Source organism: Eschscholzia californica, unplaced genomic scaffold, assembly GCF_041429995.1.
Source record: "Eschscholzia californica isolate CP2 unplaced genomic scaffold, dmEscCali1.0.p SCAF_4, whole genome shotgun sequence".
Classification (NCBI taxonomy): Eukaryota; Viridiplantae; Streptophyta; class Magnoliopsida; order Ranunculales; family Papaveraceae; genus Eschscholzia; species Eschscholzia californica.
This window is the reverse complement of record NW_028238461.1, coordinates 36,190,336-36,262,424: the sequence shown is the minus strand read 5'-3', so window position 1 is coordinate 36,262,424 and position 72,089 is coordinate 36,190,336. Positions and strand designations below refer to the sequence as shown.

Below are 72,089 nucleotides of genomic sequence, written 5' to 3'. Positions count from 1 at the left end.
AGGGCACGAATTGAGTCCGTGAGGGTGAATTTAGGGCACTAGTGGCAACTTAGTAAATAATTGAATTTTAATGGACAATAGTTATTAGCCTTAATATATGGAGAAAAATAAGGGATATGAGTTGTATCCCTCCTAACCTTTCAACATCTCACGGTTTCTTTGGGTAATCCCAACCGTAGATGGCTAGAGCTCATCTAATCACCGCCCTATAATATTCAAAATCAGTAGAAACCAACAAATATTTCAAAATAATGGTGCGTTTGGTTGCAGGATTCATGAATCCACAGATTCATGAGTCCTTGGGATTCATGATTCCACGGATTCATGAATCCAAATGGTTTCTTTTGGTTTGTTTGGTAACCAATAAGAATTCTAGGATTCTTGATTCCTTCAATTAAAATCCTTTGGTTTGTTTGTCTATTATATTTGAATTCTTACAAAATAAGATTCTAATTAAAATAATATCCTTCAAATTCATTTATAATATCCCAAAAACAAAATCTCATCCAAATATTGTCTCTAGGTAACTGAAATTTCAAGAAAACCTATTCTTTTCCGGTAACTGAAATTTCATGAAACCATTGTTTTTCACGAAAATTTCAAAAATAGTTATTTCTTTTTACAAAATAATTATTTTAAAAATATTATTTTTTTCAAAATCATTATTTTTTCAAAAATTATTATACTTTATCAAAAACCATTATAAATCATTATTTTTTTCAAAAAATAATTATTCCTTCTAAAAAATAACTATTTTTCAAAAAATCATTATTCTTCAAAAATAATGATTTTCGAAAAAAAATAGTGATTTTTGAAAAAAATAACGATATTTAAAAAAAATAATGATTTTGGAAAAAATAATGATTTCTGAAAAAAATAATGATTTAAAAAAAAAATTATTTGTGAAAAAAATAATGATTTTTCTCAAAAATAATGATTTCTGAAAAAAATAATGATTTTAAAAAAAAAAATTATTTGTGAAAAAAATAATGATTTTTCTCAAAAATATTGATTTTTGAAAAAAAATAATGATTTTTGAAAAAAATAATAATTTTTGAAAAAATAATAATTATTGAAAAAAATAATTATTTTGTAGAAGGGAAATAAATTGTTGTTGATTTTAAGTTTGAAATTTAGGTTTATTAATCCAAAATCCTAGTAAATCCTCGGGGGTAGGGTGGGATTTTGGTCGAATATAAATTTTGGAATTAGGAATACTTAGGATTCAAGAGTCTTAGGATTCTTTGTAGCCAAACAGACCAAGGATTCATGATTCCTACCAAATCCCACTTTTGATAGGAATCCTACTTAGGAATTCTGCAACCAAACACACCATAAGTTGAAATACAGTGAAGCCAGCAAAAAAGATTCTTTTAGCCACACCTTGACCCACAAATATTATGATCTTGTTTATGATCGAAGGTGATGATGTATAACCACCCTGGTAACACAAATAGAAGATCCCAAACCTTCTTCTAATGCAAATGGGTCAGGCCTTTATTCGGGATACATGCACATCGGATCTGATGATCCAAACAATGGTCATAAGTTGCGGTCAATATTTCAATAAAGGACCAAAAGTCTATTGGTCAATCTGTATCAAGTCAACAAGGAGGTTGAATCCGAAAGAGATCTACCACTCAAATCCAGAATTAGGGGGTCGGTACGATTGTCCTAGACGCCTAAGTCCTGCTCTAGCTCAAAGACAACCAGGTCTATCCTGGGATTTAAGAGAAGAAAACGGGGGTCTGCGTAAGTGGAGCCGATACCTCAATCCCGGAATATGGGGAGTAGAAGCGTGCATGTACCGACTTAATCCTAAATTAATACTATCAAACATCCCAGTTGGTGAGGATCTTTAGTATTTATTAAACTTGGGATACAAGAGTCCTGCGGGGAGGATACTTTCCTCATGCAATCTACAAGACCAGAAACACGATCTAAAATACCGTGAATACGAAAACTTGCCGACATCAAATATAAAGGATAATCCCAAAGTGGAATCCTAATATCGCACAACTGCTGAATAGTAGTTTCAATCCAATACGGTAGATTTCAACCGCCTCATGAAAATCGTCTATCCACAGTCGGCTAAAGAAGCCTATAAAAGTTAATGAACTTGCCTCAAAGAATGCACAACGTTCACAAACACAACAACGGTATTCAGAGCTTATACCATCAACAAAAGGTCCAATTCCTAAACTCAGATAACTCAATATTCAATGTTTTAACTGTAAGGACAATCTGACAGTCTTGAGCGTCGGAGAAGTTTCTGAGTTCCTTGAAGGTTTCGCCCCTAGTTCAAGAGGAGCAGATCAAGATTCAATGTAGCGGTCTCAACATCTTGAATGATACCAGAAGGACAAATTTTGGCATCATCAAGATCGTAGTTTGTTGACATATTTAAGCCACATGTTGCTTTTTGAATGTTGAAAAACCCGGTTAGCTTAGTAACAAATTTTAGTACATATAAGACACGTTCTATTTCAACCCACACACACACACACACACACATATATATATATATATATATATATATATATATATATATATATATATATATATATATATGTATAATATAAAGCAAAAAAAAAAAAGATAGTTTGTGGGACTTGAAAATGGAGTGGCATGGTGTTCAAGAAAGGGTTGGAAAGACAGGACTGATCCAGATTGCCAAATACTCGTATCAAAATTTATATCAGGTTTTACTCTCAGCATATACAAAAAGGCGGTACGAGGACACAAATATTTCCACACGTCGTCTGAAAAGATGGATCACTTTAAAAGATGTGCATCGTATATGTTGTCTTCCACTTAACAGTCATCCAGTTGTTGTGCCTGAGAATGAGGATGAAGACGCATTATTGGTCAATAAAACTTTAGACTTCGCCTACATTAATGATGTCAAAGCACACACAGGTAAATCGAAATATGTACACCTTTAGTGCTTGAGGGAACAATGTTTTGGATCTAAGAACATTCTTGTTGACAGGGTAAAGAATGTTTGTGGTCGAGGATACCTTTTACATTTATTTAGTTACATATTATTTTGCCTATAGGCCTGCAACTAAGGTTCCTATTGTTTATCTCAATCATCTGAAGAACTTAGACGAGATCAGTGACTACTAGTGGGGATTGTGGTGCTTGCCTATCTTCATAGGCAGCTTGATTTTTCCTAGATGAGAGAAAACCAATGAGCATGCTACCTTAACCTATTTTAGGTAATTTTAGGACGGGTTGTTTTTCCATTTTGTTAATTATTATGTTGCATTAGAGAATAACCATGTCTTATTTAACTTTACATTTGTAGGCGTGAATTGATGACCACTTCAACCTTGGGTTGTCTATTCTCAACCCAAGCTACATACTTATAACTAATTTTGCGGATATACAAATGGTACGAACACATCATGAAAAGCAAAAACCTATGCACAATAGGGAGCCTCCGTGAGCAGTAAGATGGTTTGAGTGAAAGACATGTAAGTACCTTATTTTTTATGTGATTTAGCATATCTATGAATATTGTCATATCATTTTTTTAAACGTTGATATCATGTGTGATTTGGGACCCGTGACTTCCCTTACTTTTTGATGATGTACATTAACTGCCGGAATACTCGTTCAACACTTGATGCATCTGAATGAACGAGACACCAAGTCTTATAACCTCGATAGGGTGCTAAGGCAACTCGGGTTGGTTCAAAACATTCCTAAAGATTTTATTGAACTAAAAGAAATATAAGTACCTTATTTTTCATATGATGCATCATATTTGTGAAATTTGTCGTATCATTTTTTAACGTCTATCATGTAGGTTATTGGGGACCGGTTCATCCCTTACATTCTGATGAAGTACTTCCACTACCAAAAGACTTGTTCTATACCAGATGCATTTTAGTGGACTACATCAGCAAGGGTTATAACCACGATAGGGTGCAAAGGCAGCTTAGGTTGGTTCAAACCATTTTTAAAGATCTCGTTAGACCAAACAAGGTGTGGAAGTATAGGGAAGCGAAAAACTTTTGTCATTCGGCTTGTAATTAGTGGCATTGGGAGAATAACCTGTTCCATGTCAATGATAGATCAATGGACGTATCTTTGGCTTAGTGGGAGCTATTCCAAATCATATGAATTGGTTCAAAAGAGTTTTTCCCCAAATTATATGCATTGTAAATGGTTCAATGTTAAGTTATTGTGCACAAATGTTTCACAAAAATGCGAAAGAATTTGGGATAATTTTATAGCTATTCAACAACAGATTATTCATCAGGTCTTAACCTGTTTATATATAAATGACGAAGAAGATTTTCTGCTAACTCTTGGTTGTGGGTACCAGACACCACCATCACTTTCCATGTGTCACCGTCCCCTCAGTATTCTTATGAGCTTGAGTGGACATTGACATTTTGGTGCTCGATTTCCTTTTTTTTTGGGAGGTTGGTGAGACTTTGGAGTCAAATTCTTTTTGTCATGTGAAAAAATCACCACTACTTTCACAACATAGTTGAAAGACATTTTAATAAATGAGTAGTTACTAACATCAACACTACGTAGGTACCCCTCATTTGAATCTAGGTTCTCTTTTTCGACATGGCACTGGTCTTCCTTAGAAGGATTTCCAAAATTCTCGCTATTGGGGGTAGGAAATTAAGAAATAGTAAGGTCTAGGATTTGCCGAAAGGAAAAAAACATCAGAATTTTGCATGCAAATGGACTGGGCAATCTGGAACCTAACATGTTAAAACTAATAAGTTGATTTGTTTGAGCGTGTTAGCTTCCGGATTCATTTATTTGCATACCAGACTATACGTTACGTATTCAAACATCAAATAATGGGTTGGAGAATGGTTGTATACCTCACTACAGCCCGGAAATCGATTGCATAGTACCACTCCATGTAGATTCCATATCTTTGGAAACCCCTTCATCCATGGCTATCTTCTTGTTAAAATATATTAAAACACAACTCAATGGTGATTATCTCGTCCGTGTATTTGAGTTTTCATCTGCAAATGTTAATGTCAGTGAATGTAAGTGGTAGTGAACCTTTACTTAGAATTTTGTGAAGGAATGTTGCTAAGGTTTTGTCTGGAAGAAGAAGATAAAAGAGGTAATGAGGTGGACTATTATATACCCAACATAATATGTAGCATCCCTCTAGTCATATCATCCGATCAAATACATATTCTTTTGTGTAACCCGATGTAGGATCCGGTCGAAGTTAGTCGCGAATTACTTAGTAATTCGACGATCGTAGTTGGTTTCTAGCTAAACACTATGACCTCTAAATAATCGGGACTTGATGATCTTCTTTATTAACCGTCCTATCCGACAAATTGCTCGCATTTCATCTTTGGTCGAAGGACATCTCCTTCAGACTCCCACTTGTACTTAGAACAAGTGCAATGCTCGATTCCTGTGTCAATTCGTATCCCATCTGATACGTCACATCTTTCAGACTTTTTTGATCCTGAGCACAACTGTCAAAGAAAAATGATTAACTTTTAATCCATTTGAGCGCGGCCACGCATTTTCAGTTGCTACTCATCAAGCGGCCTTGAGACACGTTTTCCTAATATAATTAGGATGAAACAATCCATTCTTGTACACCCACTAAGCTTCATGTCTATCATGTCTTTCCCAGTATCCGCTTTTATAACCTTCTTTTACGGCGCGACGTTTGACGGAACCAAAGTCGGACATTCCTTACATAAGATGAGCGGATGACTCATGTTTTGAGGAAGCTCTCCAATATTGTCAATGAGAAGCATTTGACGTTCATCACGAATTATGTACTTCTCATTGGAGGGTTATCCGATGCATAATCCCTATTACACACCCACGTAGTCCATCTGAATACTCCTATTCCTATAGCCTAGACACATCACTATCTCGTCGACCTCACGTGCTAGACTTCCTGAGTTATTGTTGTCCATACAATGACCTGGACTAGGGAGATGATACTGAAATATTTCAAGTTCACTTAATAGGGTTTCAATCATCAGATCACGTATCTGACAAACTTATTTGGAATGTTTTATTATCTGTGGACTATCACTTAAATACTAAACCAAATTTAGGCGGCTGCAAAATAAGTAACTTATTTCTGATAACAAGAGTTGTTAATTGAGCCTCTTCTGTAAAACTCTTTTACATACTCAATTTATAAGTCAAGGTTATTATCAGAATATACCTTATGCCTTATACTTTTGTATGATTATCATACTTTGTCTTAGGTGACAGTTTAGTTGACTACGGATGTAGCCCGATTAAACTTTGCCTATTACCGAAGGATGCTTCCTGTGATTTTCTTTTGATAATTTCTAGTAACCCTTTACTAGAGTTAAGGCTTCCATTCTTTTGTTTGCAGAGTCTACAACAGTTCCCGGCTCGAAACACTTTCAGCTTACTTTCCTTCCATGTCTGAAAGTTTGCATTGTCGTGTTCAACTTTCTTTTCCACTTTGAACTATCTCATCCTAGTAATTTTACAAGCCTTTTAGGATGTTAATTGTGGTTCAAATTGTCTTATCTGAATTCGGATGTTAACATCTCCTAATACTCTAGTATTTGAGATGTCTTGGGCAAATGCTAAATCATCTCCCACATGACCAATCTTATGCTGTAGCATAAAAATCTTCCTCATGCGTGCTTGCTCATCAAGGTCTCCCAGACTCCGAGTCTTGCCGAGTTATGCGCCATGAGGTTTGGGTCGAATATCTCTTTTAGAGTCTTTCGTATTTGGACTTTTAAGAATCCCAAGTTTCTTATCTTAGTCCTATCATCTTTTGATTTATACTCATAGACCTTTGATCCCCAAAAGCATTTCATCTTTTGTGGTCCTTCATCAACTGATTCCAACATCCCTATGTTGTTCTCAATTCTGGTATGTACTTTGCATACCGGACCTGAAAAGCTTTACTCCCACTAACCTTCTTGAAATCGTAAAATTCCAACTCTTGTCTGCTCCACTCCCTTAATGGATTTCTAGAGTATTTATGGACTCAAACTTAGACTGATCTGAGATCTCGTTCATAGTCTCATGGTATGAATCCATGATCTTAATCTTCTTTGTCTAGTTTTGGGAAGCTATAATGTTAACATCCTTCTCAGTTTTCTCCTCTGAAAACTAATTTCCGTCCAATGGTGTCGCTCAATTGACTTCAGTTATCAAGTTTCAAAACTTGATGTGATATGGATTCCATTATCAATTGGCTTCCAGCCAATCTTAGAGTTGTTTTGTGTCTCTGCGCAGGTCTATGCTCTTAACCTTTTATCAGTAAGATGTCAATCTTCTGAGCTTGTTAGATAAGCCTTAAAGACCTTCTAGGCTTATGAGCAACATAATAGTCTCAACACTTGAGATATCGCTTTTGAGTAATTTTCAACTATTTGATAGTTCTCTGGACGAATTTCTATTCGTCTTGGGAGGTAGGTACTTAGATCCCTTCTATTTTACCTTTTCCTCCCACTGTTCTATAACAGTTTTGTTGCTCTTGGTCGAACCTGTTCGACTTTTCCTCCCACTTATCCTTCTAAATCAATTACATTTTTCAGAACTAATTTAGGAGGATACCTATCATGAGCAACAAACACTTTGTTCTCTGATTGGTTGTGAAAAGCCAAATTTCTTCTAAATAAATTGCGCCAAACTTAGCTAATTTTGTGCCCCTGTAATACTTGTACATGGCCATTAGTAGCTTTTAGACGGATTTTGGTTACATGTGGGAAGATGTGTCTAGACATAGTGTTATGCGGAGTACATGGCTTCATTCGTATCCTTCAATTTTATCCTTTTAGACGCTCCAATTTGGATAGATTAGAAGTGATGATCAACCTCTATTATTGACTCAAGACTTTCTTTCTTGTGAATGCGATTCTCTACTTTTTAAGCGTTCTTGATTATATTGGACACTCTGTCCTGATCCCTTTATCATTGGGATGATCCCGTTTTATGAGTCACATATTAATGCGTCTCTTTTACAGGTATAATTAAGTTTAGAATCTTTTGGTATAAATCGTTAATTCAACACTTTTATAACATCTCAATATAGAAATAAACTTCTTTATTGATTCTCTATAATACTTAGTACAAAGATGATGTTAAATTAGAAAAACAAATTTCTAGACAAGTGCCTAAAGAAGACTCTGATCCCTTTCAGCATCCTTAGCAGTCTAGGCTTCTTCTCCCTCTTAGATCTTGTCTCCTCTAGCCAAATACTCAGTTCTCAACTGCTCATGTACATTCACAATGATAGGGCATTAGGTATCTCATCCGAATTGGGAATTTTACAGTATTTCATAAATTAACTGCCAATACATGAAGTGGAAGCTACTGTTCCATTCTTTTTGTCCTCCAAGAACCTAGGGCAATTTCTCTTCCAGTGGCCTTTTCCATCACAGTAGAAACACCTAGCATCAGAAGGGGAACCTTTGTCTTTAGGTTTAGCAGATTTGCCTTTCCCTTTGGACGTTGATTTCTTCTTCTGCCTTTTGTTCTCTTGAACCACGAGAATCTCATTCTTTGGCTCCACCACTGCTATAAATCGCTCAGCTGCCTGAAGCATTGCATCAAGCTCCTCCAAGGGCTTGTTCCACCCATTCATGTCGTAGTTTATGCGGAACAGATTAAACCCTTTATGAAGTGGACAAAGGATGATATCGTTTGCCGCCTCTAGCCTAATCGAAAAATCTGGCTCTTCTAGTTTCGCAAAGAGTTCAATCATTTGCCGAACATGAAGGCCTACTAGTTTTCCTTCCTCGAGCTGCAAACTCAATAATTTCTTGGTGGTATCAAACCTCTCCAATCTCGACTTCTGATGTCACACGAAAATGTCACATTTAGAGAGCCTAACTAAGCCTAGTTAGTTCGTTTCGAGTATTATAAATAATATTTTATGTGTTTTTAATGTTAGGTACCTATTTTGGAGTTAAACATGTAAATCGTAATAAAGGGAACGAATTGTCACTATCATTTCATGTGCCGAAAATGAGAGAAAAAGACTTCAAACAAATCAAATTACAAGTGAAGACGGAAGTCAATTCCGAGTTCGGACGAGGAAGTTGTGAAAGATAGAAGCCAAGGTCTTTTCTTGAAGGAACCCTCCTTTGGTTCTAATTATAGAGGCTAGATTAAGGCACTCCCTTGGTCTTTAATTCAAAGCCCAACATCTAAGCCCAAGTTCAAGTATACCCGAAGAAGAAGAAAGGTGTAGAGATCTTATGAGCACCCACTTTTGGGCCCAAGTCAAAGTAGTCTAAAGACTTAGTCAAGTTGACTAAGTCTAGGGTTTGAATCAAGTTAGGTTACTATTCATCTTCTTCATGATTCATCAACCAAGCACCAAGAGAGAGAAAAGAAGAGGCTAGGGTTTTGGGTGTTCTTGAGCTCTAAGCTTCTAGGGTTTGAGTGGAAGAGAGGAAATGAGAGAAGAAGGAGGTAGGAGTAGCCAGCCTTAGCTTGGCCGGCCAAGCAAGGCCGGCACTACAAGAGCTCGGGCAGCAATGGAAGCATAGGCATGGGACAGCACACAACAGCAGCCCGAGTTGCATCCTAGAAGGTGGAGCACGGGAACGGCAGGAACTCGAGCTGCTTTGGAGCAGCTCGAGAGTGTTTCCAGCTCGGTACAGACCGGATGGCTGCTCGGTACGGCTCGGGTGTGCACGGAACAGCAGCTCTCGGCCCGGATCTAGGCATTTTTTTGCCAGAACTTCATAATTTGGCCGGATTTGTTCTCAACTTTGGCCGGATTATTTCTAAGGTTCTGGCCATAATCTTGGCCGGAAAACTTGGGGCTTCTACTCCCCATGCTTTTACCTTGCTTCCCATGTGGTTTGATTTCATTTTGGGTTAGAATTTTCTAGAGGGAGAAAGCTAGGGTTAGCTTTAATGGAGATTGTGTTTTAAATGGAGAAGATGATGGCGATCTCTATGGGGAACCCAGAAAATTGCTAAGGAGAGATCAGCTGCAACTAAAAACTCATATTTTCCGACGATCTTAACCTCGAACCACATCGAAAAAGGGGGATTCTCTCATCATTTCCTTTCCATTTCTTATTCAATCACCATGTTTAGTTAACTTTAGTGTGTCGATTATATGAGATGAAATGTGATGAATTCGTGATTATGTTTAATATGATTTGATGTTTTGATTATAAATTGATGTTCATTTATTTCGATTATCGTTTTGATCGTATTTTCATGTGTCTTGTCAAGCACTTCACATAGTTAATAGACGAAACGAAGTATTCGATATCGATCGTAGTCTAAGTCATAATTTCATGTCTCTTGTCATGCACTTCACATAGTTAGGCGACTAGACAACACTTCCGTTGACTCGGGATAAACCGATTTAGACGTTTGTTTGACTAAGTATGATTTCCGGATATACGTAGTACTTAAAGACATCTACATTAGGAGTCGAACATCGATTATACTTTGAAACATTAGATCGGACTACACATAATCGTAGGTTTATCATTATAGATTCTCAGACTTCGACACCTCTCACTTATTTGTCTCCCGACTCTTGTTTCCTTCGACTCTTCTCTCGAATCTCTCTCACCCGTTTTACTTATATTATTTAGTATAGTTTTTATTTGTTTCCTTCTCTTGTTCCTTATTCGATCAAACCCCCATTTATCCTTGTTTCTCACCTTTTTAGTCTAAGTTAGCTTTTAGTATCTAGACCGAGGGATAAGACCCCTCGTTATCCAAACTATCTTCCTATCCTTGGATTGATCCCGGCTTTGCCGGATTACTACTTGATACCTCCGCTTGGGTGTGCAACCTTTTCGGGTGCATCAACTTCCTTCGGAGTAACTCTTCAGGTTGTCGACTCATGGTGTGGCCTTCGATGTTAAGAGGTCTCTCTTCAAGAGTTGCCTCCATGGTTGCCGATATCCAAGATGTTATTGGTTCCGATTCTGCCCTCTTTTGATTATCCTTTTGATGCTCTACCTCTTCAGTAGTCGAAATAGCATTCAATTCTGAAATTCAATAGTCTGAGACATCAAGCTCGTTTTCAAACCCGTCATCCAATATTTGAAGTATCTCTCGATTCATTCCTTCATGGATAGAATTGTTCAGCACCTTCCTTAGGTGTGATTCAATGTTGAACTTGTGATCTCGTGTCATCTTAAAACTACATGAAAAAGGATTGGCGAAGTTTTAAACTCGTTATTGTTTTCGGAAAAATTCAGTTTTCCCACGTTATTCAATATAAAATCGTCTCGGATTGAATGATGTGATTCCAAGATCCCAGTTCTTCGAAGTTAAGCGGACTAGGGCCCTGCCCTTAACCCTGTTGTTCTAGGTGAGGGAACTACTTCAATGATCATACTCTTATGACTCTTGGTTGATAGATTTCATAAATGAATGCCTAATCTATCCTTTTGCCTCGAGTATCCATAACTCTTTTGTTGATCTCGTTGAGAAAAACCATTTAGACGCGTAGGCCTCTGCTATAGGTCTACCCGCGTCCCAAGGTAGATATGGCACCCTTCTGAGGCAGACCCACCATCACGAACAAGGGCTCAAAGGGTGTCTTAGTCTAGGTAGGCATTTTTCTCAAAATTACGTTTAGGGACTTTTACGTTTAGTCTGATATGCGTTATAGTGAACTATTTAACCTAACTAACATCCACGACATAAAGCGCAAATAAATAAGTAAGTGCGCGCGAGAAAATAAATCAAGCAGACACGTATTTAGATTCTTCTTGGGGGACGGCTCTCTTATTCGAACTCGGTGATCAGAAAAACGTATTTAGATACTTAAGGTATATATGTATCATGAGGTAAACTCTTCAATGATTGCGGAGTCCCTTAGTGGGAGAGAGGCTTACCGGCTAAGGGTAAGTTTCTTTCTCGAGGAGACGTAGTGCATTAGCTAGTGCCTAAATGGGCTGGTACTATCTAACGCACTCTAGGTTCTCCTGAGGAACTCTCCTCTTATTGGGAGATCACCATGGGTGGGCAGCTAATCACTGCTATTGCTTGCTAGATTAAGGAAAATGGTTTTGTATATAGTATATATGGGAACTGGTTTGATAACTCGTTTTGTCATGATGTTTACGACTTATTAAATGAACTTTTGAAAACGTGATGGGTTTTGGATTAGTCTTCTACCAGAATAACTTGTGTCGGTGAGTATTCTGACCCCCTACCAGTTGTTAGTGTGCAGGTGCTTTGTCGTAGCCTCGAGGCGGAGTTGTATTCCAGCCGGTGATCTTGTCTGACGAGGCTAGAGGTGTTGCGTCGTTTTCTTTAGTTTTGTTTATTGGCTTTTCGTTATTTTAAAGTTATGTATTTATTGCAGAAACCAAACTCTAATATGTATATATATAACACTTCGAGTTGTTTATAAGTTGTATCGTTGTGTAAGAGGCTTTTATATTTTTGTTATGTGGTTCGGGTTTCGACCCGAAACTAAGTTGAGTTTGTTAGCTTCCGCTTTATAGTTTATTCTTGGATATGCAAGTGTATGGTTTGCATGACAGGTTTTACAGGTGCAACCGGTTCGATTTATAGAGGAGACTCTGCCGGATTTTTGTCTCGTCTGTGAGTTGGCGGGGCGTGGTCGTGTCTATTTTGGGACACGGGGCGTCACAGTTGGTATCAGAGCAGTTAGTTCTGGTGACCTATATCAGAGCAGTTAGTTCTGGTGACCTATATCAGAGCAGTTAGTTCTGGTGTCCGATAAGTCTTGTATAGTGTAGAGCATTGACTGCTTGATGTGACACGAAAATGTCACATTTAAGGAGCCTAACATAGACTAATTAGTCCTTTTCGAGTGTTATCAATAACATTCTATGTGTTTTTCTTGTTTAGGTACCATATTTGGAATAAATAACTTAATTCGGAATAAAGGAAGCGAATTATCACTATCATTTCATGTACCCAAAACGAGAGAAAAAGACTTCAAACAAATCAAATGAGAAGAGGAGTCAAAGACGAGTCCAACGGTGAAAACGGAAGTCCATTCCGAGTTCGGACGGGGAAGTTGTGAAAGAAAGAAGTCGAGGTTCGGTCTTAAAACAAAGATTCTATGAAGGCACCCCCCTTGATTTCCAAGTGTGGATTAAAGCCTAAGTCTAAAACCCAAGAGCCTAGATATGAAGGAATAAAACCCAAGCCCAAAGAAGATGAAAGAAGGAAGAGATTTTGGAGGCACCCAATGGACCCAAGTTTGAGTCAAAGTCAAGGTTGACTAAGTCTAGGGTTGGAGACAAATACACTATTCATCTTCTTCATTTTGGGGATCATCTTCTTCACCAAGTTAGAGAGAGAAAATGAGGCAAGGGGCTAGGGTTCTTCACCACCAAAAGAAGAGCTTGAAGTTAGAGGGTTTGAAGAGAAAGACAAGAGAGAAGAAGGAGGATCCGGCCAAAGCATAGGCCGGCCAGCACACTAGGCCGGCCTAGCTTTGGCCGGCCGAGCAGCAGCTCGGGCTGCAGCACCAGCAGCTGCTCGGGAGCTGCTCGGTCTTCAAGGAAGCTGCTGCGGGAAGCGTCCAAGGGAGCTCTGCAACTCGGACGGCCAGCTGCTGTGCACTTGAAGAGCAGCTGCTTGGTTGCACGGGATGGAAGCTTCACGGGACGGCCGGACAGCAGCACGGGAGGTCGAGTAACCTGCTCGGGATGCTTCCAAGATGGCAAGGGATGCCTAGGGTTTACTCATGTGCGGCTCGGGAAGAGAGATGTGGCCGGATCTAGGGTTGGCCGGAATCCTCACTTCTTTGGCCGGATTTTGCTAGGTGTTCCGACAACCTTTTTGACCGGAAACCTTAGGGCTTTTGTTCCCCATCATCTTGGCTAGCTTCTCATGTGGTTTGATTTGATGTTGGGTTAGAAATTGCTAGAGAGAGAAACCTAGGGTTTAGCTTTAATGGAGGTTTGTGATAAATGGAGAAGATGATGGTGGTTGTTATGGGGAACCCAGAATTTGCTAAGGGGAGATCGGCTGCACCTTAAGGACTCATATTTTCCGACGATCTTAGCCTCGAACCACATCGAAAAGGGGGGATTCTCTCATCATCTTCTTTCCATTTCTTATTTAATCACCATGTTTAGCTAACTTTAGTGTGTCGATTATATGAGATGAAATGTGATGAATTCGTGATTATGTTTAATGTGATTTGATGTTTTGATTATAAATTGATGTTCATTTATTTCGATTATCGTTTTGATCGTATTTTCATGTGTCTTGTCAAGCACTTCGCATAGTTAATAGACGAAACGAAGTATTCGATATCGATCGTAGTCTAAGTCATAATTTCATGTGTCTTGTCATGCACTTCACATAGTTAGGCGACTAGACAACACTTTCGTTGACTCGGGATTTACCGATTATGACGTTTGTTTGACTAAGTATGATCCCCGGATATACGTAGTGCTTATGGACATCACCTTAGGAGTCGAACATCGATTATACTTAGGAACGTTAGATTGGATCATACATAGTCGTAGATTTATCATTATGGATTCCCGGTTCGACACCTCTCTCACTTATTTATCTCCCGACTCTTGTTGCCTCCCGACTCTTGTTCCTCCGACACTTCTCTCGAATCTCTCTCGCCTGTTTTGCTTTGCTAATTTATTTTAGTTTTACTTGCTTTAATCTCTTAGTGTTTATTCATCACAACCCCCCATTTATCTTTGTTTTTCTCCTTTTAGTCTAAGTTACCTTTTAATATCTAGACCGAGGGATAAGACCTTCGATATCCAAATTGCCTTCCTATCCTTGGATCGACCCCGGCTTTGCCGGGTTACTACTTGATACCTCCGCTTGGGTTAGCAACCTTTTCAGGTGCATCAAGTTTTTGGCGCTGCTGTCGGGGATAGGTTTAGTAGTTAGGATATTGTTTGTTTGTTTTGTTCATTAGTTTAGTATTATTTGCTTCTTAGGCATTTTTGTTTTATTCGTTTTTGTAGTTTCTTAATTTCATTTCTTTGTTTTAGGCACCAATTTTAAGAAAAGAGCCAAAAGAGACATAAAAGCGAAGGAAAAGGAAGGATTCGAGAAGTTAAGAAGAAAGGCGAACGAAACGAGAGGAACACTCGATAGTATCGCATTCTATCTCATCCTTTTTTCTTATGTGTGATTGTTTAGTTCTTTAAGTGTTAGCTCCCATTTTGCGATTGTGTGTTAGTATCCTTGAATATTGTGAGATCATGGCAAGTTGGTCATTTGATGAGAATGACCTTATGCGAACCCTTTCCAACACTAGTCGACCATCTACAAGTCATCAGGACTACTCAAATTTATATAGGAATGTTACGACTAGTGATAGGAATAGGCGAGTTGAGTCTGACCGACCTAGGATGACTATGGGTGAATATCGATGGATGTATGGAGTCGGTCAGACTCGTCATGAACATGGTTTTAGGAATTATGAGCATGAGGGTAATCAACCCCGTAAGAGTCTTCGAGACTATCGACAAGAATTTGGGATGACCACATCTTCATGTATGAATTTGTCATTTGATGAGGACTGTAGTTCTATTGGTACTGATCGACCACGCCGAAGTCTTCGTGACTATCGACAAGCATATATGAACGGTTCACTTAGTGATGACAATTCCCGACTCGATGATTCCACTCAAAGAGTCGAGTCTAGGTATCTACATGAAGGTAATGAAGAAAGGACCATGGAGACCATTAGCCCGGTTTGTGCTATTTGTGCGGGCTTAGACCATTTGACCGACTATTGTCCCATGATCCGTGTTCCGCGAGAGTCTTCGTCTAGTTATACTCATGTGCCTTATTACGAGGAGATGTCAGAAGATACTCTCCAAGCAATTTTAGAGTACCAAACTAGATTCAATCGAGAAATCAAAGAGATCACGGAATGGATTCTCAATATTGTTGATAGAATTGAGTCGGAGCCTATCATCGACGAGGAAGGGGTTTGCGCACCCCAAACTCAAGAGGAGACTATGAATGATGGTGAGGGTAATACACCTGACTCTAGTCTTAAGTTAAATGTCGAAGAAGCTCCTGATAGACCTTTTGAGATGGAATTGACCGATGACCCTTGTTGCTCACTCCCTCGACCATTGTCATCTCACCATGATCAGACTACATTAGATTGTAATGTTCAGGATGATAGCTCTATGAGCACGTTTGGGGATCACACGTTATTGAACTTTCCAATTTTTAGCACTTGTGATTACTTGGATGAGTTATGTAGAATGGAAGGTGTTATGCCTAACTTTGAGGCTCCCGATGCCTTTAAGGATGTCGATAACATAGTAGTTGAAGAGATAGCGGATAGCTTGTTGGATTATTTACCTAAGGAACTTATGGACCTTGACTTGGTCCCCGAGCCTATTGCCTTACCCTTAGAGTCTAGTTCGACCTTCCACGTGATCTCAGACTCGGCTGTTGACCCCTTCTGGGACACTTCGGACGTCTTCCCTGACATGTCTAGGGACTTAGTGGATATTCTATCCACTAAGCTTGAGGATGACTTCTTGTCTTCGACTGACCTCCTCCCACTTCACTTATATGTCGACCCTTTTGACGACTTTTTAGTCGTCGCCCCTAGCATTTATGCGTACTTAGTGGACCGTGCATCCACTAAGTTTGGGGATGGTCTCTTTTCGCTTTTAGTCTCACGTACACTTCGTTGGTTTAATATTTTTGTGAGACTTTTAGCATTTGTATATAGTTTTCTTTGGGTTGATCCCAAAATCTTCCGTTTGTTACTTTATGATCGTTAGGCCGATTAAGGTGGCCTTTGATGTTTGTGGGTATCATCTCCGGAAACCCTCCGCGAGACATAACTCGTGCTCTTGTGTGAAAACAAGAGAATCAAAGGCTAATTGCATAGCTCCATGCAATCGTGTATACCCGCGTGAGTGGTAGACTTTATATGGTCATGTCTTTTATGTGCTTCATTCTCATTATGTTTTGGATATTTTAGGAGCATTTCTTATATGTTTTACTTCTAAGGCGTGGTTTGTTCCAAGTTTGGGGATGGCGCGAGCTTGGCATCAACTTGGAACCTCTTTATACATGAGTCTTGGTAGTATCATCTTTTATCTCCTTCGGTTATGGTAATATCTCTCCACTCTTCTCTTTAAATTGATGTGCCTCTTTATCATTTGGTGAGTGTATGCTTAGAACATTGAGGACAATGTTAGTTTTAAGTTTGGGGATGCGGGATATGACCATAACCTATGCATGACCATGGGTTTCAAAGACAAAAGGGTTCAAATTAGCCAAAATTTGAAAAATTTTGAACATTTTGAGTAGATTTGCATGTGATTGTAGTGATAGTTTTAAGGATGTTGATGCATATGTATCGAGTTGATGGGTTTTGTGATTGCTAATGGTCTTTGCATGAAAGTCGAGTCTTTGAGTGTTTGTGTTATACTATGGGAGTAACATCTTAGTGAAGAAGAAACATCTCTAAGAGACCTAGAGTAGTCATTAGTGGAGACTTAACCCATGTGAGAGCTCAAAGCCTAAATTGTCCTTCGAGTGTACTCTTCCGCGCTAACTCCGAGTAGAATGAAGAGCTACTCAACCTCGTAACTATGAAAAGAGCTCATTTGATCTCGTGTGCTCAACTTCCTTAGCCACTAGGAGTGACATTAGGATAGTGAATTAACCTTGCCCTTGTAGTCCATGAAACCCGATAAGAATGCCAACTAGAGGGAGGCGGATACTCCATCACCATCCATCATCTTATATCCCGAGAATGAAGACATGAGAAGAAAGAATGAAGAATGTCAAGAGCAAGTATGAAATGAAAATTTGATTGCAAGAATAGAGTTATGTGTGTTGTATTTTGTTTTGGTTGATTGTATTTGTGTTATGAAAAAGAAAAAAGAAAAGAAAAAAAAAAAGAATGAAAAAAAAAGAGAAAAAGAAAAGAAAAGAAAGAAAAAAAAGAAAGCAAGAATGAAATAATAGTGGTTCATGTTATGTTTGAGCATGTTAGCTCTTTTGTGTGAGTGATGTGATTGTATATATGTGTGTTTGTGTGTATGTTCATCAATAAGTATTCGAGCAAGAAACAATTGTGGAAGTGCTTGAGAGGTTCTATCATAAAGAAGTCGACATTCTCGAGAATCTTCCATCGTCATCCATCTCTAGTATCCGCTAACCTTTAGAAGGCATCTTTAGAGGGTAGAATGGGTGAGAAGGGCGAGTGAGCTTCCCCACTCTATATAGTGGCTAATTCCTTTTCGAAGATCATTCGTTCCAAAATGTTGTCCTCACCCCTTTTTATGTGTTGAGTCCATGTTAGTGATCACACTCACACATACGAGCGAACCATTCTTGAGTGATTTCATATTTGGAGTGTATGTCTGTGAGGCCGAAGTCGAGGCGAAATGTACTAAACTAGGAATCAAGGCGTTGTGACTTTGGAACATAGATGTTGCTCATTATGGTATGACACTAGCACTTTAGGGTAAGATCATTAGTGAAGGGATCTTTAGCTTTTACAAGAGCTCATTTACTTGATTCATTATGCATTGACATGCTTAAACCCTTTACTATATGAACCATGTTTATCTATGATTTGAATTTTGGACCCTTGTGTATTTGAAACCACGATGTTTGTGGGTGTCATCTATGGAAACCCTCACGAGATGACACTCGTCCTCTAGGGGTAACCTAGTGGTTTAAAGGCTTGTTGCATACGCTAAATGCAACCGGGATGCCTCCGAAAGTGAGTTAGGCTTTTATTTTATTTTGTTTGCTCGAGGACGATCAAGGTTTAAGTTTGGGGATGTTGATGTGACACGAAAATGTCACATTTAAGGAGCCCAACATAGAATAATTAGTCCTTTTCGAGTGTTATCAATAACATTCTATGTGTTTTTCTTGTTTAGGTACCATATTTGGAATAAAGAACTTAATTCGGAATAAAGGGAGCGAATTATCACTATCATTTCATGTACCCAAAACGAGAGAAAAAGACTTCAAACAAACCAAATGAGAAGAGGAGTCAAAGACGAGTCCAACGGTGAAAACGGAAGTCCATTCCGAGTTCGGACGGGGAAGTTGTGAAAGAAAGAAGTCGAGGTTCGGTCTTAAAACAAAGATTCTATGAAGGCACCCCCCTTGATTTCTAAGTGTGGATTAAAGCCTAAGTCTAAAACCCAAGAGCCTAGATATGAAGGAATAAAACCCAAGCCCAAAGAAGATGAAAGAAGGAAGAGATTTTGGAGGCACCCAATGGACCCAAGTTTGAGTCAAAGTCAAGGTTGACTAAGTCTAGGGTTGGAGACAAATACACTATTCATCTTCTTCATTTTGGGGATCATCTTCTTCACCAAGTTAGAGAGAGAAAAGGAGGCAAGGGGCTAGGGTTCTTCACCACCAAAAGAAGAGCTTGAAGTTAGAGGGTTTGAAGAGAAAGACAAGAGAGAAGAAGGAGGATCCGGCCAAAGCATAGGCCGGCTAGCACACTAGGCCGGCCGAGCAGCAGCTCGGGCTGCAGCACAAGCAGCTGCTCGGGAGCTGCTCGGTCTTCAAGGAAGCTGCTGCGGGAAGCGTCCAAGGGAGCTCTGCAGCTCGGACGGCCAGCTGCTGTGCACTTGAAGAGCAGCTGCTTGGTTGCACGGGATGGAAGCTTCACGGGACGGCCGGACAGCAGCACGGGAGGTCGAGTAACCTGCTCGGGATGCTTCCAAGATGGCACGGGACGCCTAGGGTTTACTCATGTGCGGCTCGGGAAGAAAGATGTGGCCGGATCTAGGGTTGGCCGGAATCCTCACTTCTTTGGCCGGATTTTGCTTGGTGTTCCGACAACCTTTTTGACCGGAAACCTTAGGGCTTTTGTTCCCCATCATCTTGGCTAGCTTCTCATGTGGTTTGATTTGATGTTGGGTTAGAAATTGCTAGAGAGAGAAACCTAGGGTTTAGCTTTAATGGAGGTTTGTGATAAATGGAGAAGATGATGGTGGTTGTTATGGGGAACCCAGAATTTGCTAAGGGGAGATCGGCTGCACCTTAAAGACTCATATTTTCCGACGATCTTAGCCTCGAACCACATCGAAAAGGGGGGATTCTCTCATCATCTTCTTTCCATTTCTTATTTAATCACCATGTTTAGCTAACTTTAGTGTGTCGATTATATGAGATGAAATGTGATGAATTCGTGATTATGTTTAATGTGATTTGATGTTTTGATTATAAATTGATGTTCATTTATTTCGATTATCTTTTTGATCGTATTTTCATGTGTCTTGTCAAGCACTTCGCATAGTTAATAGAAGAAACGAAGTATTCGATATCGATCGTAGTCTAAGTCATAATTTCATGTGTCTTGTCATGCACTTCACATAGTTAGGCGACTAGACAACACTTTCGTTGACTCGGGATTTACCGATTATGACGTTTGTTTGACTAAGTATGATCCCCGGATATACGTAGTGCTTATGGACATCACCTTAGGAGTCGAACATCGATTATACTTAGGAACATTAGATTGGATCATACATAGTCGTAGATTTATCATTATGGATTCCCGGTTCGACCCCTCTCTCACTTATTTATCTCCCGACTCTTGTTGCCTCCCGACTCTTGTTCCTCCGACACTTCTCTCGAATCTCTCTCGCCTGTTTTACTTTGCTAATTTATTTTAGTTTTACTTGCTTTAATCTCTTAATGTTTATTCATCACAACCCCCCATTTATCTTTGTTTTTCTCCTTTTAGTCTAAGTTACCTTTTAATATCTAGACCGAGGGATAAGACCTTCGATATCCAAATTGCCTTCCTATCCTTGGATCGACCCCGACTTTGCCGGGTTACTACTTGATACCTCCGCTTGGGTTAGCAACCTTTTCAGGTGCATCAAGTTTTTGTCTCTAGACTTTAGGGAAAGATAAAAAATGGTCAAGACTAGGTGTCTAAAAGCTTCAAGATTAAAAACTATCAAGAGTAAAAGATGCTATATAGTATTTGATTTGTTTTGTTTTTCTTGTGATTTTCGTTTTTTTTAATTCGTTTTACTCACGAACGGAAGACTCGGTTGGAGGTTTAAGATGGTTACATATTTCGTTCATTGTCGTGCAAGATATTATGGATGGACAATCAAGAGGTTTTAGAGATAAATTCTAGATAAGTCAACATGGATGTTGTTGTAGTATCGAAGATATCAGTGTATGAAGTGGTTAAGTTTAGTTGGCATTGAACATGATACAAGTTTACAACGATCAACGACAACAAACTGATAAGGAACTTTACAAGATACACGTATATATCGGCTCATTTGGGAAGGATGCTTATGTGGTCAATTTGTTTGATATGTATGGACTAGTGGTATTTATGAGCCTAAGCCACTCGAGCAGGTGATTCTCATATGAAGGCATTGCCAGGAGTAGCTACCCTAGGCGAACCGGAAATGTGAGAAATGCCATCGAGTAACGAAGAAGCTACTGATTGAACCACTAGAGATGTATTGTGACCACAATGGAGTGACCATAACTTCAGGAAGCATACATGAGGGTTGTAGAGAGGTTCGAAGATTCAGATGCGTGAAGGATGTAAGGATGGTGAAAGATACCATGTCATCTGAATATATTCATAAGTTATTGTGAGAAGAGAAACTCGTAGAGAATCAATCTATGGTGTCAGAAGTTCACCATTATAGTATGAAATGATAAAGAAGAGTTGTGATATGATCTGGTTAAGAAGTCGTTAAAGGAAAACGATTTAATTCGAGAGATACTTTGAGATAAGGTGAGTCGATCTAAATTTCGAGGACGAAATTTCTATAAGGGGGGAAGATTGTAACATCCCATGTTTTTAAGGTTAGTTGAGGGACTATTCGACAATTGGGTCAAGTCAAAAGAGGGGCCAAATCAGCAAAGAGGACAATTTAGAGACTATTTTTGCGAACAGGCCAAAACCAGGGACCAAACTGTAAATTCGAGAGATTTAATTGAAGAAACAAAAATCTGATTTTATTTTATCTTGTTCGACCGAGTGAGTTAGGGTTTCACTTTGGGTTCAAATCATTCGATCAAGAAAAGGCAATTTTGGATCAAATTCATAAAGGGAATTTGATATATTTGAAAATTATAGGTTATTGATGGCTTATCTCTTGATTTTAGTTAAATTCTTGGAAGAAATTTCGTTTTCTCTCTCTAATATGGTTGAAGAGAGTTTTAATGGAGTTGTTTTCTTTTACTTGAGGAAACAGGTGAATTAGGGAAGGATTTAGCTAAGATTGATGAAAGAGAGACCATCACAACTCAAATTCATCCCAATCAAGGTAAGAAAACAATGAATTAGATGTTTTGATGTCAAAATTCTTAATTCTAGGGTTTAAGGTTTATGAAATTTGAGGATTTTGATGATTCATGTTGTTTTAGGGTTTATATGATTGGGAATTGATTAATTTTAGTATATGACCAACTTTAGAGAGATTATTTGATATAATTTGTCGATCGATCGATCGATTGCCAACTCGAGGGACTGAATTTAGTCTACTGTCCGAGCCTTTCTGGGTTTTATATGTTACTTGGACGAACTTTCCCGAAACACGAGAGTCGTAGCTTAGGATCTCAGATTTCCAGAAAGGTATGGTACAAGTCTTTTCGATAATGGACGAAGGAGTTATGGCTGTTTTACCGAGCAACGCGCAGTTTACCAAACATGAAAGGTGCTTACTGTTTTTAGTGGTTATCTAATCATAGTTGTTTCAAATGTTATTTGAGTCTTCTCCATTATTGTAGCTTGTCTCGATACGATTCCATAAAGGTATAGTACGAATAATTCGGAGTTCGGATGAGAGAGATATGAGCGTTTTAACATGCAGCGTACGATCAGTGAAACTGATGCACTGCTGCATATGTTTTGTATTTTTCAGAGAGGTTCTAATTTGAATTAGGATAAACCACCTTATAGTAAAACATTATAAAGGATATAAGCTTTCCAGCGACTTGAGAATGGATTGAAACCGATCAACGATAAGAGAGTTGTGATTGTTATAGTGTGTAATGCGCTGTTAGGGATATCTATGGTGTTGTTGTGTATGTGTGGTAACTTTCGAGGATGTCTCTCTCTCGGGTTTTGGGGTACATATTTAATAACCAAATCCTGAGGATATGAGTACCTTTAAAATGGTGTATGATTGACCCTAAATGGACATGGCTATGAAGTTAGAAGATCGATCGAGATTTGGTTATACTTGAAGTCTTCCAGAGTTCGCGAATTTAAGTATATGTTTTAAGTTTTCTTTACGTTATTGCTTTGTTGTGCGAAGGTTCTTAGTATAAGAACCTAATGTTTTTATTCGGTGTTTTTGGTTATTCTTCCTTATCCCAGAGTATGCGAATGAGGAGGAATAAGGTCGTTTGGTAGGCGGGAGGTCTTTGGTGATGCAAGGACTGAGGTAGGGATTCTGAATCCTTTATCCAGCATGGTTTTATAGATAACGAATATACTAGATTATATAGTTATATATGCGCCATTATAACTAGAGTTTAGGTAGCATGAAACTCGATTTATGTGATGAACTGAAATATGCTTGAAATGTTTTCGTGCGATATGAGAAATGTTTTCGAACTGATTTACGATGATTGTGAACTACTGGGGATTTTCTTGTATGTACCCGACTGCAGATTTTGTCAACCTACGGGCATGTAGCCATTGAGGGTAGGATGACATGTGGACACGGGTGTGATCCGTGTGAGACCGGTGAGGTGGGCGACACTAGTCATGAGACCTGTGGGAGTAGAGTGCTTCACTTGCTGGCCATTGGTGCTCGTGCCTCCAGCTCGAGGCTCAGGGCCGTACACCCTGACCGCTCGCCTGGGAGGTGACATTGATTGGGAATCCCTCTGCTTTGTGGCGATATGACTCTTGGTTGTTCCACTTCCGTGTTTGATAAGATAATGGATCGAATATGAATATTGGTTTTGATAGATGAATGAAGCTGATTTTAAAAGATCGCATTAGATGCATGACAGGGTACCGAAGAGAATGAGGTTCAGGTCCTTCCATGGTAATTGGGGGACGGCTCTCTTATTCGAACTCGGTGATCAGAAAAACGTATTTAGATACTTAAGGTATATATGTATCATGAGGTAAACTCTTCAATGATTGCGGAGCCCCTTAGTGGAGAGAGAGGCTTACCGGCTCGGGGTAAGTTTCTTTCTCGAGGAGACGTAGTGCATTAGCTAGTGCCTAAATGGGCTGGTACTATATAACGCACTTTAGGTTCTCCTGAGGAACTCTCCTCTTATTGGGAGCGCACCATGGGTGGGCAGCTAATCACTGCTATTGCTTGCTAGATTAAGGAAAATGGTTTTGTATATAGTATATATGGGAACTGGTTTGATAACTCGTTTTGTCATGATGTTTACGACTTATTAAATGAACTTTTGAAAACGTGATGGGTTTTGGATTAGTCTTCTACCAGAATAACTCGTGTCAGTGAGTATTCTGACCCCCTACCAATTGTTAGTGTGCAGGTGCTTTGTCGTAGCCTCGAGGCAGAGTTGTATTCCAGCCGGATTAGTCTTCTACCAGTTGTTAGTCTTCTACTAGAATAACTCGTGTCAGTGAGTATTTTAAAGTTATGTATTTATTGCAGAAACCAAACTTTAATATGTATATATATAACACTTAGAGTTGTTTATAAGTTGTATCGTTGTGTAAGAGGCTTTTATATTTTTGTTATGTGGTTCGGGTTTCGACCCGAAACTGAGTTGAGTTTGTTAGCTTCTGCTTTATAGTTTATTCTTGGATATGCAAGTGTATGGTTTGCATGACAGGTTTTACAGGTGCAACCGGTTCGATTTACAGAGGAGACTTTGCCGGATTTTTGTCTCGTCTGTGAGTTGTCGGGGCGTGGTCGTGTCTATTTTTGGACACGGGGCGTCACAGTCAAGGCCGAGAGCGTGGGTCGTGTCTAGCACGATATGCCCGAGACCAAATGCGTTTTGGTATAGCCCAAACGCATCCTAGTCGCGGCCCGGGCTTAGGACGCGTCTTGGCCCTAGGCCAAGACACTAGCCGAGGCCCAGTCGCTAGCCTAAGGCCGAGCCTTATGGGATGTCTCGGATCAAGTCCGAGACACCCTAGGTCGTCCCAGACGCATCCTAGATACGTCTGGCCCTTGGACGAAGCTTTTAGGTCATCTCGGTCCTAGACCGAGATGCCTAGAGCACCCAGACGAATCCTTATGCGTCTGGTGGAACCTTCCAAGCGTCTCGGACTCGACTCGGATTACTAGAGGCAAACTAGACGCGTCCCGCGCTTGGAGCTTATGGACGTGTGTTATCGTCTCGGACCAAGTTCGAGACGCGTCCCGACAAGTTTTAGCAACTTCTAAAGTTGCGTCTCCTTGCAACTTCCAATTTCTTTTTTCTTCCAAAGCTGCTGCCCCAATTTTTACTAACTTCTAAAAAAACCCAAAATTTGATTTCAAACGATTTCTAAAATCAAAGAAACTCAATTCTTTTGAAAACACTTTCCAATATCGAAATCAATCGAAATCAAATCTTTTGAAATCTTTTCAATCATTAGCTTTGAAAACGAATTTGAAAACGTTTAAATCACATTCAAAATCATTCAAAGTGAAGCCTAAAGCAATTTTAGATGTAACTATCTATCTAATCAATCATGGATTAGTCTGAAACTTAGCAAAAAATAGCTATGTGAAAGAGGCCTGACGCCACTGTTGGGTTATGGTGTCACCTAGGGTTACTAACGGAATCTCAGACATTAGTTCCGCTATAATGTCTAACACTAGTATGTCCCAGGATCTCATGCATAAGCTAATAAATATAACTAAGTTAACTAGTTTGATGATTATCTTAATCGCTAGTTTCCCCTCGAACCTTTTCAATCGAATGCGAAGATCAAGAGTTTTCAATTGTTTCTCCTCTACTCAAGACACCTGAATGATCAACTTGATCTCCTATCTTGTTGCTAGCTAGAACACCAATGGTGGTTTGATTAGAAGAACACTTCTTCTTTAAGATAGATAGTTGGGAATAATATCTCTTTCTTTCTCTACTTGATGTTGTAGAGAAGAAAGCTTCTTGAGAAGTCTCCCACACCTTATTCAAGTGCCTAAGAGGCATGATATAGAATCCTTGTTAGATTCCAACCCAAATTAGGTTTCCTGAAAGTCCCTTTTGAATAAGATTAAGGAAATAGTCGAAAATAGAAAGTAGTTTCTGCTTTCGCTTTTCCTTGTCATTGGCCGACCACATCAAGCCCATCTTGGGCAGATCTGGCCAGCCCATATAGGGCCACATGGTCAAGCTTGGTCGTGCCCTTTTGGGCCCCTAAGAGGCATGACATATTTAAGGGCCTTACCCAACATCATATGTCTCATCCCTCTAGTCATATCATCCGATCAAATAGACATTCTTTTGTGTAACACGATGTATGATCCGTTCGAAGTTAGCCGCGAATTACTTAGTAATTCGACGATCGTAGTTGGTTTCTTGCTAAACATTACGACCCCTAAATTGTCCGGACTTGATGATCTTCTTCATCAATTGTCCTATCCTACAAATTGCTCGCATTGCATCTTTGGTCGAAGCGCATCTCCTTCGTTCTTGGACATCTTTGCTCGTAAGGGTGTACACGAGCCGAGCTCTTAACGAGCTGCTCGAGCTCGACTCGACTATTGCTCGTGCTCGACTCGAATATTAACGAGCACGAGCTTAACACGAGCCCAAAATCATGTTCGTTTATGTAAACGAGCCGAGCTTGATCATTCTTTAATGTATCACGAGATACTCGTGAACAACTCGTTTAACATACTCCTATAATATTGTAGTACATAATTACGTATTAGTATTGAAACTTGTACATGAAAAAATTATCGGAATATGAATCATTAATCATTATTATTGTATTTGACAAATGATCATTGAAGTATTTTGATAAACGAGCTTAAAAATGCGAGCTCGAGCTCTTTCAAACTTATACGAACCGAGCTTGAACAAGTGGACAATTACTCGAATGAGCTCGAGCTCGAACTCGAACTCGACAGTCAAATACACGAACCGAGCTTGAACATCTTACTACTCGGCTCGCCTCGACTCGAGTACACCCCTATTTGCTCGCATTAGATCTTTGATCGAAGCACTCTTCGTTTTGGAATCTCTTTAATGATCCATCTATTTGTGATCCATCTATTTGGTATCTACATTGTTGCAAACCACCATGGATGAAGCGACTTCCAAAAAATTTGGGGAAATAGGAAAGGACTTTATAAAATCAATTTTTGGACATGATTTAGTCTCTCAAGAGCTATATGAACATATCTTAACAAATTTTCACATGTTTGATGATTTATTTGTTGGGTATATGAAGAAAAAATTTGTGGAGGAAGAAGGTAAATTCGGTCTGGTTCAACCAAGCTTGTCTTACAGAAATAGATAGGGGTGTGCCTAATTCAGAAGAGACCATTCAGTTCGAGTCTGCCGTAATATAGTCCTGTAGCCTATATTTGTTGTTGGAGTTTAATTTGGTACACACATGCCGAATTTGTCTTACCGAAATAGGTAGGGTTATCGTACCGAATTCACAAGAGACCATTCAGTTCAAGTCCATCAAAATTCCCTCTAGTAGCCTATCTTTGTTGCTCGAGTTGAATTGGGTACGCCTATATCGAATTATTGCTCGAGTGTGCCCTAGTTCGACAAAACGAAAGCTTAAAAAGCAAACCTAAAAAGATCTAAAATCACATGTAATTAAATGGTTGAAGCAGATATATGGCCTTTAAATAACCTCTAAAACGTTCCTAAGCAATTCAAGTGCTCAAACTATTATACTCGAATCAATCGAAATCTTCAAATTTTAGGGCAAACAAGAACTTATTTGGTTCTGAAACAAACAAATTTGTGATTATCGAGAGAGACAGAGAGAATGCGATGATGCTATCAGTTGTAAAATTAGTAAAAAAATTAGAGAGCGAGATAAAGATAGATTTCCAGTGAAGGAGAAAATGAAGTAGAAGCTGAAGGAGAATGAAGGGGGAAGAAAAGTTGAAGTAATGATCAAATTTATCTTGACTTAACAGTGGCCTAACGGCGTTAACTTTGCCGTTAGGTCAAATCTTTAGGCGAGGAGTGCTCCATTCTAAGGGAGGCCTTATTACCAAACCCCCTAATTTGACGGGTGCTTTTAAAGTAGGTCCCTTTTAACAAGAATGACCCCCTATAAAACTTTCCTTTTTTAGCTTTTCTTCTTTGTTTATTTGTCATAGAGCGTGGGAATTCTTTTTTTTTAAGAAATCAACTACGATCTACGTTAGTTGTTACAAGGTATTGATAAATCAGGAAGATGTAATAAGAACGATAACTGTCTAAGTTCAACATTAATAAATGAGGCTTAAACCCTGACAACAAGAAAGAGGCCTAAAGCCCGACAAATTAATACATTATTTACACCTTTAATGACCCAAGTTCAATAAACCATGGATTCCACCCTCTTTGAAAATCAGTCCAAAATTTTGAAATTTATGTCAACACTTTTAACCACTTGGGCATGCAAGTGTTGACGGGAGTTCTTCTTGAACTAATGAAGTATATGGATGATGAGATGGGGCCATTGGGGTCCTTCACTATGGTGCCCATAATTTCTCCCCGTTTCCAGCCCATCTCATCCATACTACAGATTGTAATATGTAAATGACAATTTTCTCCTCCTTTTGTAAGGTGCTCTAATGCTTTTGAAAGGGGTATGTTTAGTCATTTAGGACTAGGAAAATTTAAGACAATACCTCTCTACTATCCACAAACGGGTAGTGAAGGCTCTCAGTTGTCCTCATCACTCCAATGGCTTCTTCAATACCTTCCCTATCCCCAATCTCTTCTTCTTCATCTTCTTCTTATCATCCGAAACTTCAATACTTTTCAAGACCCTTTCTCTGTCTAAAATTTAAAATTTCTTTCTCTACTCATAAATCTTCTTCTTCTTCTCAATCTCCTTTCCCTCATTTTTCGAACAATAAGTTCAAGTTTCAAGCATACTCAGCTGTAGATGAAATCACAGTCGAGGAAACCCAAGAAAACCCAGAAACTGAAAGCACAGAAGAAAACAAAAAGAAGCTTTATGTTGTGAATATACCATGGACTTTCTCTGTTGAAGATATGAAAAATCTCTTTGGTGAATGTGGGAATATAACGGATATTGAGGTTTCTTTTCTCTCATTCTATCACTTTATTCTTTAATTCAGATCCTTGGTTATGTTTGCTGATATGGGTTTTTGTTCTTATTTTGTGGGTTTTAGATTATTAAGCACAAAAATGGAAAGAACAGGGGATTTGCCTTCATTACAATGGCTTCTGAGGAGGAAGCTCGTGCCGTCGTTGATAAATTTGACTCATATGTGAGTACTTTTTTGGAAATTTTTTGTTGGTTTCTTTGGTTTCCATGTGTTCTTTATAAAGGGTATTTGTTCAACTTTGCAAGTTTGGAGATTGCTTTTTATGCTTTGGAAGTGCATTATTAGAATTTGGAAAGTAGATGGTGAGAGAGCTAGTGTCTCAAGGATGGGCGGAACATCGTAATCTTAGCTCTATGTGAGGTTGGAGTGTCACCCCTAGTGTTGACGGGAGGTATTAGCAATATCCAACATCGCATCGGAATTAGAATTTACGAAGTAGATAAGCCTTGGTCAATACATTCCTTGAAAGCCAGTTTTCAAGGCCCAATTGGCTCTAATAATCTGAAAAGGGTTTCCATTAATCCAATTTGTACAAACTTCATCTTGATTTTTACAAGAGAGTCGTAGGTCATGTGTGAGCATGTGGATTGTGGAGAGAGATAAGGAATTTCTCGTGGAACAAGGTTATGAAGGCTTCTCTAATGGATGGATTATTGATCCGAGATGATTAATGTAAATCCAAAAACATTTGAACTTAGTAGGCTCGATTTGTTAGTTGACTAAGCCCGGGCAGTTAGTGACGAACCACCAAAACAACTGAACATATTACTCCCCTCTAATGTACGCTAGCCCGGGCTAAGGTGATAGTGATTCTGTTCATGTGTTCTCGCAAGGTCGTTTAACATGCTTTTCTTGTTAAGAGCTATGGTAATGTTTGGAGAAGAAGAATGCAATTCCGTTTCCGTGTTATGCTGCCAGGCGAGTCCAAGAGGGAAGGCGGTATTGCTTCCCTTATCATTGGAATCCCATTTGTGAGAATGCAATTCTATTTTCGTCATACGAAAAATGGCCTTATAGGATTTATTCATTTCCATTTGTGGTTGTACAATATCCCAGATTTTACAAAATTCGAATGCTATCAAACTCAGGAATGATTTCTTCGACCTATTGTACGAATATCTATTTCTTTCACTGGAAGAACTTACGAACTGAAGAGGGATAATAAATATTCATTGATTTTGAATCATATAGGATTGTAGCTCATATATATCATTTGGCATCCGAGCTAACATAGTTGTCAATGTGGTAGCTTCTTCTTAGATCGGATATACTTAGTCCTGATCCTAACGGGTATAATAAATTTTCGAGTTAAGGTTTTACAAGTCGATGTTAGAATCAGGTTCACGTGTTAAGTTCAACATGTCATGTCTTGTTCAAGGTGTGGATAATTCTCAAACAATAGGATAAATGATTTACTTCGAAACTAAATCATCAAATTTAAGTTTCTTGGCAAGACTTATTTCTTAACTAGGATTTTGATATTGTAGGACATTTCGGGAAGAATCATAAGAATCGAGTTTGCGAAGAGATTGAAGAAACCTTCTCCTGCCTCTCCTACTATTGCACCTACTAAAGAAACACAATATAAGCTTTACGTATCGAATCTTGCATGGAAAGCTAGATCAACCCACCTTAGAGAATTGTTTAGTACTTGTTCAAGTCCAGTTTCGACTAGGGTGGTTTTCGATCGTCCTGCAGGTAGATCTGCCGGGTATGGTTTTATCTCATTTGCTACAAAGGAAGAAGCAGAAACAGCTCTATCTGCCTTGGATGGAAAGGTATTCAAAAATTAAACTTCCCATCTGTTCTTTCTCTTTGTTGAATACTGGATAATTCAAGATATTTTGTTTTATCTCATTAGCTACATGATAATTCAATATATATATATATATAGAGAGAGAGAGAGAGAGAGACTGAAATGCTATCGATTATGGAAATTTTGGGTTTTGACAGTTCATTAATTAAACTGGAACCAACTCATTCTGACTTTTAACAACACGATGTTTTCGATTGTGGAAATTTTCATGGTACAGGAGTTGATGGGACGACCTATTCGACTAAAATTTAGTGAGAAGAATGTTGATGAGTATGGAAGTGAACCAGAGAAAGAAAGTGCAGAAGTTCAAGCAGAAGAAACAGGTTAATACCATTTCCAGAACTTGAGTCACCCACGAGCTAGTGATGACTGATGACAAGTAGTATACTTTATGAAAATGTAGCATAATGACCTCCTTTCACGATCCACTACGAGTATATAATTAGTTAATTACCGGTTAATCATTATCGACTTCTTTTCATCTATTTTCGTATGCGTACAGGAATAGAAACACCCTCTCTTTTGAGGCAAAACTAATCAGGCTCTCAACTAGGTGGGAGAAAAGCCTGAGACCCCAATACCTAATTGTGAACATCTGGGTCTGATAAGCTCGTGAATACCCGAAGCCCTAAGGTGGATAGTGTCTTCTTGGGCCGCTGGAGTTAGTGGATCAGGCTTTGGTAGGAACTCCTACCTGCAGTCCTAGCTAAGCCCGAACCCATTAGGGTATGCCCATTCGGCTGCCACCTATCCGCCCTGATTGGACCGATTAACCGAAACAAATGCGAGACAAGCCAAACTAGAGCGCGACCGATTAGTTTGGCTTTAGTTAAATAAAAAATGGTTAGTAGTCGACTAGCGAAATAAAGGAATTATTTATTTTATGCATTTGGGGGCTTAATTATGACTTGTGATTGGTATATGTCGCTTTACATGGTGGCTTCTTAGTTACAGCAAGTACTTATCTAAAGCTTTCAACAAAAAAAAAAAAAAAAAGTACTTATCTAAAGGAATGGCTATAGCTAGCTTGGTCCTCTGTCAGTCTCAGAGTTTATAAATAAACTACTTTTTTTTTTTTGTTGAAGAGGACACATTAATTACTTGGTGTACCAAGGTTCAAAAGAAGGAATTTTGTTGGTGTAATAAATAAGAAAATGAGTTTTATTTCAAAGCTAAGTTTTATTTTGTAGGTTCAAAAGAATGAATTTAATTCATATCCTCAATGCAAAGTTTTATTTGTTTGAGTTCTGTGAAGCAAGGGGACTTGCTTTAATGAAACAAATAGCAGAAAGAGGGAGAGGGAGAGAGAGGAGAGAGACCGAGAGAGACGTGAATAAAATAGGTTTCTCACAGATGTCTCAAAGATACAATATTTGACTTACTCTAGACTAATCTATGGGGTCATAAGACCAGGTGGCCGGTTTGACCGCGTCGGGTATCCTAGTCACCTGTCATACTCCCTGTCAAGTTGGAGCATAAATGGAGAGAACGCGCAACTTACCAACAATCTTCTTAAAGGCATCCGCACTTGACGGCCACATAAATATATCGGTGTGTTGATCCTTACCAACAATCTTCTTAAAGGCATCCACACTTGACGGCCACATAAATATATCGGTGTGTTGATCCTTCATCGACGTGTAGCAGGGAGGATTGAGGTTGCTTTGATATTTTTACGAATCAGTGGCAGTCTATCTCGATTGTTGGGTGTGTTCGTGAAAGACAGTGTCAGCAACTTGCAAAGCAACATGATTATCACAATGAAAAGTCATTGGGGTAGAATTGGTCGACACCAAGATCTTTGAGGAGATATTAGCCATTGAAAATCACAGGTCAATGTAGCTAAGATACGATATCCGACCTCAGCAGAGGAACGTGCAACAATGGATTGCTTCTTTAATTTCCATGATAAGGGGCTAGAACCGAGCAAGGTGAAGTAACTGCTGATGTCAAAATTTGTCAATCTGGTTATCATCAGTCGGAGATAAGAGACTTGATGCTGGATCACGTCTGAAAAAGGATAATTCTGCTTCTTTGATTCCCGCTCCTGCTCTTGGAAACCTGCGAAGAGTTCGGAAACCTCTCTGATGCTCAACACAGTCAGATTGTCCTTTGCAGTTAAAATATTGAGTATTGAATGACTTTGGATTCAATGTAGTGAACGTACCTTGTCGAAGGTGATGCGATGCTCTTTTATAGGTTGTTTTGGACCGACAATGATAGACGATGAGGTTGAGGGGTTGAGATCCACCATTCGAGATTTAGACTACTCTTCGGTAGTTACGAGATTTAGGGTTTCCTCTTTGTGCTTATCTCGTATCTTGGATATTTAGAATTTCCTATGTTTAAGGATCCTTGCTAGATATCTTGCCGAGTTGGTAGATTCTCTAATGTTTCCTTCTTCGAGACTCTTGAAGCCCAGGTTACTTGAATACTATCTTGTCCTACTGAGATCTTTTGGAAGATTCGGGATTGAATCGGTAAGCGTGTGTTGTACTTCTGTCTTCCCATGTTCAGGGCTTAAGACATTTGTCTTGTTTACGTGGACTCCCTTCTCTTCTTGTGAATCCCAAGGCAAACCTAGTTGTATTTGAGGCAGGGTAGGGTTGGAGCTCCTTAGATGGTATTGCTGACCTTCCGGTTCTCGGCTTAGGTGGCAGACCTCTTCGAGCTCAATGATTTTGTTGTCTTGAGACAGATTGACCCGTTGAACTTTTGGTCTTCTCTTGATTTATAGACAACAGTCAACAAGTGCCTATTTTTATCTATCATCACTAACCAGTCAACGGATGACCATTTTATGTATCATAGATAATCATATTTTTAAAATCTAGTTTTAGATCAATCATACTGGTAGAAGCACTACAAGTATATAGAATGTCATCTCATGCACTCTTTTTTTTCAATCCAGAGGGTTCTAATTTGCTAAAGCACATCTAATTCCCAAGTTGGAGTCAAACATTTCACTTTCTTCTTTTTTTTGAACTCTTTGTTCTTTATTGTTTATTCTCTAATCTCCATGAAATACTTAATGACATTTCTGCCCTTCAGAATATCATCTAACCAATAATCTTTTCTTCCTTGAATAAAATGCATTTATTCAAGGTGTAAGAAAACAATTGTACACTAAAGAAACATACTACAGGGAACCCACTTCAAAGTTTTTTCTAAAAATTAGAACTTGTCTTTCAAACAAGAGCAAAAATACTTAAAAACTTGTCATCTTCTTGAACGGAAAGGTTTTTTAGTCGACAAAAAATGAAAAAACAAGTATATCTTTCCTCTCGGGACTACTATTTTTTCTTAATTTGTGTGATGTAGGCTAATATTTTCTATAAGATTGGATTATTAAGTCAGTGTTAATATTATTCTTTTCAATAATTCTAAATGACAAAGGAGATGATGGCAGAGTGGACAAAAAAATTAGTTATGCAAAAAAAGTTCTATTAACAAAAAAAATCTGTTTTTAAGGGTTGTTTAAATGGCTAAATCGTAAAGTTAATAAAAGGACAAAAATTGAACCAACAAATGAAATTTATATCCTATTTTCGTTCCTATCAACACCATGTTTAACGTTGTCCTCAAATTTGTTCAGTGATTGTTTGGTCCACTCAGCTGTTTTTTGTCATTCTTTTTTTACTTTCTTATCGTTATTTCAGTGTCTTTTATTTTTGATATATTTTTTGATAGTCTTTTACGTTCGTTTTTCAACTTCTCATCGTTTCTGGGACATTAATATAGGGACTAACATTAACATCTGGCAAGATTTTTGGATCCCGACCCACCCCCCTCCCATAACTAACCATACGGGGTCTAACTTTAAATGGGTCTCACAACTTATTACTAATAACACTTGAAATTTTCAGATGTTACAGCAATGTTTTAATGATGAGATATGCAGTTCTATCCTGAGCATCAACCTCCAAAGTAATCAAGAAGATAAACCGATATGGACATTAACTAAATCAGGTAATTTCTCTATAAAATCAATGTATTACTATTTAAGAACAGATAGCACGAATGTTATGCGTGACCACTCCGACTGGGGATTTATCTGGAATTGGAATACTATACCACGTGTGAAACTATTCCTATGGAAATGTTGTACCAATAGCTTACCTGTCAAAGCTAAAATTGACAAATTCATTGGAGACCAATTCTCTTGTATTAACTGTGATGAAAACGAAACTTTAGACCATGTGATGCTTCACTGCACGTTTGCTAAAGCAATTTGGTTCAATTATCAAGTGAGAACAGATCAGATTAGCTCGACTAATCAATGGATAAAACAATGGAAAACACTAAATGAGGATATTACCAATCTATACGCCAAAATACTCTGGTTCATTTGGAAAGCTAGATGTGAAAACTGTTTTAACACGAACAAACAAAATCCTCGACAAATAATAGACCGAATTAATAATGTGTCTATCACTCCTCTCAAGATTGAGACGGCTATCACTAACAAATGCAGGAAATCCACTAAGAAACAAATATGGAGACCTCCATCGACACCATGTTTAAAGTTGAACGTTGACGCCTCTTTTACCAAAGCTACAGATCCGGCCGGAATAGGATGTATTATCAGAGATGAAGAGTCGAAATTCATTATAGCAACAACAAACTCGGTGCGATGCCAAAACGCGGAAGAGTGTGAAGGACTGGCTATACTCTCTAGTATGCAATGGGCATTACAATTAAATATTACTCATGCTCATATAGAAAGTGATAATCAAGCTCTTGTCAATTTCATCAATGGTCAAAATATAGGACTACACTGGCAATCCTTAAAGATTATACAACAAATTAGATCCCTTATAGACAATTTCGAATGAATCATGTTCACCTGTGTACCTAGGGATTGCAATGCTCCAGCTGATGCGATTGCGAAATGGGGAAGAAGAAATGAAGACAGAAAAGTGTGGAATTTTGTACCTTCTTTTGTTTCGGCTTTACATTAGTTGTTTGGTTTCTTTTTTGTACTCTCGTTTGTCTTTAATGCAATGTTAACTCATCAAAAAAAAAAAAACTTCTCATCGTGCCTTGACTACTTTCTTTTGTTTTTGACTTTGACTATTTTCTCAATGATTTATTTCTTCCAGAAGTATCTTTACTTAATGTTTTATTGTTTCAAATGTAGTCTTGTACCATTTTTTTTTACACTGTTCTTCAATTTAAAGATGATCATTTTCTGAAACGTTTTTTATTCTAACAGAAATAGCTATATATTTTCTAGGCGATAAAAACACTTGTTTGTCTATACCAAATTAGTGTTTTCCTTGAACAAACTATTGTTTGTCGTAAAAAATTTTTTTTTTTTTCTTATTGTTTCTTTAGTTTTTCTTTTTCATTCTTGTAATGGTAACTTGTTTCCTCAATTGGCTCAACAATTTGTTTCAAGCAAACAACAACTTGTATTGGGCAAACAACACAGAGTTTCATTCTTTTACTGGTAACTTATTTGCTCCATCGGCCCAACATTTTGTATCGAACAAACAACAACTTGTATCGATCAAACAACAGTTTCTATGCAAGAAACAACAGTTCAACAGTTTAGAAAACTAATTTGGTTTACAAAATATCACAGACATATATCAAAAGCATCAAACATATATCAATACAAATAACACAAATATATCAAAACTAGTATAAAAAATACTAAAACTTCATCAAAACTCAGAACCTATTGAATAGCGTCGTCACAACTCTGAACAAATCTGATTTTCATGAATAAATAGTAGTTTATAGAAAGCAAACAACTGTTTGTCCTGAATGATAGATTTTTCATTATGAGAAAAATGTGAACTTCGCTTGCATATGCGAAAAAATATTATGGCAAAAACTCCATTTAGTGATTTAAACTGCCATTGGACTATATTATTTCAGGGTCTTTTTCGCTACTTTATGTAATATATCAGTGATATTTTTTGTCACTAGACCAGTAATTTTGGTTCAAACCGCCATTTATTTGAAGTAGAAGTGTAGAACTTCCCAGGGGAACCAGTGAAATTTTATATTAAAAGGTTTAGAGTTAATTCCTATATGGCCCCCTACTTTGTGACCAGCTTCCTTTATGGCCCCCTTTTTTTCGTAAATTCAAATATGGCCCCCTTTTTTGATGTAATTGTCCTAACTACCCTTCTTAAGTCTAAATTTAAAACATTTAAAAAAACTTATTTCCACCTCACCCCTCTCTCTCTCTCCACCTCATCTCTCTCTACAACTCACCCCTCTCTCTCTCTCTCCAACTCACCTCTCTCTCTCTCCAACTCACCTCTCTCTCTCTCCAACTCACCTCTCTCTCTCTCCAACTCACCCCTCTCTCTCTCCAACTCACCTTCATCTTCTCCGATTGAAGTCGCCGGCCGGAGATTTTTCCGGCCGGCGACTTCCCAAAAAAAAAAAAAAATATTTTTTTTCTCTCATCTCTCTCTCTCTCTAAAAATCCGGCGAAGGGGGTTTCCCTTCGCCGGAAGCCGTGAACAGACCGATCTGGTCTGTTCACGGCCAGACCTTCAAAGGTCTGGTCGGCCGTGAACAGACCGATCTGGTCTGTTCACGGCCAGACCTTCAAAGGTCTGGTCGGCCGTGAACAGACCGATATGGTCTGTTCACGGCAGACCTTCAAAGGTCTGGCCGTGAACAGACCAGATCTGGTCTGTTCACGGCTTCCGGCGAAGGGAAACCCCCTTCGCCGGATTTTTAGAGAGAGAGAGAGATTAGTGAAAAAAAAAAAAAATTTTTTTTTTTTTTTTAAGTATGAAGGTCGCCGGCCGGAAAATTTTCCGGCCGGCGACCTTCATGAGAGTGCTGATTGGAGAGAGAGAGAGAGGTGAGTGAAAAAAAAAATGTTTTTTTTTTTTTTTAAGTTTGAAGGTCGCCGGCCGGAAAATTTTCCGGCCGGCGACCTTCATGAGAGTGCTGATTGGAGAGAGAGAGAGAGAGAGGTGAGTGAAAATTTTTTTTTTTTTTTTTTTTTAAGTTTGAGTGCTGACTTGGAGAGAGAGAGAGAGGTGAGTTGGAGAGAGGTGAGTTGGAGAGAGGTGACGTGGAGAGAGATGAGTGGTGGAGAGGGAAGTGAGGTGGAATTTAGGTTTTTGTTTTTAATTTTATTTTGAAAATATATTAATGTGAAGGGTAGTTATGACATTTCCATGAAAATAGGGGGCCATATTTGAATTTACAGAAATTTGGGGGCCATAAAGGAAGCTGGTCACAAAGTAGGGGGCCATATAGGAATTAACTCAAAGGTTTAACTATTGTATCAAAAAGTTCATAAATATATTCTGGAAACTGCTGAGTAAACTTTGATACTCTCTTGAGTAATTAAAGGTTGTGAGGTCAAATATGTCTTTTTGACCATCCTCCTTAAAAGATGAGTCTATAGGTCGGTCTCTCATGTAATGTATTCCTCTTACCTACACTACCTTCAACATTGATTACTTTGATGAAAACCTAACCAACAGCTAACTTCTCCCCTCCTCTTTGATTAGTCAACAATCCACCATCTTCCCCCAACAAAAGAAAAGCAAAAGAAATTAAAGATAAAGAAAGAATTTTATAGAGAGAGGGAGAGAGAAAGCAAGAATTTTAGAGAGAGAGAGAGAAAGCAATTCCCTTATCAATTACTACATCATCAAACAATTAACACCCCTTCTCTCACTAGCTAGTGACCTTTGCTTTGCTTTCCATCTAAGCCCTCTTTAGGTTTCCTTCTTTTACACAGCTCTCTTTCTCTCTCTAACTTCAACTAAAAATTTCTACCCAATCACCTAGTTCTCTTAACCACTCAATTTCCCCCTAAATCAATTACCATCTCTCTCTCTCTCTCTCCCCCAACATATGAAGGAGGTATTTCTTCACCAAATTAAACCAAGTACTACATCTTTGATCAGGTACAAACTATGCCATATTAGTGAAATCTTCTCTGTGTAGCTTAGCAGGGAAAATTCTTATGTTCTTTTCATCCAAATCTTATAACTCTAGGTATTAAGATCAATATCTATAATTTTTTGTTTATTTTTGAGTTTGGATTTGAGTTTAGTATTGTATATGTAAGTAGGACTAATGGGCTCTATAGGGCACCCTGAAAATTGGGTACCTTATGAAAATATCAAGGATTGTTCACAAGGCTTTTGTACCATGTATTGCCCACAATGGTGCTATATAAGTTACCCACCACCCCCTCCCTTTGGGTTGTCGACCGATGATGATTCAGGCACGAGTTTCTCTCCATTAGTCATCGCGATTATTGGTATATTAGCAAGTGCTTTTCTTCTTGTTACTTACTACACTGTCATTTCAAAGTATTGTGGAAATATGGATTCCATTAGAAGAAGAAATAATCGAAACCAAACTGATGATTCGATTGAGAACGAAAATCTACCTAACCAAGAACCATGGCAAGTTTCTAATAGCGGTTTAGATGAGTCGTTAATCAAGTCGATAACAGTTTGTAAATACAAGAGAGGAGATGGGTTAATAGAGGGAACTGATTGTTCCGTGTGTTTAAGTGAATTTCAAGAAAATGAAAGCTTAAGACTCCTACCAAAATGTAGTCATGCTTTTCATGTCTCGTGCATCGATACATGGCTAAAATCGCACGCGAATTGCCCATTATGTCGATCGAATATTGTATGTTCTAGTCCATCACCACTTCAAACACTGCATACCCTTCACGAAATTCCTTCGGATATTGAATGTGAAGGAGAGAACCATTCAAGAAATGCAGTTGAGGACAGTATATTGAATACGAGTGTTCAAGAAACTAATTCTTTGAGAAATCTTCGAGAGTTAGAAGAGATTAATGACACTACAATTGAGATTAGAGATGAAGGGTTTGATAGTCAACAAATTCGGAGGTCGATTTCAATGGATTCTTCAAGAGTAGACCGTCTTTCAATTGCTGATATTTTATGTATAAGTGAAAATGATGAATCTCTACCTGCAGAACATAACAATTGTATTCAAGAAGGCATGGTGTCATCCTCCAAACAAAATTTGTGCGGAATAAACAAGCTAGTTAGTCATCAAAGTCGGGTTTTACATTGTGTAATGAGTCCGATAACAATGAAACGTTCGGTTTCAAGTGGGAGATACTTCTTCAATACAACTAGACATGGAAAATCAAGGATAAATTTTGATCTTCCAATTTAAGATCAATGATTCTTAATCCTACTAAGACCGGAATCAGGATGCAAATATGTACATCTTTCTGTTCTTAGTTTTGGTAATTCATTTGTGGGTTTTCATTTTTAAAGGATTTATGAAGTTTGGGTGCCATTGCTTCAATGTTCTTCCACTTTCTTACTCCATTTCTCGTGGATAAACTTACAACATCTACCATGGGAGACTCAAGAAAAACTCTAAGAATCTTAAAGTTTCAAGTGTTCCTAGGTAGTAGAGCAGGGATTCTCTAATTTTTTTTTCTCTGTGACCAATGCAAGTCCCTAAAGATACTTTATTTCTTCACGTATCTCTTGATAATTTGATTAAAGAAAGTTTCTTATTAGTCAAGTATAAAGAGTGATGAGTAGGACTATGAGAGATCTTGAGGAGGACCCTTTAAATGACTATCAACAATGTTACTTGGCCGGACAAATATGACTTGAAGTGGCCTTGTTCGAGCCATTTTTGTCGGACCTAGTAACATTTTCCACTCACTATTTCCATGTCATCATTTAGTCCCAAATATAGTCTACCATTGGAGATAAAAATATAACAAAACCTCTAAAAAGTCTAATGTGTCACCCAAAGTTTTAAAGATTGATCATCTCATTAGAGATGCTCTTATATTTGTAATGGGACCAGTAACTTGATATTAAAAGATATTCGACGTTGATCTAAAATTTTAATAACGACGGACTCAACCGGCGAATTATTGGTCATTTTTTATCAAACAATTTATAATAACAAAGTTAGGTAGAGTTGGTATGAAGTTTTGTTTAATTAAATACTTTATGTGATGCAATTGTAAGTAATTTAGGCTTGCAGCAAAAAAAAATGTTATTTATGCTTAATTGAATAATATAGTTTGAGATCTTGGTGGCTTGGTGGGAAAAGCTAAATAGTTGATCAACTGAAAATGGATTCCCCCTAGTTAACTACGGTTTGATTACTTTCTTGGTGTTGTTGTTGATGACTTAATGGGACGCTCAAATTAGTTCAATGTTGTAGGTTAATCAATGAAACATCAAAGAATCTCTTTTTAGGGCAAACTGTTGGTTATACAAGTTTCCCTTGTGGTGATAAATATTCTCTTAATGAATACAATGTGGCGAAGACGTTATAATCTTTGTTATTGAGCAGTTTCAAAGTCTTGTTGTTTACGGGAGGAGGGATCTCTCTTTCGGATTTTCCTCTTTTTTAGTTTGTATTATCTTTTAGTTCTATAATAAGAAAATTCTGAAGTAGACGGAGAGGAAGAGACGAGGGAGATGAAGACTCCATTACCAACAATTCCATTGTCAGGTGGTTTCATCACGACACAAAGACGGTTTTGATGAAGATTCAAATATGATTTTGATGAGACTTTCTCACTCTAAAAACGGATTCAAAGACGGGTTTGAAGGTTTCATAGTTGATCTATTCATGGTTGTGATTCGTGGAAAGGAGAAGATGGACTTCGGATAAGGTTTGTACATGAACAACAACAAAAAACTGGGTTAAAATAATAAAATCAAACGGCGGGAGTTTGCTAAGTAATCTCTTCATCAGATTGGTTTTGATACTTGTATCATCATCTTACTACTAATTTTCAATTTTATTTGTATAATATTATTTTATGTTGTGGACTTTTAGCGTCGTTAATTCTCGATCTTTAGGATATCTTTTGTCGACCGTTAAGGTTTTTTTGAGTCCGTGTCTGGTCAATTTCTTTCCCTTCATGAGACACTTTACATTCAAAAGTTATATGAATTTATCGTATGTAACTCTCATGTAGTTTTCAGAGAAATATCAATTATCATCCATGTAACTTTGTGATTGTATCACTTATGAATGAAATATGGTTTCGCTTGGCTTAGAAAAAAAAAATCTTTGTTATCATGGTCGCATGATCGTATCTTCTGGATATGACAAGCGGATATTCGACGCTATATAACCTTCCACGTAACTGACATTTCTCTCATGCAAAGTGAAGCTTAAGCTGACAAGCTTACTTTTGCAGACCTCCCGGTCCAAGCTCAGGTAGCAGAGTTGACTCACGTCTTCCCTTGAGTTGCCCTTTTAATCGTGATAGAGTTCAAGGTGTTGGGAATTACATGTCTGTAAGACTACCCTAATCATCTAACTAGTGTCGGTGGCGGAATTTGAAACATCTAATGTTTAACACTAAGTTATCCAGGATCATATACATGAACTAACTATGAACTAGAAGGAAAGAAGAATACCTTACTCACTTTCTCATGAACTAGATCCCGACCAGTATTCGGAAGGTAAAGAGCTTCAAGTGTAGCTCCTCTACTTGAGACACCGGATGTGTAACTTGAACTCCCTCCTTTTAGTCAGCTAGGACCTTCTTGAAGGTTGAGATGAAGAACTCCTTCTTCTAGACTTGATAGATAGACAGGGAACTTTTCCTCTAAAATCTTTTTCTCTCTCTGAGATGTATGAGAGAGATGATTTTCTTCTGAGAAAATTCCACACCTTTTCTGAACTCTAAGTTGGTCCTTATATAGGTAATACCTTAGTAGAGTCTCACTCAAATTAGGATTTCTGAAAGTCCCTCCGAAAAGATAAGCTTTTGTTAGAGTCCCATCTAATTGGGAATCCCTATTAGGACCAAAGTCCTAATAAAACCGGATTGATTGATCTTCCAAATAAGGTCATCATTATCCTATGAGCCAAATCGTACGCATTGTCATCTTGGTCGAATGACACTCCTTCGGAAGGACATACCTTCAGACCTTAAGGACATATATCCTTCGGAAGGACACATAAGGTCATCATTATCCTAGGAGCCAACGGATGTTGAGGGTTTCTTTGTTTTTCATAATTAAACTACATGTAAAGAATGCAAAGTGACTTAAACTTGTTATCCTAGCAAAATCCTAATTCTGCCATATTATTCAAGAATCTTTTCCCTATTTGAATATTACGATTCCAAGATCCAAATACTTCGAAGTTAACCGTACTAGGGCACTACCCTTAACTCCGTTGTCCTTGGTGAGTAACATCTTTACTGATCATACTTCTATGAATCTTGGTTGATTAGTTTCACACTTGAGTGTCAAGATACTCCTATGCCTTGAAGTCCAAAACCCTTTTGTTGACTCGTTGAGATTAACCAGTTTAGACGTGTAGACCTCTTCATAGATCTACACGTATTGTCCCGAGGTAAAAGATGGCACATTGCGGAGGCAGAACCACCATCGATGAACAAGGGATCAACATGTATCTTATTCTGGGTAGGCTTATACTCAAAATTCTTTTAGGGATTATTACGTATTTTATCAAGTATGCGTTACTGTGAAATCTAACATAACCATTCGTGACGTATACGTAAGTGTTTTATGTGGATTCTCGTAAGGTTTTAAATAAAGCCTAGTATAGCCCCTTAAAAGATCTAATCTTTTAGGTTACTTCTTGTTCGCCTAATGATTCGCTTGTATTATCATCCTTGAACCACCATTGATTACTCCCACTCGAATCATGATCTCATCAATGGTTTCCACAAACCCTGTACTCTAAGTATTATTCGAGCACATACTCATTTGTGCTTAGAAACAAGAATCGATAACTTATCTAAAGGCAATAATATTCTACGTATTCACATATATACATACAAAAATATGACATTCATAAGATAAAGTATGTATCCTAGATTCGTTTCTAGGTTCGTTATGTTCCATATAGCTATTCGTGGGAAATAGTGGCATCTCTATGTCTAACGACCTTTTAAGTCTAATTTCCGTAAATTTGGACTAATGGCACGTTACGTTTCTTCCTTAATGATTTCTAAAATTAATTTATGAAAAACCCCACTTTGGGCCATCGGATTGACCGAGTCAATGTCGGAAATATATTCTTGAAACTGGGAGAAAAATATTCAAAATCTCCCACTCGAGTCAAGGTCCAAAAGGGCCCAAGTCAAACTTTGGTCAAAGTCGTTTGACTAGTCTCTGCTAAGAATAGTCAAAGGTCCAGACTCAGGGACAGATGCCTAGACCATCTCGGACCCCAAGTCCGAGATGCCTAAATGCATGAGAGACGCGTCTCGAGCATCGGATGGCATAACTCGTATCAGACAAACAAGTCTGGGACGCCTATGGACGCAACGGATGCGTCCTAGACGCGTCTGGTTGCTAGATCATCTAGATGTTCTAGTCGCATCTAAGGTGCGTCTGGAAGCTTCCAGATGCATCTGGGATGCATCCGATCGCTTTAGACGCATCCTAGATGCGTTTGGACGCCGTCCTTGGTCTCGGTCTAGACCAAGGGATGCCCGAGACAGAAAGTCACGGACATTCCCATGTCCGAATACAATTGGGATTCCCAGACGCGTCTTAGACGCGTTTGGGATGTCTGAGTAGGACTACGAGTTCCGATCCTTTATGGGCTGTCGTTTCCTCGTCCGGGGTGTCCCCAACTTCCAGACGCGTCTTGGTCGGCCCAATCAGGGTCTTTCTAAATTTCGATTTAGAAACCCTAACCGCCCCTTCGTTCTTCCTTGTTTTGGCTTCCAAGCTGCTGTTTTTTATGATCTTCATCATCAAAAACATGGTTTTTGAAACTTTCTTTAACTCATCAAAAGCCCTAAAACTTGTTTTTTGAAAACTATTTTCAAACTATCAAAATCTAAGGTTTATATGCACGGAAATACCCTCAAAAACTTATTTGATTACGTCTAAATCACATTCAAACTAATCAAACATATGTTCGAATCTTTATTCAAACAAATTTATCTATTCATTTCAAGTTTGAATCTAATTCGTTCTAGCCAAAGATAGTTTCATGCAAACGGCTCGTGATGCCACTATTTGGAATTACATGTATCTAAGACTACCCTAATCATATAACTAGTGTTGGTAGCGGAATCTCGAACATCTAATGTTTAACACTAAGTTATCCAGGATCATATACATGAACTAACTATGAACTAGAAAGAAATAAGAATGCCTTATTCGCTTTCCCACAAACTAAATCTCGACCAGTATTCGGAAGATATAGAGCTTCAATTATAGCTCCTCTAATTGAGACACCGAATGTATAACTTGAACCCCCTCGTTTCAGTCAGCTAGGACCTTCTTGAAGGTTGAGATGAAGAACTCCTTTTAGACTTGATAGATAGAATGATAACTTTTCCTCTAAAATCTTCTTCTCTCTCTGAGATGTATGAGAGAGATGATTTTCTTCTGAGAAAATTCCACACCTTTTCTGAACTCTAAGTTGGTCCTTATATAGGCAATACCTTAGTAGACTCTCACTCAAATAAGCATTCCTGAAAGTCCCTCCGAAAAGATAAGCTTTTGTTAGAGTCCCATCTAATTGGGAATCCCTATTAGGACCAAAGTCCTAATAAAACCGGATTGATTGATCTTCCAAATAAGGTCATCATTATCTTATGAGCCAAATCGTACGCATTGCCATCTTGGTCGAAGGACACTCCTTCGGAAGGACATACCTTCAGACCTTAAGGACATATATCCTTCGGAAGGACACATAAGGTCATCATTATCCTAGGAACCAACGGATGTTGAGGGTTTCTTTGTTTTTCATAATTAAACTACATGTAAAGAATGCAAAGTTACTTAAACTTGTTATCCTAGCAAAATCCTAATTCTGCCATATTATTCAAGAATCTTTTCCCTATTTGAATATTACGATTCCAAGATCCAAATTCTTTGAAGTTAACCGTACTAGGGCACTGCCCTTAACTCCGTTGTCCTTGGTGAGTAACATCTTTACTGATCATACTTCTATGAATCTTGGTTGATTAGTTTCACACTAGAGTGTCAAACTATTCCTTTGCCTTGAAGTCCAAAACCTTTTTGTTGACTCGTTGAAAATAACCAGTTTAGACAGGTAGACCTCTTCATAGATCTACACGTATTGTCCCGAGGTAAAAGATGGCACCTTGCGGAGGCAGAGCCACCATCGATGAACAAGGGATCAACATGTATCTTATTCTGGGTAGGCTTATACTTAAAATTCTTTTAGGGCTTATTACGTATTTTATCAAGTATGCGTTACTGTGAACTCTAACATAACCATTCGTGACGTATAAGTAAGTGTTTTATGTGGATTCTCGTAAGGTTTTAAATAAAGCCTAGTATAGCTCCTTAAAAGATCTAATCTTTTAGGTTACTTCTTGTTTGCCTAATGATTCGTTTGTATTATCATCGTTCAACCACCATTGAGTACTCCCACTCGAATCATGGTCTCATCAATGGTTTCCACAGACCCTGGACTCTAAGTATTATTCGAGTACATACTCATTTGTGCTTAGAAACAGGAATAGATAACTTATCTAAAGGCAATAATATTCTACGCATTCACATATATACATACAAAAATATGACATTCATAAGATAAAGTATGTATCCTAGATTCGTTTCTAGGTTCGTTATGTTCCATATAGCTATTCGTGGGAAATAGTGCCATCTCTATGTCTAACGGGTTTCTAAGTCTAATTTCCGTAAATTTGGACTAATGGCACTTTACGTTTCTTCCTTAATGATTTCTAAAATTAATTTATGAAAAACCCCTCTTTGGGCCCTCGGATTGTTCGAAGTCAATGTCGGAAATATATTCTTGAAACTGGGAGAAAAAATTCAAAATCTCTCACTCGAGTCAAGGCCCAAAAGGGCCCAAGTCGAACTCGAAAAGACCCAAGTCAAACTTTGGTCAAAGTCCTTTGACTAGTCTCTGCTAAGAATAGTCAAAGGTCCGAACTTAGGGACAAATGCCTAGACCATGTCGGACCCCAAGTCCGAGATTCCTAAATGCATGAGAGACGCGTCTCGAGCATCAGATGACATAACTCGTCTCAGACAAACAAGTTCGGGACGCCTATGGACGCAACGGATGCGTCCTTGACGCGTCTTGTTGCTCCAAACGCGTCCTAGATCATCTAGGTGTTCTAGTCACATCCTAGGTGCGTCTGGAAGCTTCCAGATGAATCTCGGATGCATCCGATCGCTTTAGACGCATCCTAGATGCGTTTGGACGCCGCCCTTGGTCTCGGTCTAGACCAAGGGATGTCCGAGAAAGAAAGTCACGGACATTCCCATGTCTGCATGCAATTGGGATTCCCAGACGCGTCTTAGACGCGTTTGGGATGTCTGAGTAGGACTACGAGTTCCGATCCTTTATGGACTGTCGTTTCCTCGTCCGGGGTGTCCCCAACTTCCAGACGCGTCTTGGCCGGCCCGATCAGGGTCTTTCTAAATTTCGATTTAGAACCCTAACCGCCCCTTCGTTTTTCCTTGTTTTGGCTTCCAAGCTGCTGTTTTTTATGATCTTCATCATCAAAAACATGGTTTTTGAAACTTTCTTCAACTCATCATAAACCCTAAAACTTGTTTCTTGAAAACTATTTTCAAACTATCAAAATCTAAGGTTTATATGCATGGAAATACCCTCAAAAACTTATTTGATTACGTCTAAATCACATTCAAACAAATCGAACATATGTTCGAATCTTTATTCAAACAAATTTATCTATTAATTTCAAGTTTGAATCTAATTCGTTCTAGCCAAAGATAGTTTCATGCAAACGGCTCGTGATGCCACTATTTGGAATTACTTGTATCTAAGACTACCCTAATCATATAACTAGTGTTGGTAGCGGAATCTCGAACATCTAATGTTTAACACTAAGTTATCCAGGATCATATACATGAACTAACTATGAACTAGAAAGAAATAAGAATGCCTTATTCGCTTTCCCACAAACTAAATCTCGACCAGTATTCGGAAGATATAGAGCTTCAAGTGTCGCTCCTCTACTTGAGACACCGAATGTATAACTTGAACTCCCTCGTTTCAGTCAGCTAGGACCGTCTTGAAGGTTGAGATGAAGAACTCCTTCTTCTAGACTTGATAGATAGAATGAGAACTTTTCCTCTAAAATCTTCTTCTCTCTCTGAGATGTATGAGAGAGATGATTTTCTTCTGAGAAAATTCCACACCTTTTCTGAACTCTAAGTTGGTCCTTATATAGGCAATACCTTAATAGAGTCTCACTCAAATAAGGATTCCTGAAAGTCCCTCCGAAAAGATAAGCTTTTGTTAGAGTCCCATCTAATTGGGAATCCCTATTAGGACCAAAGTCCTAATAAAACCGGATTGATTGATCTTCCAAATAAGGTCATCATTATCTTATGAGCCAAATCGTACGCATTGCCATCTTGGTCGAAGGACACTCCTTCGGAAGGACATACCTTCAGACCTTAAGGACATATATCCTTCGGAAGGACACATAAGGTCATCATTATCCTAGGAGCCAACGGATGTTGAGGGTTTCTTTGTTTTTCATAATTAGACTACATCTAAAGGATGCAAAGTGACTTAAACTTGTTATCCTAGCAAAATCCTAATTCTGCCATATTATTTAAGAATCTTTTCCCTATTTGAATATTAGGATGCCAAGATCCAAATTCTTCGAAGTTAACCGTACTAGGGCACTGCCCTTAACTCCGTTGTCCTTGGTGAGTAACATCTTTACTGATCATATTTCTATGAATCTTGGTTGATTAGTTTCACACTAGAGTGTCAAACTATTCCTTTGCCTTAAAGTCCAAAACCCTTTTGTTGACTCGTTGAAAATAACCAGTTTAGACGTGTAGACCTCTTCATAGATCTACACGTATTGTCCTGAGGTAAAAGATGGCACCTTGCGGAGGCAGAGCCACCATCGATGAACAAGGGATCAGCATGTATCTTATTCTGGGTAGGCTTATACTTAAAATTCTTTTAGGGATTATTACGTATTTTATCAAGTATGCGTAACTGTGAACTCTAACATAACCATTCGTGACGTATACGTAAGTGTTTTATGTGGATTCTCGTAAGGTTTTAAATAAAGCCTAGTATAGCTCCTTAAAAGATCTAATCTTTTAGGTTACTTCTTGTTCGCCTAATGATTCGTTTGTATTATCACCCTTGAACTACCATTGATTACTCCCACTCGAATCACGATCTTATCAATGGTTTCCACAGACCCTGTACTCTAAGTATTATTCGAGCACATACTCATTTGTGCTTAGAAACAAGAATCGATAACTTATCTAAAGACAATAATATTATACGCATTTACATATATACATACAAAAATATGACATTCATAAGATAAAGTATGTATCCTAGATTCGTTTCTAGGTTCGTTATGTTCCATATAGTTATTCGTGGGAAATAGTGGCATCTTTATGTCTAACGGGCTTCTAAGTCTAATTTTCGTAAATTTGGACTAATGGCACGTTACGTTTCTTCCTTAATGATTTCTAAAATTAATTTAGGAAAAACCCCGCTTTGGGCCCTTGGATGGTCCGAGTCAATGTCGGAAAAATATGCTTGAAACTAGGAGAAAAATATTGAAAATCTCTCACTCGAGTCAAGGCCCAAAAGGGCCCAAGTCAAACTCGAAAAGACCCAAGTCAAACTTTGGTCAAAGTCCTTTGACTAGTCTCTGCTAAGAATAGTCAAAGGTCGGGACTTAGGTACAGATGCCTAGACCATCTCGAACCCCAAGTCCGAGATGCTTAAATGAATGAGAGACACGTCTCGAGCATCGGATGGCATAACTCATCTCAGACAAACAAGTCCTGGACGCCTATGGGCGCAACGGATGCGTCCTAGACGCGTCTTGTTGCTCCAGACGCGTCCTAGATCATCTAGGTGTTCTAGTCACATCCTAGGTGCGTCTGGAAGCTTCCAGATGAATCTGGGATGCATCCGATCGCTTTCGACGCATCCTAGATGCGTTTGGACGCCGTCCTTGGTCTCGGTCTAGACCAAGGGATGTCCGAGACAGAAAGTCACAGACATTCCCATGTCCGCATGCAATTGGGATTCCCAGACGCGTCTTAGACGCGTTTGGGATGTCTGTGTAGGACTACGAGTTCCGATCCTTTATGGACTGTCGTTTCCCCATCTGGGGTGTCCCCAACTTCCAGACGCGTCTTGGCCGGCCCGATCAGGGTCTTTCTAAATTTCGATTTAGAACCCTAACCGCCCCTTCGTTCTTCCTTGTTTTGGCTTCCAAGCTGCTGTTTTTTATGATCTTCATCATCAAAAACATGGTTTTTGAAACTTTCTTCAACTCATCATAAACCCTAAAACTTGTTTTTTGAAAACTATTTTTAAACTATCAAAATCTAAGGTTTATATGCATGGAAATACCCTCAAAAACTTATTTGATTACGTCTAAATCACATTCATACTAATCGAACATATGTTCGAATCTTTATTCAAACAAATATATCTATTAATTTCAAGTTTGAATCTAATTCGTTCTAGCCAAAGATAGTTTCATGCAAACGGCTCGTGATGCCACTATTTGGAATTACTTGTATCTAAGACTACCCTAATCATGTAACTAGTGTTGGTAGCGGAATCTCGAACATCTAATGTTTAACACTAAGTTATCCAGGATCATATACATGAACTAACTATGAACTAGAAAGAAATAAGAATGCCTAATTCGCTTTCCCACAAACTAAATCTCGACCAGTATTCGGAAGATATAGAGCTTCAAGTGTCGCTCCTCTACTTGAGACACCGAATGTATAACTTGAACTCCCTCGTTTCAGTCAGCTAGGACCTTCTTGAAGGTTGAGATGAAGAATTCCTTCTTCTAGACTTGATAGATAGAATGAGAACTTTTCCTCTAAAATCTTCTTCTCTCTCTGAGATGTATGAGAGAGATGATTTTCTTCTGAGAAAATTCCACACCTTTTCTGAACTCTAAGTTGGTCCTTATATAGGCAATACTTTAGTAGAGTCTCACTCAAATAAGGATTCCTGAAAGTCCCTCCGAAAAGATAAGCTTTTGTTAGAGTCCCATCTAATTGGGAATCCCTATTAGGACCAAAGTCCTAATAAAACTGGATTGATTGATCTTCCAAATAAGGTCATCATTATCTTATGAGCCAAATCGTACGCATTGCCATCTTGGTCGAAGGACACTCCTTCGGAAGGACATACCTTCAGACCTTAAGGACATATATCCTTCGGAAGGACATATAAGGTCATCATTATCCTAGGAGCCAACGGATGTTGAGGGTTTCTTTGTTTTTCATAATTAAACTAGATCTAATGAATGCAAAATGACTTAAACTTGTTATCCTAGCAAATCCTAATTCTGTCATATTATTCAAGAATCTTTTCCCTATTTGAATATTAGGATGCCAAGATCCAAATTCTTCGAAGTTAACCGTACTAGGGCACTGCCCTTAACTCCGTTGTCCTTGGTGAGTAACATCTTTACTGATCATACTTCTATAAATCTTGGTTGATTAGTTTCACACTAGAGTGTCAAACTATTCCTTTGCCTTGAAGTCCAAAACCCTTTTGTTGACTTGTTGAAAATAACCAGTTTAGACGTGTAGACCTCTTCATAGATCTACACGTATTGTCCTGAGGTAAAAGATGGCACCTTGCGGAGGCAGAGTCACCATCGATAAACAAGGGATCAACATGTATCTTATTCTGGGTAGGCTTATACTTAAAATTCTTTTAGGGATTATTACGTATTTTATCAAGTATGCGTAACTGTGAACTCTAACATAACCATTCGTGACGTATACGTAAGTGTTTTATGTGGATTCTCGTAAGGTTTTAAATAAAGCCTAGTATAGCTCCTTAAAAGATCTAATCTTTTAGGTTATTTCTTGTTCGCCTAATGATTCGTTTGTATTATCATCCTTGAGCCACCATTGGTTACTCCCACTCGAATCATGATCTTATCAATGGTTTCCACAGACCCTGTACTCTAAGTATTATTCGAGCACATACTCATTTGTGCTTAGAAACAAAAATCGATAACTTATCTAAAGACAATAATATTCTACGCATTTACATATATACATACAAAAATATGGCATTCATAAGATAAAGTATGTATCCTAGATTCGTTTCTAGGTTCGTTATGTTCCATATAGTTATTCGTGGGAAATAGTGGCATCTTTATGTCTAACGGGCTTCTAAGTCTAATTTTCGTAAATTTGGACTAATGGCACGTTACGTTTCTTCCTTAATGATTTCTAAAATTAATTTAGGAAAAACCCCGCTTTGGGCCCTTGGATGGTCCGAGTCTATGTCGGAAAAATATGCTTGAAACTAGGAGAAAAATATTGAAAATCTCTCACTCGAGTCAAGGCCCAAAAGGGCCCAAGTCAAACTCGAAAAGACCCAAGTCAAACTTTGGTCAAAGTCCTTTGACTAGTCTCTGCTAAGAATAGTCAAAGGTCGGGACTTAGGTACAGATGCCTAGACCATCTCGAACCCCAAGTCCGAGATGCCTAAATGCATGAGAGACGCGTCTCGAGCATCGGATGGCATAACTCATCTCAGACAAACAAGTCCTGGACGCCTATGGACGCAACGGATGCGTCCTAGACGCGTCTGGTTGCTCCAAACGCGTCCTAGATCATCTAGATGTTCTAGTCGCATCCAAGGTGCATCTGGAATTTTCCAGATGCATCTGGGATGCACCCGATCGCTTTAGAGGCATCTTAGATGCGTTTGGACGTCGTCCTTGGTCTCGGTCTAAACCAAGGGATGTCCGAGAAAGAAAGTCACGGACATTCCCATGTCCGAATGCAATTGGGATTCCCAGACGCGTCTTAGACGCGTTTGGGATGTCTGAGTAGGACTACGAGTTCCGATCCTTTATGGACTGTCATTTCCTCGTCTGGGGTGTCCCCAACTTCCAGACGCGTCTTGGCCGGCCCGATCAGGGATCTTTCTTAATTTTGATTTAGAAACCCTAACCGCCCCTTCGTTCGTCCTTGTTTTGGCTTCCAAGCTGTTGTTTTTATTATCTTCATCATCAAAAACACGGTTTTTGAAACTTTCTTCAACTTATCATAAACCCTAAAACTTGTTTTCTGAAAACTATTTTCAAACTATCAAAAGCTAAGGTTTATATGCATGGAAATACTTTCAAAAACTTATTTGATTTTGTCTAAATCACATTCAAACTAATCAAACATATGTCCGAATCTTTATTCAAACAAATTTATCTATTAATTTCAAGTTTGAATCTAATTAGTTCTAGCCAAAGATAGTTTCATGTAAACGGCTCGTGATGCCACTGTTTGGAATTACATGTATCTAAGACTACCCTAATTATGTAACTAGTGTTGGTAGCGGAATCTCGAACATCTAATGTTTAACACTAAGTTATTCAGGATCATATAGATGAACTAACTTTGAACTAGAAGGAAATAAGAATGCCTTACTCACTTTCCCACAAACTAAATCTCGACCAGTATTCGGAAGATATAGAGCTTCAAGTGTAGCTCCTCTACCTGAGACACCGAATGTATAACTTGAACTCCCTCATTTCAGTCAGCTAGGATCTTCTTGAAGGTTGAGATGAAGAACTCCTTCTTCTACACTTGATAGATAGAATGAGAACTTTTCCTCTAAAATCTTCTTCTCTCTCTGAGATGTTTGAGAGAGATGATTTTCTTCTGAGAGAATTCCACACCTTTTCTGAACTCTAAGTTGGTCCTTATATAGGCAGTACCTTAGTAGAGTCTCACTCAAATAAGGATTCCTAAATGTCCCTCAGAAAAGATAAGCTTTTGTTAGAGTCCAATCTAACTAGGAATCCCTATTAGGACCAAAGTCCTATTAGGGTTTCCCTCAGCTTTGGCCGGCCAGACTAACCCTTTATGGGCTTAGTCTTGTCCGGCCGGTTACCCTATTATGGCCAGCTAGGGATATCCCTTTAAAGGGGTTTCCTTAGTTGGCCCGAAATGGGTTTTACACCTTTCCGGGCTTCCCTTTCGAGCCCGATTCTTTTCTATCTTTTAAGCATTATCAGACTGGATCATATCCATCTATATGCTAGTTCTCATCAGTCTATTCTCGTTGTTCAAGTTACCATTCTTATGTGTAACCAGTTGTAGGATCCACTCTATGTTGGCCACGGATAACCGAAGTGATCCACAGTCGTAAGCGGCTTCTATCTAAGCATTACGACTCCTAATTAAACCGGATTGATTGATCGTCCATATAAGGTCATCACTATCCTCTGAGTCAAATCGTACGCATTTCCATCCTTTTCAAAGGACATTTCTTCAGAAGGACATCCCTTCAGACCTTAAGGACATATATCCTTCACAAGGTGCTAGGAGATTTGTGTAGCCCCCTCCCCCGTTCCGCTCCAATGTTTACTGGCAGATCTTGTTCAGGTATACCCTTCTATTGGTTCAATCGAAATCTCGCTCATATTCAGGGTTCCGGCACGTGTCGCGTTAATCAATCAGTTAACAGCTTGACAAGTCAAGACGGACTAATATTTTGCTCAACACAAGCCCCTGCTTAGCAGATAGCAAAGATGCTAAAGAGTAAACGACTTAATACTCCACTACCTTTCATGATTAGTTATTGGACAAATTCTCATTAAAAATGCCTTTTCCAAGGAGTCATACCTTTAAGGGTATAAGAGGAGTTGTTTTGCTTGTCTGTCTCTAATTCTCTTATGGGGCAGAGCACGTGTAGCCGACTACTTGTACACTCTTTTCCCAATGAGTTTCCTTTATACATTGCGAAGCTATTGCTCTAAGATTAATTTTGTTTAGAAACCCTAACGTTATAAAAAGGAGGTCCAGTACTTATTCAGTTCATTCAAATTTATAAATAATTATTTTTTAATAGATCTTTAATCTATGTGAGTTTTCGAGATTTCTAAGTCGCTCTAGCTCACATTAAGTTTGTGATAATCCAAATCAAAACCAATTGATAATGAATAGAGATAACTTATACATTATATTCGTGATTAGAAGATCAGCACTTTTCTCTTGAAGGCGATTTCTAAAAGTGTTAAAGGCGCCTCCCTTAGAGGAAATTTGTGAGGAAAGGATGTGCTTGCAAGACTTTTGGGAAACGCGTATAAAACTTCTCTTTTCACAATGAATACCCCTCGCGTTGCTGAACAAGAATATTACTAAGAAAAACAGAACCTTCTAATGGTTTGTTTGACACATAAAAAATCTGGGTTAGGAAAGTCAGTTTCACGGGAAAATCGATTTTCCACCGTTTTGTCGGACTAAAAATGTGGTAAAATCGATTTCCCAGAGTAAAATCAGGTGGAAAAGAAGCTAATATATTATACCACTTATTACATGCGAAAGTCGTTTTACCACCCGATCTCTTTTCCTAGCTCTATCTCACGGCTTTCTCTTTCATGATTATTATCTTCCTTCGTTTCTCCTCCCGTCTCCCTTTCGAAGATCTTTTAATGTAAATAGAACAAGGCAAAAGAAAAAAGTGGATTAAATCTGAATCCCCCACAGAAATTTGAATTAGAGAAACCCTAAATTCTCAACTTTTCCATAATTTAAACCCCAATTTCCTTACTGCAATCGATGATTAGAGCATCCCCAATGGCACTAGCAAACACCAAATTTTGGTGATTTCCAGTGCCAACCCAACCCATCCCAACGCCACGGGAGATCACCAAAGATCTCCCGTGTCGTGAACAGTCACTATTCCATTTTCGGTGGGATGGTGGGCCATGGCTTAATTTGATTTTGTTTAAATCCTCACCTTATTTTTTATTATGTTTTAGTCCTTTTCTTGTTTTGTTTTCTTTATTTGAACTCTTTTAGTGTTTTTGTTTTGTGTGTTTGATTTTATAAAAAATTTAGTTACTTAATTAAATTATAAAACTGAAAATTAAACATTTCACTAAAATATTCGAAAAAAAAACTACCTTAAATATTTGTATTAATACCCTTATTAACACATAATCGAAGTATTATGATTATCATCTCCACCGTTATCGATTTTGTGTACTCAGGGTTTCCGGAGACATTTGCAATACTATTAGTCCCAGTGAACAACTTATTGAAGAATCAATAATTTCCTATTCCCCATAGATGATCAATCAGAGCGTCTCGTAGTTCATAATGAGCTTTTTTATCTTTAGTTTTCTTCTGCCTAGCTAAGAATCGTTTGAAAACGTTCGGCTTGATTTTCAACAATTTCTACAGTTGGAATCTCAGAGAAAATGTTGAGTATTGTATGATCGCCATATTCATCCTCTACAATCATGTTATTCATTAAAATTCAAGCAAACATTATATCAAGGATGGCATTTTAATCCTAAAAACCGCGCTAGATCCTTAATAATGCCGAATCGAGATTGAAGAACTCCAAATGCATGTTCAACATCTTTCCAACATGCTTCTTGCATCATTGCAAAATGTTGTTTCTTCAAACCCCTGGGGCTGAGAGATAGTTTAAAGAAGAGTCACCCATTTCGGATATATACCATCAACAAGATAATATCATGTATTATATTCTTCTCTCATGATGTTATATTTTGCTGGAGGAGTTTTACCTTCAGCTAAATCTGCAATTAAATTAGAAGACTGTAGTACGTTAATGTTATTGTTAGAACCCGTTATTCCAAAGTATGCACGCCATATCCAACGATCGAAGAGGCAACTGCCTCTAAAATTATAGTTGGATGTCCACTACGTCCATTGTATTGTTCTGCCCAAGCCACAGGAAAAAAATTCCAACCCAGTGCATGCAACAAGACTACCCAATATGCGAGGAAAACCTCTTTCTTCTCCTTTTTGCAAGAGCCTTGCAATATCATTAGCATTAAAAGTTCTAGGTATTCAGTACCAAAAGTTTAAATTATTGCACGACAAAATCTTTTTTGATATTTTGTCGCCGTTGATTCACCAATTCTTACATAATCATTTGTTGTGTCTGTTGCTATTCCTTATGCTAACATCCGCATAACAGTTGTCATTTTTTAATAAGGAGATAATCCAAGTTTCTTTGTTGCATCACTTAATTGAACAAATTCCTTGTCATGCGCTTCGACTGCACTGGAAACCCGTAGGAAGATATTTTTCTCCATTCTAAAACGTCTACAGAACTGAACATCATTGAATGATCGAGAATCTGAGAAATAGTCGTTCCATATTTGCTTGTGCCCATTTTCTCTTTCACGATTAATCGTTATATGTCCAGGAACTGAACCCTTATAATGTGGTTCATCATCTTCATCTGATAAATGATGTATTATCCCGTCATCATTGATGAGCATAAATGCGGCCTATTTTGTTGGTTTCCCAATTCTTCAAGTTCGGAATTCGAACTATGGTAACTTGATGAACCTGGGTAAGAATATATTGTTTTACTTCAATTAAGGTATTGAAGAAGTATTGGTTTACTCTACCAGTTATGATGAATTTCAAAGACATAAAATTACAGTCTTCAAGAACAATGTCTTCTGATGCTTTACAGTATGACAGATTCCTTACCCACTTACGCAGTTTATCTTAATTCAACACATAAAATTACAGTCTTCAAGAAAAATGTCTCCCAAATCTCCAATGTCTTACAGTCTGACGGATTCCTTACCCACTTATACACTTTATCTCAATTCAACACATAAAATTACAGTTCTCATAAGGTCTATAAATACACGCCTTCATAACTTTATATAATGTATTAAAAATATTCAACGTCATACTCTTCAACATTTCTATCTTTGCATCTCAATACTCAAAAAGATATGACAAAAAACAACAATGTAACTCGCAAACAAGCTTTCTCAACTACTGATGATATAGTCCATGTACGACATTTCTTAGGGCATCTCAAGATTCAATAGTGGGTTCCAATCAAACTATATATCTATTATGGGTTCGTATTGCTAAAAGCTATAACGAAGAGATGGAAAAATCTGGTGGAGTATGTAGATCAGATAGGTCTCTAGAGACTCGCTATCGAATGATCACTACTGTTGTTTCGAAATTTCGAGTGTGTCTGGCAAATTGAAAATCGAAATCAGAGTGGTACCAATGCCATAGGCAATGTAAGTATATATTACATATATTACAAACAAAACAAAAAAAAATATACTTAATACATTTAATGTGACTTTTTTTCAACCTTGTAGCTCCAAAGTGCGAGAACCTTGTACCTTCAAGAAGGAGACGAGAAAAAGGATTCTCGTTTGATCATGTATGGCTTATACTAAAATATTGTGAAAAACTTGTCATGGTTGGTCCAAAAAGAACAAATTTAATGAATTCGTTTAATGAGACTCAAATAGGGACTCTTTCATCTGGTTCTCCTGGGTTAGCATTCTCTGTTAATCTTAGTGCAGATGATAATCAAACTACACCAGATTCCTCTAGTCGGCCAACTGGAAGAAAGAAAGAGAAGATAAGGGAAAAACTAGTGGCACTGCTCGATTTCACAATCGGGGCGATGAAGCCCTTGAGATTATGAGAAGGACCGAAATAGCAAGACTTGAAAGGAACGTTCAGAAATATAAATATACTGAAATTAACCATTAAGTTGAGTTGGCGAAAATTATTAATGAACAAAAGAAAATCGATAAAGAAAGGAAAGAGATGCAGTATAACGGTATGAATATGGACTTTAATTCTATTACAAATTCGCTACGACAAGAATACTTTCGTAGAGAACAAGAAGAAATGATGTTTGGAAAACGAAATAGTGTAGTCAGTGGGGTGTTAGTTTGAGTAAAATATCGTATTAGTTTCAATTTGTAGTTTTAGTGTAGAACTGTATTAGTTTTGATTTGTAGTTTAAGTCTTGCAATTTCAATTAGTTTTTATGTAATCTTATTTTATTTAAGAAACGAGTGTTAAAATGTTAAAAAGGACATTTGGTGTGATGAATAGTGATTGGGTGGAAGTTTTAGCGTTTTATCTCTGGTTCAAAAATTTGAAAACACCAAATAATTTGGTGGAGATTCTTCTTTGATGATCTTTTTGGTGGCAACCATTGGGGATGCACTTTATGAACCCAAACTTTATTAAATTTGTAGAGAAATTCTCCCGAAGTTCCAATAAGAAATTAGGGTTAGTGATTTAGGGGTATTACACAAGATGTAAACACAAAGAATAAAAATATGAGATGAAGTAGAGAAAATGAAATGAAGAAGAAAATATGAGATTTCACAATTTTTATTATATAATTTGGGATCTGTTTAGTCTGGGTTCGCCATTTTCCTAACTCATACACATTAAAAATCTTCATTGTTACCTGAAAATTTTCAAATTAGAATTTCCTTCTCTTGGTCTTCTTTCTCATCTTGATATTGATGTGTTTATTTGATCTGGTAATCCAATCCACCATAAGGCTCGTTGCCATTCCTGTACTCATAATTGCTGCACCATTTATCAAGCTCGACTAAAAGACCATCTCTTCTTCTCCTTCATATTCATCTCCTCTTATCCTTCATATTCATCTCCTCAACCCATAAGCCCTGACCTTCCTGCTATTTTTCTCTTTATCTTGAGAACTTTCCCATCTTTCTTAATTGTTGAAGAGAAGATGGATTTTAAATTTCTACAAGCAGCCACCACGATTTTTTTAAAGGCACCACATTTTCTTACCAACATTTTCAAACACTTTAGTCTGTTTGATTGGTGTGAAAATAGGGTGGGAAATTCGATTTTCCACTGTTTGATGGGCCTATTAGAGTAAGAAAGCCGATTTCGGTTGGAATAAAGAGTTGGAAAATTGGGTCAAAATTTTTACCAAAAAAGGTGGGAAAGTCGTTTTCCCACCCTCTCCAAAACGCGCCCTCTCTCCTCCCACCCAACTCGGTCTCTTTTCTCCCACACAACTCTCTCTCTATCATGCGTTCTCTCCTCCTCTCTCTCAATCTCTAAGAAACTCATCCTCAATCTCAAAATCCATCTCTCTCTCACTAGAATGTCTAATCCCCTCACTCCAAACTACTTCTTCACCACAATCTATAACTCTCTCTCTCATCAATCTTGAAGACTAAATGACTGCAAAAATTGCACTTACACAGAGATCACTTTGACCCTCATCAATCTTGAAGACTAAATGACTCAAAAAATTGCACTTAAACATAGATCACTTGGACGAAGAAGGTAGAAAGCCGAAAATGGTGAAGTAGCAAAAAGAGATTTGACTCGAATTAACAAAGAGCGGAATCCTTTATGTCTTCAGCAATTTGTTACTTTTACGATTAGGGTTTTGGGATTTTTTTGCAAACCAATCGATTAGGGTTTTGGGGATTTACGGAATCTGGGATCCTTTATGGTGAAGATAGAAAGAAAACATGGGATTCACCACAAGAGGGTAAGTTCCACTGAAATTTTCTTCTTCTAATTTTGATATAACTTTCTATCTCCCGATTTGCTCTTTTTTCTTCTCCATTTTGATAAATCATTAACGTTTTCGCCATTAACGAACATTTCAATCTCTCGCAATTTGCTCTTTCTCTCTCCCAATTTGCTTTTTTTCTCTCTACAGATATGTTCTCTCTTTCTTTATGGTTAATGAATTAGGGTTTCTAAGATTAGTATTCTAAGGAGGAAGAAGATAATCACGAAAGTCTAAAGGCACCTCTCGTTTAATTGGTGAAAATAAATGAGGGGAATGTGATTTTTTAAAGGTACACATTATTTTCTTACTACCCAATCAAACACTAAACAACTTGATTCACATGTGAAGAAACTTGGTTTTCTTTCCGATCAGAAAAAAATGGTTTTCTTACTCAGACTTTCTAACGTATCAAACGGATCCTTAAAGTTTAATTTCACCTATGAAAATTTGGGTTTCTTTTCTAAATTGGGCCTTCTATGTTTTTTTGTCAAAAAGACAAATTAACTTTTTGTCCTTCTAGGTACCATAGAAAGTTTAGAAATACACTTGAAAGACAATTTTAAAAGCACTCACCATTTAAATACCGAAAATACTCCTTTAACCTGAAATTTTAGAAAAACTAAGATTAAAATCTTGAGTTCTCCTTCCAACCGTAGTTCAGAGAGACAGGGAAGACTGTGTCAATTTTTGCTATCAAAAGGCCCCCTACTTTTTTACCAGCTTCCCGCATAGCCCTCCATTTTATCAAAAATACCTAGATGACCCCCTTTTTCCGTTACAGTTCAATGTCTGTTGACTCTCGTTCCTCCATCTCATCACCTCTCTCTGCCACGCCATCTCTCTCGCCACCTCATCATCTTCTCCGATAAGTTCGCTGGCCGGTCAAAAATATTCGGCTACAGGTCACCGACCTTCATAATAAAAAAAATTCTCCCTCTCCATTAGGGTTTAGGAAAACCCAAACCAGATGTGGTGAAGCTTCAATCCCGTGAAGTTTCAACCGTTGACGCTTAACGGGATTGAAGCTTCAACCGTTAAAGCTTCGCAGGATTGGAAACTTCAAAAGATTTAGGGTTTGGGTTTTCCCAAACCCTAGTGGAGAGAGAGAATTTTTCTTTTACTATGAAGGTCGTCGGAAATTTTGAACGTCCAGCGACGTTATCGGGAAAGAGGATGAGGTGGCAAGAGAGATGACGTGGCAGAGAGAGGTGATGAGATGGAGGAGAGAGAGTTAGGAGACATTTAACGATAACGGAAAAAGGGGGGTCATCAGGTATTTTTGATAAAATAGGGGGCTACGCGGGAAGCTGGTCACAAAGTAGGGGGCGTTTTGAGAAACAACCCTGCAAACTTTTGCGTCTTGGCCAATAAGGTCAACTTCGTTTTTTTCCTCTGTTAGATAATTTACAATAAATGCCACACGGAGCTGAAGCCTATGAAAAATTAATAAATCTTTTTACCAAAGCCAAAAAATTTTAGGGAGCTTAGGCCAAATTTTCCTAAAACTTTTTATACACAAAATCTTTTTGTGGTATTATGTAAACTCATAGGTTAATGACTATCCTAAAGGTATCGTAATCAACCTTTTCTGAAAATATTTATTTAGACCCACTTAGGCTTTGTGATGTGTTAGTCTCAATGTGTGAAAGGATGTAGAGGGTAGTTTTCTGGAGGGAGAGATGTATGACTTATTTCCTCTAAGGGTCTACTATTGTAGATAAGTGAGGGTCAGGTTGGGTTGGTGTAAGGCACAAGGGGCAAAAATACGTATTATTGTTCATCAGCCTCACATAAGTAGAGGATAGAACTGAGGGTAAACAGTTGATGCATTACACCTTCGAGTTTGGTGAAGTTTTTATGTTCTTGTTTTACTGTAGCGGAAGTCGGGCAAATCATATTAGAGTTTTTTTACTTTACCTTTATTGCTAATTAGTAATTGAGTTACCTTCTTTAATAATTAGTAAATAAGTTTACTTTCTCTTCTTAAATAATTAGTAAATAAGTTTACTTTCTCGGACTTACTACTTTCGTTAAGAACACTAAGATAATGTTTGGCGTACCGAAAAAAAATATGATTACCAAGAATAGTGATCTAATTATATAATTTTAGAAATTGTAATACCGTAATACAGTGTTTGTTTTAGTCAAGAATATCATCCGTAAAGACTTATCTTGTCCACAGATTATTTATGTTATGATTATAATTCTCTTGCGGCAAACATGATTCAACTATTTTGGCAAAATTAGTAGGTTCCAAGGGTAAACTCAATACCAATTATGGAGGGGGTTCAACTCAAATTATGGAGGGGGTTAAACTCAAATGCCAATTATTATTTTTTGAATATAGACTACAATGGTCATCACAAAGACATTAATACATCGATGTGATACGCATGATAACTGCCGAATTACTACTGGCCTAAAGCCCGAAGAAATTTAATGGCCTAAAAGCTCACAGAAGCTACTTTATTTACACCCAAATTCGATATTCCTGGATTTTTGTTTTCATAGAATTGAACCTGAGACCTCCGCATTGCGAAGTAGATGCACTTACCGACTGGGCTACCAGTTGTTGGCCAATCACCAATTGTCAAAGGGGTAACCAATTAGCCTTGAGGGGGTAAAGTGGAAAAAACACTGACATATTACTCTTAACCTCTTGACTTCTTAATTTGCCATTGGTTGGCCCAAGCCGAATCTAAAACATGAATATCAACTTCATTGTAAATCTTATAACAACCCTCACTATTGCTAAACGTCGTTCCTTCCGACAAACAATTTTTTGGGCAACTCCAAAGGCACTTGTTCGACCCTGGGCCGACCCAAGTCTTTAAGGGGTCAAAGCGAACTTGAAAAATGGGGCCCTCTTTATATCAATAAAAAACAGTTATGATGTCCTATATGTATTATTCCGTATGAAGAATCAGATTGAACCCTAGAATTGAAGAAGATCAAAAGATGTCGCAAAATTCATATTATTTGATTCATCGAGAAACTAATCGAAGTGCAGTTTTTCTTGCATATCTCACTTTTCCATAATGATCTATGCAAATCTTAGCTAGCGGGTTATCCACCAAGTTGTATCGTAAAAGCAACGGGAATTTGGCCAAAACTTCCTAAAAAATTATGACTTTGGTTAAAAAAGATTCATCAAACTTTTTTAGGCTTCACCTCCTTGGTCGCAATTATGTAATTTTCTATTACAGTGAAAATACCAAATCAACCTTTAGTGGAAGACATTACAATCAGGTAAAACAATTTCTATCATTTTCACTATTTCTATCTCTAAACGACTAAACCACGATTTTCACCATTTCTCTCTCTAAACCCGACACTAAGAAACTAGGATTTGCCAACTCTCGAACACTAATCTCTTCTCTTACTAATGGTAATCTCTATTAGATGTTTTGTTCATAGATGTTTGTTGATTTTAGCTTTTGATCAAGATGAAAATGACAACCACGATTTTCACCATTTTAACTTTTTCAGTAACATCGATTCAGTAACATCTTAAACACCTATTTTATGATTTTATTAAGTTTTGTATTAAACACCTAAAGGTATCTTGCAAGGCTACTGTTAATGAGGATTAACCTAGTTTTACCTAATGTTGATGTATTAAATACTTATTTTATGATGAAATTAGGTTTTGTATTAAACACCTAAAGGTATCTTGCAAGGCTTTTGTTTAGGTTTTGCTGTAATTAGGTCGTTTAAGTGATGCACAAACATGCTCGACGAAATGCTCCAATGAGCTTGCACTGCCTTGCAAACACCTTGCACTGCCTTGCAAACACCTTGTTAAGTTTAATTTATGTTCTATAATTAGACAATCCTATAATATCTTTGTAAGGTTTATATCTCTTGACTAACCATTAAATTCTTTTGATGGACAATATAGGTAAAGCAGAAACAAACAAAAAACGAAAGGGATCAAATGCAAAAGCAATCGTAGAAGGAAAATATCAATTTGGTCAAGCTTAAATGGATTATGCAACTGCATATCCGAACGGAAGGGTTCCATAAACTTAACCACTATGGAGACTCTCAAGGAGACCCCATTTGGGAGGTGATTTTTAAGAATTTAATTACTAGTAGCAACAAACACAGAATTGTTAGTTCTGTAGATAAAGTACTCAAATTTTTTTTATACTGTAGATGCATGTCTTCTTTTTGTTGATGATATCAACGATTCGCGTCCAAAACCTCCTTTACAAATAACGAGAATGCAAATAAACTGTCCACAACAATTAGAAACTTCATAACTATAAAATCATCATTTTTTATTATAGCAAGTAATGCTTTTGGTTATTTATCAACTCAATGACTTGTCTTTTCTTTACAGAGTCGTTTGTGCTTTATACGTGTGCCAGTTTATTTGAAATATTACGAAAGGTGGTGATATTGAAGGAATGCAGATCAATTTATCTGAGATGGCAAAACTTAGAGGAACGTTAGTTGTTGATATAATTTCTGATGAGAATTACTGTTGGTCAAAAAAAGAAAAAAAAATTTGAATTTGTCTCTTGGATTTAAATATTTTGATGAATCAATGAATATTTTGATAAATAAAAGAATATTTTTGTTAATATTTTGTTGATTGGTTGGATATGATAATTACATTTTGAACAATGTTTGTATATTCTTATCTCCTTACTAGGTATGACCCGTGCCTACGGCACGGATGCTTTTGTTGAATGAAAGTTGAATAGAATTATGAATCTAAGAAACTAAAGTTATATATAATGTTTTATTCTCAAAATTTGAATTAGACTAATGAATTGAACAAAAAACAATAATTACGAAATGTAGAAAACGGTATCTAGATATATAAGCTTGATTGGTTGTTTGCTCAGACCTCACATGCACTCACCAGAAACACTCGTCGACATTGAATTAAGCACTTTAAGTGTGTTAGTGTAAATGGCTTAAGAAATTAATTGATGTAGTGTTAGGCCTCATTTGGGTACACACATCGCTTATATTATGAATTTTTTTACAAGTCCATAAATAAAAGAGCTTTTTAAAAATCTGTTTGAGTCGTTTGGTATGCTACATAAAAAGTGTTTTTGTATCTTAAAAAGCTAGGATATGACATTTGGTAAAAAAAAGGTAAATTTCGTATTGTAGTTATTAAACAATATGCTTATGTCATTATATTAATAAAAAAAAGCCGCGGCTTTGGGGAATAAAGAAAAATCTCCGGGGAATAAAGACTTAGTCAATAAACATTGACTCAAGGGACATTTCTTGTTTTAGTCCAAAAATTGACTTGATCAAAACATCACCCCTTAATCTTCATCTTCTCTTTCCCAGTGATCGAAATCGAGTCCTGAGATTGAAACTAAATAATGAAATTTGATAATTGACTTAGGTTATCCCGGTACGATCACTACAATAAACTTTAAGCGGAAAGTGAGTTAAATCTATAATCTACTGTGGTGTTTCAAATACCTAATCTGCAAAAGTAATATGAAAGTGACACTTTAATCTTTACAAATTTCATAAGAAATAACAAATAGGTAGCTAAGGAATTTCATCAAACACATAAGCTTCCAATTGAATCTTCAATCTCCATAAGAATTTCAAACAAACCAAGAAATGGGTAGGTGAAGAATTTTATCCAACACATAGTTAGCAAAAAAGAAAGAATATATACCATTAAGAACGTCCAGTGAGTCACTATCAAATCCAGCATCAAAGTAATGATCAGTATACTGAACAGGAGCATCAACGTGAGTTCCAGCGTGGGTAATCAATTTCAACTCAGAAAACCTTACCAAAAGAGCCATTCTTCGTGCTTAAGCCTTAAGGGTAGTGATATAAGTTGACCCACCCCTTCAGTTGAACCAAAAGATGGTTAATCAGATCTCATCTTATGGGTGATATCTATTATTGTTCCGTTTCCATAAACTTCTTTCCTTGGTGGTACCAGATTATAAGAGCTTCGGAGTCCATCGCCATAGCTTGAAGAAGGGCAAGCTTCAATTGATGAAGAAGAAGAATGAGATAGAGCAGCTAAAAAAAAGAGGGGAAGAGAGAAAGATGGAGAAGGAGAGAGAAAAAAATAGTGAGAGAGAGAGAGAGAGAGAGAGACCGAAAGAGAGGATAATAGTGACTGAGAGAGGAGAAGAGAGGAGACAAAAGAGGTGACCATAGTTGCAGGAATGGTGGTGGTCGGGAGTTATAGTGGGGAAGGTGATATAGAAGATGAAGATTAGGGGCTAATGTTTGATCAAGTGAGTTTTTGGACTAAAATCAAATATGCCCCGGAGAATAGACAAAAAAATATGGATTTCCTAGAGAATTTATTCCCCGGAGATTATTCTTTATGCTCCAAAGCCGCGGCCAAAAAAAAGTATATATATATATTAAAAATAAAATAAAGTAATAGATATTTTTTAATTTTCATAAACACATAAAGATCAAAATTTGAATCTTATGTAGTGGTGATAGGCTCAATAGTGGTGGACGTGTTATGGTGGTGCTTAATGGTGGCGGAGTTATGGTAGTGATGTTGGTTGTAGAATAAAGGGGGTGTTGGTGGTTAGGGGGTGAAGTTGTAACGCCTATAGTGAAATGGTATTGGTGGAGGTGGTATAGTGTGGTGGTGGAGCGGTCGATTTGTGGCGACGATGGTGAAGTGGTTGTGGAATGGTTGTGGTGGTGGTGGAGTTGCACCGAAGGTGAAGTTACGTCGGAGGTCGTGGAGTCGCGGGGGAGATGGTGAAGCGACCGTGATGGTGGTAGAGTGGTGGTGAAGGTGGTGGAGTGGTTGTAAAAAAAGTGATGGTTGTGAAATAGTTGTGGTGGTGGTGGAGTTGCGGCGAAAGTGGTGGTGATGGAGTTGCGTCGGAGGTGGTATGGAAGTGCTGAAGTGTTAGTGATGGTGGTGAAATGGTGGCAGAGGTGGTGGGGTGATGGTCAGAGGTGGTGGAGTGATTGTGGTGGCAGAGGTGGTGGGGTGGTTGTGATGGTGGTGGATGTTTAGATGGTGACAAAAAAAATTATTATAGCTAGCTTTTAATAAGCAGCTATAAAAAAGCCACAAAATTATGACTTCTGCTTTTTGGGGAAACTGAGCTTTTCTACCTTAAAATAAGCTACAACTTTTTTGAACCAAACGCTCAAAGTTTTCAATAAGCGCTTAAAATATGCTAAAAGATGGCTTAACAAATATACTTAAAATTTGTGGCAATTAACAAACTTAATGAGGGGGAGATAGAACCTAAAGGTGAAGTCATTTTGTAGTTGTTTAGTTTGTAGAGATAAAAAGGTTGGTAGAAAGAAAAAGTATGAGAAAAAAGATGAAGTCATTTTGTAGTTATTTAGTTTAGAGAGATAAAATTATGGACATGATGAAGAAAAGAAGAAAGGTTGTGTGGTTATAAAGATAACAGAAAACGTTACGTATGAGAATTCTAAAGGTTTCCATAGGAAATGAAAAAGTTGTCAAGAGAAATTAAAAGGTGGAATATGTGATTTATATAAATCAATCAATGTGACAATTAATAAATTTAATGACGGGAGATAAAATTTAAAGGCTAGAGTCAGAGTTGAATGAAACGAACTATGGTCTATACTAACGTTTGTCTCAAAACATTTTGTGTTTTGTCAAATTTTAAAGCAAAGTTTGAGGTTTCATACCAAAATCAAAGAGAATTTTAGAAACTGATCGTATAATCAAACAACAAAATTCAAATTTTGATATATGAACCATATAACCTCAAACAAAAAGTAAAGAAACTACTTGTCAACCAATAGTTAAGAAATAGAATGAATTAGGATTTCAAGTTTTAATTACATTAGTCCAACACACTGCAGAATCATTCTCTAATAAGACTTCCAATAATATCATAAAGTTGGAAAGCTCTTTCTCCCTTATGTTTATTTTTTTCCTTTAGCTTTTCTGAAAGCTCATCCACATGACAAACTTACCGAACCACAATCCAAAACCCTTTGCAACAAACAATTATTCTCAATACGTTTTCTGAAAGCTCATCCACATGACAAACTTACCGGATTTGTGATCCTTTCTGCCAGTTCTATATTATGGGTTCCCGGGTGATATTATTTTTGTTTTGTTGCTTTGCATTTTTTGTTCTATGTTTTTCCAAACAAGGCTAAAAGAACCCAATATTTTTTAGCACAATTAAAGTGAAGAAAGTTAAAAAAAAACCTATATCAAAATTTACCAATATAATAGCTAACATGAAGACAAATAAATTGTGAAATTGTAGTTACCATGGTTCGGTAGAAAAGTAGAACAAAAATCAACTGATTTTCCTCTTTCACATCTTTATGCCATATTTTCTGGTTTATAAACAAATATTGAAGATGAGAAACAAAAACATTGAACACAAAAGAAACATAAACATTGGAGTATAAATAGAATAAAATGAATTTTGCAAGGTTGAACCATCTTCAAATCAACCAAGAAATTGTACTATGAGATTCACAAATTAACCTTGAAACAACTTTGATGAAGAAAGAAACACAGACATTGGGCTCTGAATACAATTAATACTTGCACCTTGAATTCAACTCTCTAGGATGAACCAACATCAAATTAATCAAAAAATGAAGATCAGGTCCACATTAATCGGTAGCAACTCGAAAAACAAATTTATTGTGAAATTGTAGTTACCATGGTTCGGTAGGAATGCAGAACGAAAATCAACTGATTTGCCTCTTTCACATCTTTACGCCATATTTTCTGGTTTATAAACAAATATTGAATATGAGAAACAAAAACATTGAACACAAAAGAAACATAAACATTGGACTATAAATAGAATAAGTATAGACACCTTAAAATGAATTCTGCGAGGCTGAACCATCTTCAAATCAATGAAGAAATTGTAATATCAGATTCACAAACCTTGAAACAACTTTGATGAAGAAAGAAACACAAACATTAATACTTGCACTTTGAATTCAACTCTCTAGGCTGAACCAACATCAAATCAATCAAGAAATGAAATGTTAAAATTAGGTCCACATTAGTCAGTGGCAACTAAAAAAAAAATTTAGAAAAATATTCTATGATCGATTTTGAATCAACTTCAAATTAGTGTTATTCCGAAGCAAATGTATTATATAGATTGTTGTCCAACTTCCTCCATCGATTTCGAATCAACTTCAAATTAGTGTTATTCTAAACGAAATTAAAATAGAGACAAATATGCTAAAAATTTAGAAAGAGAAACTGTATAAATTACATATGAAGATGGAGGTGAAGATGAAATCAAGCAAATGTATTATATATATTGTTGTTTAACTTCCCTCCATAAGATTTTTAACTAAAACTCCCATCATTTAGTTTGTAACTGAAAATCATTTAATCAGATTAAATAGAAAATGTGAGAGGTTCATTAAATAGGAAGAAATTTAGTTTGTAACGGCCAAATTAATGACTTTTTAACGTGAATCATAATTGGAAGGATCTAAAGGTTGATATTAGTATTGATCTGCGATGGGCGGTTGGATTTATCCCAATGTTTGTCCAGTCAACAATAAATAAGAGCTATGAACGTATTATTTATTTTGTTAATCTTAAATAAATAGAGGGTCAAGATTTATCATGGGATAACGGACGGCTAGATTTATCTTTAGTTTGTCTTTGTTTTGTCTTTGGTTTGTCCCAGTCAGCACTCAACATCCTGTTTTATATAATAGATTCTCATATTGTCTTTACATGTTTTGAATAGATTGCAAACTACTTTGCAGTACCTTGCTAACACCTTGAAGTGCCTTGCAATGTACTTACAATGTCTACTAAAGTTACGTATTTTTTGTATGAATTTTTTTGAAAATTTCTTCAAAAAAACGGGGGCTCCGCCCCCGAACTCCCGTAAAAAAACGTCAACACCATTTACAATATAAATGTCGAATTCTTAAAATTACATTTTTATTCATTTAATTATTTATTTGAATAAATTCTAATGTTACATATTTTTGTATAAAATTCTTTGAAAATTTCTTCACAGAAACGGGGGATCTGCCCTCGTACCCTCGTAAATAGAAGGTCAACAACTATTAAAATATAAAGATACATATAAATTCTTCAAAAAAACGGGGGCTACGCCCCCGAACCTCCGTAAAAAGAAGACGGAAATGATGTGAATAGATTTCATGCTTATTTTAAGTGATTTTGATAAATCCTGAGAAAAATTTCCAAAGCTTTGCTAGAACTTAGAAGGCTTTTGCAAACACCTTGCCTAGTCTTACAAACACCTTACATAGCCTTGCAAACACCATGCATAACAATGCAAACACCCTGCAGAGCATTACAAACACCTTGCAGAGTCCGCAATTATGTCACAGCTACTGCCATTATGGTCTGAAGTTCGCCTACTGTCACAAACAATTACATAAACATAATTCATAAAAAAAAAGTGAAGACAATAGTAAGTGAAAACTAATTCCTGAATTAAGTTGGCAAGTATCCTCTTTTACCTTGGTCTTCTAGGTTTCTTCTTCTTAGTCAATGGTAAAACAATAATCTCGTCGGGATGATAATACAGAAGGTCATAATTAACAACAGGTTCAATAACCATCTCATATGACGCACGATAATGATAAGCATGATAGAAATCACTAATGAAGTCATATGAACTATAACCTTGCAGTGCAGTGCAAACACATTGCAGTGCCTTGCAAATATCTTGTAGTGCGTTGTAAACATCTTTCAGTGCCTCGCAAACACCTTGCAGAGCCTTGCAATAACTTTGCAAACACCTTGTCGTGCCTTGTAAATGATTTGCAAATTAGTTTTTGAATTGCTTTAACATGAAATTTGTTACAAATTATTATATTTTGTCTAATAGAATGTTGTATCAAAAAACTAGCTAATAACCCCAAAAACTTCCAATATTTTCATTATATTCTTAATTTGAACATAAACACCAATCATGATTGTCCAAGAAGAAACATTTCTCACATGCATTTCACCAAACAAATTTATAGCTAACTTAACCAACCCAAGTTTTGTATAACCCACTAACATTGCATTCCAAGCAACAACATCTCTTTCAAGCATTTTGTCAAACACATTCCTTGCATCAACTATACTTCCACAACTTCCATATAAATCCAACAAATAAGTTTGAACATAAACGTCAAAACTAACAAAAAATCAGAACTAACATAGCAAAATTTAATTTAGTCTTAAAGACTCAAAATTGAAAATTACAACTTTCTCTCTCTAGAATTCTTCACCAAAAACTAACTCAAAATCATCTCCCAACAACAAGCAAATAGATTAAATCACCAAAACCTAAAATAGATCAACCTATCTTATAGAAATAATCGAATTCAAACCCTAGAGATTCAGATCGGCTTTCTCCAATTCCTCTAACTCATCTATTTCGTTCGTTAAAAAAAATTTTGATTTATTAATTGAGTTTGAAGGTATTTTTCATGGGAAATTTTATAGGCAATGGTCAAACTTGTTAAAGGCAATGTATTTTTCACTAAAGACTTGGCCAATACAAAATGGACCATGTATTGTTAAAGGCAATGCCTAAACGTGAAGGTATTTATCACTCACCTCTATTTTTTTCTCTTTTTCCGACAAAAAGTCACCGGCACGCGATCTCCGACCGATGACCTTAAATCTTTACTTCTCTCCTTCCTTCTCCTATTCTCTTCTTTCTCTCTCTACATTTTTCATATTTCTCATTCAAGTTGGATCAAACAATTAGAAAAAACTTCAATTGTCACAATCATCCGCCATCAAAGAAGGAGGAAAAGCTCCACTTCCTCCTGGTCATGTGCCATGGCCGGTAGTCGGAAACCTA

At 37.5% G+C, this 72,089-nt stretch overlaps 3 protein-coding genes and 2 long non-coding RNA genes across 6 annotated transcripts; all 5 read left to right on the top strand.

The window, feature by feature from the left end:
* The first annotated feature begins 21,936 nt into the window (after positions 1-21,936).
* On the top strand, positions 21,937-24,721 carry LOC147544378 (uncharacterized). Of its 2 annotated transcripts, none has more exons than XR_015239645.1 (4): positions 21,937-22,045; positions 22,164-22,235; positions 23,291-23,357; positions 24,432-24,721. It is a non-coding gene; the product is annotated as an uncharacterized LOC147544378 (long non-coding RNA). The 2 variants fall into 2 exon arrangements; XR_015239646.1 differs by having other exon boundaries at positions 21,942-22,045; positions 24,439-24,721.
* Positions 24,722-28,692: 3,971 nt separating this feature from the next.
* Positions 28,693-31,442, top strand: LOC147544377 (28 kDa ribonucleoprotein, chloroplastic-like). The gene is made up of 4 exons (XM_086636963.1): positions 28,693-29,127; positions 29,223-29,321; positions 30,647-30,937; positions 31,193-31,442. Exons 1-4 carry the CDS (start codon positions 28,768-28,770, stop codon positions 31,301-31,303), a joined length of 861 nt encoding a protein of 286 aa, XP_086493089.1. The 5' UTR covers positions 28,693-28,767; the 3' UTR covers positions 31,304-31,442.
* A 6,963-nt stretch (positions 31,443-38,405) lies between these two features.
* LOC147544375 (uncharacterized) lies at positions 38,406-41,947 on the top strand. Its single transcript, XR_015224086.1, has 2 exons — positions 38,406-38,870; positions 41,152-41,947. It is a non-coding gene; the product is annotated as an uncharacterized LOC147544375 (long non-coding RNA).
* Positions 38,866-40,266, top strand: LOC147544376 (RING/U-box superfamily protein). Its single transcript, XM_086637800.1, has one exon. The coding sequence runs from the start codon at positions 39,043-39,045 to the stop codon at positions 40,129-40,131; it is 1,089 nt and encodes a 362-aa protein (XP_086493926.1). The 5' UTR covers positions 38,866-39,042; the 3' UTR covers positions 40,132-40,266.
* A 15,899-nt stretch (positions 41,948-57,846) lies between the features above and the next one.
* On the top strand, positions 57,847-58,407 carry LOC147544374 (uncharacterized). Its single transcript, XM_086635688.1, has 2 exons — positions 57,847-57,937; positions 58,073-58,407. The coding sequence occupies exons 1-2, from the start codon at positions 57,847-57,849 to the stop codon at positions 58,405-58,407; spliced, it is 426 nt and encodes a 141-aa protein (XP_086491814.1).
* The last annotated feature ends 13,682 nt before the right edge of the window (positions 58,408-72,089 follow it).

What these genes read in the sequence shown, in the direction of transcription:
- LOC147544377 (XM_086636963.1), top strand. Translation starts at nt 28,768, where the DNA reads ATGGCTTCTTCAATACCTTCCCTATCCCCAATCTCTTCTTCTTCATCT. An exon ending in TTGATAAATTTGACTCATAT is followed by an intron (nt 29,322 to 30,646) that starts GTGAGTACTTTT and finishes TTGATATTGTAG; the next exon opens with GACATTTCGGGAAGAATCAT. An exon ending in TATCTGCCTTGGATGGAAAG is followed by an intron (nt 30,938 to 31,192) that starts GTATTCAAAAAT and finishes TTCATGGTACAG; the next exon opens with GAGTTGATGGGACGACCTAT.
- LOC147544376 (XM_086637800.1), top strand. Translation starts at nt 39,043, where the DNA reads ATGGGCTCTATAGGGCACCCTGAAAATTGGGTACCTTATGAAAATATC.
- LOC147544374 (XM_086635688.1), top strand. Translation starts at nt 57,847, where the DNA reads ATGGAAAAATCTGGTGGAGTATGTAGATCAGATAGGTCTCTAGAGACT. An exon ending in TGTTTCGAAATTTCGAGTGT is followed by an intron (nt 57,938 to 58,072) that starts GTCTGGCAAATT and finishes TCAACCTTGTAG; the next exon opens with CTCCAAAGTGCGAGAACCTT.